Consider the following 58,683-nt stretch of genomic DNA (forward strand, 5'->3'; position numbering starts at 1 on the left):
ATAATCTATATACATCATTTGATCCTTAAAAATACATATTGATCAGCATTCTTTTAATTCAAGAACATGAATCCCTAGCATGTAACTCTGTTCTTCTTAGTGTAAATGTCATGTCAGTTGAGCATCTTTTCTATGTGGACTTTAAATAACAGCTGCTCTCTAACCTTAAAAAGGTCATTTCTCAGTTCATGCATACACTTTATCTAGTAACATTTAATTTTGTAAGTAAACTAAGTTGACAGTGAAAAATAGTGAACTATTTTTGTCTAGTGTGCTGTTTTCAGTTCAGCCCATTCCTGCCGTTTTTCATTTTTAACCCTCCATAAAGTCAGCAGATGCTCTGTGTCAGGGGTCTTCACTCACCGTCTATCCAACATCCTCTCCATGTGACTAGGTAACTTATCTGGACTTGGACACATAAATATGGGTTTTGAAATGATAGTGAAACCATTCTTACCCAATTCTGTGTGATGCTTTGCTTCAGTGAAACAACTCTTTTTCTGTTACTTACAGCTGATAATATTCAAATATTTTCTTTTTTACCAAGCCCTTTATCAAATATAAGCATAATCTTTGACCTATTTTTCTCTGTCTAGAACAAAGACAAATAGTCACACTAGTCTCCCATAACTTTATGAATTATTATTTACATCTTTGAACTTGCTCCATCACAATTTCCAAATAACACATGTCCCTCCAAGTTGGAATAGCATTCCAGGCCTGCATGGATCCAGTGGGCACAGATGGTGTTCTTAATGGTTAAAAGACTTAAATGTACTACTGAGAATCATGTGGCATTTTTACTTCAGAAATTCAAAGCAGTCATGTATATCTAGGAGCTTAAGTTCCATTTTGTAGCAGTGTCCTTTACTATCTGCTAATGAGATAATCCCTTATTTTAAAAACAATTATTCCTAGGATGACAAGAGCTGGGATAAATGAATACAAAATGAGAAAGTTTGCTGTGAATCTGGACGTTGCACCTGGGCAGTTTCTCTCAATGAACTGAGCTCCTTGAGTGATGGTGCACATTGGGTTAGTTGACACAGAAGCATTTGAGTTGCCTGCCAGGGAAAAGATCAACAGTGTCAGATATGGTACTTCCAAGATAATTTAATCCACATGTGTTTACCAAATGCCCACTAAATGCTTAGTATTCTGCTAAGTACCCTTCTTCATAAAGATACACAGGACTTTTTAGAGAGCCAAGAATTCATTATTAGATGAAGCAATAGTGAGTGTTGGGAGCCTTGAAGGTGGAAATGTGCTTGTTCCCATTTTGGGTATATATCCATTACCCAAATGAATGAATAGTACTGATAAAAATTATGATCACTTAGCACTGAGTATCCCAAGGTTACTAATGTTATCACCTAGAAAGATTTAAAACAACTATGACATTCTGTCTTGTTCTTTTGTTGACTTCACAGAGTGGCCTGGGATTTCCGATGGCTAGGAGGGCCTTGCTGTATTCCCACTGCCCTCTCGCAGGACTAGGGAACACTTGTGGCAAATATGGCTTCACTCAGCTACATACTCCGTAAATTTGGGGGAACAGGAAGCCACTGCAGCGTGTTTCAGCCTGTTCAGTAGGTATAGAAACTGATTCCATCCAGAATATATTAGAGTTTACTTCAGTGTATGTTAAATCTGTCATTTTCTAAGAACATCAGAATGCCCCTAAGCTGCTGGCCTTTGACAAGTGATTAGCTTGATGAATGCTTACTATTTTAAAAATCAGAGAAAATGTTAGACTCTTCAAAACAAAGTTTTAAATCTATTTTACATTTTACAATAGTTTTTTACTTAAAAAATACATTTCCCTCAAGAAATTGTGTTTTCAAATGAATATATAAAAATAAATTCCAAAATAGAATACTTACCACAAGTGAAATTCTGTCCATAGAACTCATTGACTACGAGAATCTCAGAGCAATATTTTTGGAATGTAAAATAGCCAAGGATTTTGAAAGGAATGGGCATTTCTTGTATGTTTCTTAAGAAAAAGCAAAAAGAAAGAAAGAAAAACTTCAGTAGGCTTTGGTAACAGTCCTACCAAATGAAAAGAAAGGCAACGCTTATATTTCCCAAAAGGAATGTACATAGGTTTTCGACTCTCATGATAAAAATTATGCTTACTACAAAAAGTTCAAACAACACTGAGAAGTATAGAGAAATACCACTGCCCAGAAATAACTGCTATTAACATTTTAGTGATATATGTAATACATATAGATATGACATTTTACGTAAATGGAATCAAAGTACTTATCCTCTTTCCTAACCGGCTTTTTCAAACAAACGTGTATCTCAGATAGCCTTTCAAGTCAGTAAGCATAGCACTGCATCATTTTAAATCACAGCTTGGTGGTCCACAATAGAAGAAACCTTAATGTAACACACCCCTGACAATGGACTGTATTTAATTTTATTGTTAGGCACCATTGATATAAACATAAAAGAAAATAACGTTAACGCATCACATTAGAGGAGGTTTGTGATTAAATAGACTTGAACATGTTAGAGTATGAAGTGAGAAGTGGACTGTAACACAAGGGATGGGGAGAACCAGCAGACACTCATTGTGAAACCTGTTTCAGGAGGAACCTCATGCCGGCCTTGTGCCCTTCTCGGTTCACTGTGTAGCTTCTATCAGTCAATAAACATGCATTAAATTCTTTCTGTTTGCAAGGCACTAATTCAGGGTGCTTAAGGAATTCAAAAGAAGTACCCTACCCTTAAGGACTCATAATGGAGTCAGGAGACATAGATTATATATCCTTAAGACTATAAAAATACACAGTGGTGAACCATTTGTGCTTAGAAAGTATAGAAAAACAGTACCAAGTGTCCACGATATTCTTGTATTTAGTATTTACGGTTTCACCACGTGATCCCCAAACTCCATGACTTTCAGTTATTGACAGTGTTCTGAGGTACGAAATTGACTTGGCCACACTGAGAGGTGGCTAATTGGAAAAGGCAGATGGGAGTCTGGGGAAGGGGAAGACCACTAGGACGGCAGAACAGTATGAGCACAGGCCTGTGCGGCTGGATGGGCCAGAAAGGCTCGAGCGGAGGGTCTGATCTGGGAGCAGTGGGAGGTGAGTTGAGAATGGCAGCTTGACCAGCTGTTTTCAGGGCCTTGTAGGGGCTTGCCATTGAAGCACCATGAAAACGATCACATGTCAATCAGTGTTTTAAGAGTATTAATGTGGCACCAGCAAGTAGGATGGACCAGAGTAAGGACAGAGGAGGAACAGCAAGAAAGGGAGCAGGCTACAGCAGCAGTGCAAGGGTGAGATGACAAAGGCCTGGGGCAGGATGGTGGCCAGGAGCAGACAGCTGCCCAGCTGGCTGGAGGGTGACGAGGTAGGAACTGTGTGTCTTTGTCCCGTACTGCACCCCACAGGGCAAACACAAAGGCCCCACGTGCATTTGTGATTTGACAGCGGGGAAGAAAACCAATGTGATCTGGTCACTGATCCAGTGTACAGGTAAGTCCAAGAAGAGAATAGTCATTCATTTATTTTGTGAATTTTTTTTGTGAAGTCGCTCAGTCGTGTCCAACTCTTAGCGACCCCATGGACTGCAGCCCACCAGGCTCCTCCCTCCATGGGATTCTCCAGGCAAGAATACTGGAGTGGGTTGCTATTTCCTTCTCCAGGGGATCTTTCCGACCCAGGAAATGAACCTGGGTCTCCCGCATTGCAGGCAGATGCTTTAACCTCTGAGCCACAGGGAAGCCCTCAGTCCAAATATTTTTTGCAAACCTAATTGGTCAAAGGCCTTGGGCCAGCCGCTGAGAGAAGCTGTAATGCTTCTCTCAAGGTGCTGACAGTCTATCTAAGGAAGACTGCAACATGAGCAGTGAGACCTAACAAAGGGGCCTGTCAGAGACAGCTTGTCCTGCCAAGGCAACGGCAGGCAGGCTTTATGCAGGCACAGAGGGGGATGAATTGATCAGTGAAAGACACAGGAGGAAAACCAGGCAGTGACACAGAAATCCTCACAATACATCCAAGAGGGAGGAACCACAGACCCAAATTTATTGACGTGGGACCTTCTGCAAGGGGGAGAAAAGCATGCATACCTTACCCTTTCACAACAGTATGAGCTTATTTAAAGATTACATAAAAGTCTAGCAAAATACACAACAAAATTTAACTCTGGGATGTGATACTTCAGGTAAATAACTTACTTAATATGTTTCTACATTGTGTATATTTTTTCCCCAAAGAACCTGCATTCTTTTGTAAGGAGAAAGAACAAAGCTATTTCCACTTGAGTTTAAAGGAAGACGGACCCAAAAGTGCAAATGTTGTAGGCAGTCAGTCAGAAAAGATGAGTTGAAGGAAAAATATAAACCCGATGACTGCGACGTTGATGTGGCCTTCAGGAGTAGTTTCACCCCAGTGATGGGAATGGAACCAGGTGAAGCCTTGGGATACTGAGGTTTTACAAAGAACCCAAGAGCATTTTGGTAATGTTGGCCACTGCCTCCCTCTTAAAAACAACCAATCCCTTCTTCCTATAAATCAGACATATAACGATTCAAATAAGAAAGAGGAAATGCTGCTGAAGGTTGGGTCCGTAACCTGCGGTCTTGATTTCATGCCACTGGGGTGACTGGATCCTGTGTATTTTTCATAGATGCAAACAAGCCACTTTAGCCACATAGGCCAATACAATGTCATGGTGTCACTGTACAGAAATATCTCCTTGACTGCCCAAAACCTAGCTCACTTTGCTTAATAATATCTCACCTTTTATAAGTCACTACAGTTCATGAAGTGTTTCCACACTGATGACCTCATTTGAGTCTCATGTTCCCTTGAGACAGAGGGGGCTGAGATCATTATCTCCATCTTAGAAACGAAACTAATTAAGATGGAAAAGTGACTTGCCAATGGTCACTTGGCAGCTGAGCGGTAGGAGGAAGACTCAGACTTCAGGGAGCCACATGCTTCCTGAGAGGCTCCTCACAGTGTGAGCAGAACACAGTCAAGTCTGAGCTTAGTTTTCTTACCTGAACATCAATTGCTCTGAGTTAAATAAGTAAACAAAGACATATGATTACATGTAATAGCTGCTCAGTAGCTTATTTGACTGGTTTTTAAGTCAAAGAAATAGCCGTCTTCACATTTTCTCAGGGACCCATAGTTTGCTTACTGGATCCAACTCACATCACCCACCAGGAGCCACTTTCACCCTCCTAAAATTTTCCACCCTTCTTGCTACTACTTTTTTAAAATATATGTATGTGTGCATGTGTATTTTTTTCTTGGTTATGAAATAATGCTTGCCCATTATAGAAAGTTCACAAAATAGAGGAAAATATAAAGAAAAAAATGAATGTCACCCAGAGATAACACTGTTAACATTTGGTGCATGTCCTTCTGGTCCTGATACTTTCTTCAGCAGTCTCTTAACCTTCTCTTACCTCTTTTCTTATCTGACTATTCTAACTTCCTTGAAATACCCAGGAATTGAGAGCTGGAATAGAAACTCAACAGTGCCAGGGGAAGAAATGGACTAAATGCATGCTGCTGCTGCTCAGTCGCTTCAGTCGTGTCCGACTCTGTGCGACCCCATAGACGGCAGCCCACCAGGCTCCCCCGTCCCTGGGATTCTCCATGCATGCTAGTTAGCCTGTAATAGGCTGCGCTTCTGGGCGATAGCTTGGCTTTTCTCCTTTTGCTGTAATGGCTTATGACATATGAATCATATTGATAACATACCTAAATCATCATTTCCTGAATCTCACTCTGAAGACCTTTTATTGAATAAACTGTAAACAGTTCAGAGTCTGAGCAATACTGATGAGTAAGCACTACAAACACTCTACTGTGAGGTGATAAGAGTATCACCACGCTCCTCTGGAATGCCTTACAATCATCATCCTTAGGTGATCATTAACATCAAACCACACCAGCCTAAACCTGTTGGTATTGTTAGATCTTACCTCACGAAGCCAGAGCCCATAAGCACCCCAGCAATGGAGAGCAGGGCCACCACGCTGTTGACCACATTTGGGTTTTGGATCACGCCAAGCAGCACAAGGCTCAGAAATTCACCAATTAAGTGGGGGGCCAAGAGAGCAACAGAGAAATATGCAAATCTGGCAGCCTCAGGGTATAAGGCCAGAGTCCTAGAAAAACATAAGGTCTTTAGTTCCTCTCCAAGGGTTATCATATAAGAAAAACTGCACAGTTGCCTTCTAGGAATAAATCCATGGTAGTTAATGAGTGGGAAGAGTCTGCAAGGCAAGCCAAACCCCCCTTTGAAAGGCCTTTTTGGAACAGGGCCATTTGAGGCCATTTTGTCCTGCTTACTGTACTGTTGGCCCCAAGTCAACTGAGCCCCCTTTTCCTGTTTTACAGCTCCTCAGCTCTCCCAGAAAAATACCAACACCTAGAGGATGGTCACAATTCGCTGCAGTGAGTACGGCTGAGGTGTCCAGGCTTCTCCATAAGCAGCCACATTCTGCCTGGCCCATGCTGCTCCCACCCTAATGCCAAGGACTCACAAAACCTGGTTCTCAGCCCCTCCGCTGGGCGCCTCATTCCTATATCCTGGGGTTATTGCCAGTACATTCTTGTCTTATTCTACCAAACCCTTCTACTGATTTGACCTTCATGTTCTTGTAAACAAGCTACGCTTATAACCCCTTATATTCCTTTCACCAAATAACATTTCCCTGGTGATAGCATGTGCTCAACAGCCCTCAGACATGGCTGCTCTTTCTTCCATTTGTAAAGTAAGGAGGAGGAGTTAGCATGTCTTAACATCCCTATGCCCTAACCAGTAATGCTGAAGAAGCTGAGGTTGAACAGTTCTATGAAGACCTACAAGACCTTTTAGAACTAACACCCAAAAAAAGATATCCTTTTCATTATAGGGGACTGGAATGCCAAAGTAGGAAGTCAAGACACACTTGGCTGCTGCTGCTGCTAAATCACTTCAGTCGTGTCCAACTCTGTGAGACCCCTTAGACAGAAGCCCACCAGGCTCCTCAACTCATGGGATTTTCCATTTGGAGTAACAGGCAAATTTGGCCTTGGAGTATGGAATAAAGCAGGGCAAAGGCTAATAGAGTTTTGCCAAGAAAACGCACTGGTCATAACAAACACTCTCTTCCAACAACACATGAGAAGACTCTACACATGGACATCACCAGATGGTCAACACTGAAATCATATTGATTATATTCTTTGTAGCCAAAGATGGAGAAGCTCTATACAGTCAGCAAAAGCAAGACCAGGAGCTGACTGTGGCTCAGATCATGAACTCCTTATTGCAGAATTCAGACTTAAATGGAAGAAAGTGGGGAAAACCACTAGACCATTCAGGAATGACCTGAATGAATCAAATCCCTTATGATTATACAGTGGAAGTGAGGAATAGATTTAAGGGACTAGATCTGATAGAGTGACTGATGAACTATGGACAGAGGTTCGTGACATTGTACAGGAGACAGGGATCAAGACCACCCCATGGAAAAGAAATGCAAAAAAGCAAAATGGCTGTCTGAGGAGGCCTTACAAATAACTGTTAAAGGAGAAGTGAAAAACAAAGGAGAAAAGGAAAGATATAAGCATCTGAATGCAGAGTTCCAAAGAATAGCAAGAAGAGATAAGAAAGCCTTCCTCAGCGATCAATGCAAAGAAATAGAGGAAAACAACAGAATGGGAAAGACTAGAGATCTCTTCAAGAAAATTAGAGATACCAAGGAAACATTTCATGCAAAGATGGGCTCGATAAAGGACAGAAATGGTATGGATCTAACAGAAGCAGAAGATATTAAGAAGAGGTGGCAAGAATACACATAAGAATGGTACAAAAAAGAGCTTCACAACCCAGATAATCATGGCGGTGTGATCACTCACCTAGAGCCAGACATCCTGGAATGTGAAGTCAAGTGGGCCTTAGGAAGCAGCACTATGAACAAAGCCAGTGGAGGTGATGGAATTCCAGTTGAGCTATTTCAAATCCTAAAGATGATACTGTGAAAGTGCTGCACTCAATATGCCAGCAAATTTGGAACACTCAGCAGTGGCCACAGGACTGGAAAAGGTCAGTTTTCATTCCAATCCCAAAGAAAGGCAATGCCAAAGAATGCTCAAACTACCGCACAATTGCACTCATCTCACACGCTAGTAAAGTAATGCTCAAAATTCTCTGAGCCAGGCTTCAGCAGTACATGAACCATGAACTTCCAGATGTTCAAGCTGGTTTTAGAAAAGGCAGAGGAACCAGAGATCAAATTGCCAACATCCGCTGAATCATGGAAAAAGCAAGAGAGTTCCAGAAAAACATCTATGTCTGCTTCATTGACTATGCCAAAGTCTTTGACTGTGTGGATCACAATAAACTGTGGAAAATTCTTCAAGAGATGGGAAACCCAGACCACCTGAGCTGCCTCTTGAGAAACCTATATGCAGGTCAGGAAGCAACAGTTAGAACTGGACATGGAACAAGAGACTGGTTCCAAATAGGAAAAGGAGTATGTCAAGGCTGTATACTGTCACCCTGCTTATTTAACTTATATGCAGAGTACATCATGAGAAATGCTGGGCTGGAAGAAGCACAAGCTGGAATCAAGATTGCCAGGAGAAATATCAATAACCTCAGATATGCAGATGACACCACCCTTATGGCAGAAAGTGAAGAGGAACTAAAAAGCCTCTTGATGAAAGTGAAAGAGGAGAGTGAAAAAGTTGGCTTAAAGCTCAACATTCAGAAAACGAAGATCATGGCACCTGGTCCCATCACTTCATGGGAAATAGATGGGGAAACAGTGGAAACAGTGACAGACTTTATTTTGGGGGGCTCAAAATCACTGCAGATGGTGACTGCAGCCATGTAATTAAAAGACGCTTGCTCCTTGGAAGAAAAGTTATGAACAACCTAGATAGTATATTGAAAAGCAGAGATATTACTTTCCCAACAGAGGTCCATCTAGTCAAGGCTATGGTTTTTCCAGTGGTCATGTATGGATGTGAGAGTTGGACTGTGAAGAAAGCTTAGTGCCAAAGAATTGATGCTTTTGAATTGTGGTGTTGGAGAAGACTCTTGAGAGTCCCTTGGACAGCAAGGAGATCCAACCAATCCATCCTAAAGGAGATCAGTCCTGGGTTTTCCTTAGAAGGACTGATGCTGAAGCTGAAACTCCAATACTTTGGCCACCTCATGCGAAGAGTTGACTCATTGGAAAAGACCCTGATGCTGGGAGGGGTTGGGGGCAGGAGGAGAAGGGGACGACAGAGGATGAGATGGCTGGATGGCATCACTGACTTGATGGACATGAGTTTAGGTGAACTCGGAGAGTTGGTGATGGACAGGGAGGCCTGGTGTGCTGTGATTCATGGGGTCGCAAAGAGTCAGACACGACTGAGCAACTGAACTGAACATCCACACCTCCCTACCACTCTTCAAGGTCATCTGCCTTTCCTCCTATAGAAATCATGAAGTTTGCTTATACTATCACTTTTATGCCCCTTTTAAGGCACTGCCTCACCTTTCATGCTTTCATAGCTTCTGGATCAGGGTCAGTTTTGCACTCCTGTCCATTATTATTATCCTCAAGGTCTTTAATCTTGATAATTCATCAACATCAGTGCCTCCTAATTACATAACCTCATCAATTACATTGACTCCACACATTTAATCTTGATCACTCACCAGGTCTTATATTTAAATGTTACTTGTTACTTAAAACTGTTCTATGTTAACCTGATTTCCCTGTTTCTGGCCTAATCTGGAAACTTGATCTGTGAACTATCCAATTTTTCTATAGTTTCATCTACTCTCAATCTAGTGGTTTTTCTCAATGGTCTTACTTAACATGTCATAAAATAACCATTCCTTGAGTCTGCTAACCTTTTAAGCAACTTCCCCCTCTTCATTCTATCCTATACCAGCAAGCTTCTCAAACAGCATCTCCTTCCATCTCACTCCTTCTTCTCTTGTAAGCCTGCCTTGCACCCCCACCACTCTGCTAAAGCTCTTTTTAGGAAGAGCACCAACACCTCCTTAATCTTATGATACGCCCCCTTGAACATCTGCAGCACTGTCAGATTTATTATATGCCCTTGAAACTCTCTCCTCTCTTGGTGTCTCTGATGCTACCTGATCCAGCTTCTCCTTCCACCTCTGACCACCTCTCTGCCTCTCTCACTGAGTCACTTGCCTCTTCCCACTCTCTGAATGTTCTTAAGATATTATACTGAGTGCTTCCTCCCTTTCTAACATTCTCTCCTAAAGAATCCATTTCCAGGTCTTGACTCTTACTCCTCTCGCCTTTTTTTTCCTACACCAATCTGTCACTCAGACCTCAGACTGACATCTCCAGTTGGGTGTCCTGTAGCATCTCAGATGTAGCAGTGTGTTCAAAACCAAGTCAATTCTCTTTCCTGGCAAACTCGATAAGGAGGTTGTCACCTTCCCATGGTCCCAGGCTGAAAATGTGGCTAAAATGCAGGCATCATCTATGATTTTATTTCCCCCCCAACAAATCCATTTCATTTGAGTTCATTCAATTCTACTTTCCCAACATCTCAAAGTGACCCCCCCCCACTTTCCGTTGCCACTGATACTCTCCTTACCAGGGCCTCTGCCTTCCCAGAGAGTTGCCGCGGCTCCTCACTGGGCTGGCCAGTGCCGCTGCCCTAGCTCCAATCTGCAACCAAAGTGATGTGGACCTCAGCCTCCTGAGTCAGCCAGATGTGAGTCACTCCCTGAGGTCTGAAATCCTCCACTATGTCCCAGTATCTCATCCGCCTCAGCCCCTCGCCTGGCATCCAGCACCTCGCCAGCAGGCTCCAGGGTCATCAGTCATATTTTCCACTACTCCTTCCAACTCTCCTTTGCCCACAGCACAGCTGAACCTTTTCTCTGAAAAGGTCTCATGTGTTTTTGCTTCTAAACTTATGCTCCTTCTCTCTCTTCCCCTGGAATACCCTTGCTCCTTTTCCATCTGTTCAAATGTTGCTCATCTCTCAAGTTCTCCTTTATAAAGCCTCCAAGAGGCCCTCTCCTTGCCCAACCAAATGGACCCTTGGTCTCCTTTGGGTAATTGCCTAGGATAATGATGGGGAAGAGACATATCCCATTGGTGCCTCAGCTTCCTCATCTTCAAACAAGAATAATGAATAATGCCATCTTTACAGAATGGTGACCAGGATTACATGAAATGATATATTTAAACTTCTTAGTGCCTGACATAAAGCAAGCACTAAATGTGTTAGTCATTATTATTGTCATTATATGCCTCAACACAGTGGTTTTTTATAATAATATTTTATTAACATTGCTTATATTAATCTTACACTTTCTTGAATTAAAGTCATGTGAAGATTTGCTTATGTCCACAGTCCATCATCTGAAACACTTTAGGGGCAGATGTGTTTTAGAATGCGGCAATTTACAGATTTGCGGAAGGTGTCATACTGCATAGACCATGCTTGCCAAAGTGAGGTTCAGGATTTCACCTGCATTCAAGCACATTAGTATTTCCACAAAACAGAAGGGTTACTGTTAGGAAAGTACAAAGAACCTCATGTTGGTTCCGATCAGATTTTGCTACTGAGTGAGTTCAGGTCTGATATGCTGCTAAGAGTCAGAAAAAACTCCAGCTTTCAGTCCCCACAGAGAGTCAGACGTGACCGAGGACGCACACGTGGGTTGGGCCTGTAGTTTACATCACAGATCAGAGATTCAGCATGTTCCTGAGTGCCAGAGGATAAAGAGGCTTCCTCAGGACCAGCAAGGAGGGCCACGCGGTCCCTGGCACGCCCTCAGCTGTGAGAGGCCACCCTCCTGCTCACCAGAACAATCATGCATTGCCTCTGTCACTCCCCAGGTTGACACCAACATCTAAGAGTCTGCAGCAAGCCTTTCCAACTCCTCACCTTAGAGCTCAAACTAACCAGGCTGTTGGTTACCTTCTACCTGTATTTCACTCGATTCATCATAATTTTTCACATGGCATATCATGAGCACAGCATAGGAATTCAGCGGCCTGAAGACAGTGTCTCCAGGACCGCCTGAAGCCCTCTCTCGGGATGACAAGCTGGGCGCCTTTCACTGCTGGAGTCACAGAATACCACGTGATTCCCCCATCTTAGGGGAAAGCCACAGGGATTAAGGAGGATACATCTCTCTCTCACACCAAATCAACAAATGACTCTACATACTTTCGGATTATATCTGTTAAAAGTTCTATGAAATAAAAAGCATCATCTACAAACCATCCATCAAAAGCATCAGGGATGCTTCGTGGTTTTTCAAAGCCTTCTCCCCACAGTCACTCTTGATTCCTCAAGCCCCCATCACCCCCAACCAACTGTGATGCCCCAGGTCGGTCATTGAAACCTCAGGCAGCATTGCTGCTCCAGCTTACAGTGGCCTGGGTGGCCTGGTCCCAGCTACTCCCGAGCCCTCTGCTTGGTTCAGTGAATGTGTGACAGGCTATTCCCTGGTATGTGTAGCCTTACTGGTCTGCTCTCAGACCCCATGTGGCCCCCAGAGGAGTTCTTGTATTTGCCCTGAAGGATGGAACGTTGTACAAGACTTTAGTGGGCAAAGACAGACCCTGCAGAGTGGAGAGCGGTTTATCCTTGGCCTCTTGCTCCACTGGTCCCACTGGCCATGGGAGGGGGAGAACTGAAGGCCTCTGGACAGCCTCTTCCTTACCAGTAGCACACACCGCAGCATATGAGGGTGGCGAAGACGCTGAAGGGAAGCACGTGCAGCATGTAGGCCAGCAGCATCTGCCACTTGTGGTACAGGCCATCCTGGCTCTCCTGGTCACTGACGGCACGCAGCACAGGAACTGGGCACAGAAGGCAGGTTTCAGAAGAGCCGGTCACCACACAGCTGGTGGGGCAGGGGTGGAAGGGCAGGGGGTGGTGCTAGCCCAGGCTGAACTTGAGGTCTATCAGCACTGGGTGGTGAGGACCAGCTGGAGCCCCCCAGTGATGGAGAGAAGGGACTGCCATCCATAGAACTATGGACACCCCTCCCCCCCCGGAAACATACATTCTACCTGAACTATAGTAGGACTACAGTAAGGTCATTTATTTCCATGTCTCTAAAGTGGAGGAGGGGTGTCACCAATTCAAGAATACACATGCAAAAGAGATACAAAGGAGTGGCGTGAGGCCCTGTGTCCTCTTTTTGTGCAGGGCCTTAGCACTGAACATCAGGCTAGGTATTGCTTCTGGACTCCCACTGAGTTTGAAAACCATATGCTGGCTGTCCTAAATAAGGCTCCACAAAGAACGTTAACAGAGCAAAGTTGACCAGGCATCCGGGCCCCAGTGAGCTGCGCCTCCTCATGGCTAAGATAGGATACCAGGGCTGATCTTCTAAAACCACCACCATCAGCTGCCCCATCAGCTCCTCATAACTTCCTGTTTCACCTGGATCCTCAGAAAGCCTCAAGGAGATCCATGTGGTGACCCAATTCTCACTGCTGCTGCTGCTAAGTTGCCTCAGTCGTATCCAACTCTGCAACCCCATAGATGGCAGCCCACCAGGCTCCCCCGTCCCTGGGATTCTCCAGGCAAGAACACTGGAGTGGGTTGCTATTTCCTTCTCCAATGCATGAAAGTGAAAAGTCAAAGTGAAGTCACTCAGTTGTGTCCGACTCTTAGCTACCTCATGGACTGCAGCCTACCAGGCTCCTCCATCCACAGGATTTTCCAGGCAAGAGTACTGGAGTGGGGTGCCACTGCCTTCTCCAAATTCTCACTGAGGTGTTAGCAATTCACAAGTTACCTTTTCCCAGAGAAAGAACCTGGAGAGGGCCAGGTTGGCTCAGAGGAATACCCTTATATTGGTGCAGTCTCGCAAAGTGTCAGCTGGAGAAAGGAGATATTCAGGGAGAGAGAAGCCCCTACCCTCACTCTGGGGGCACACCTCCTGGGCAAGGCACTCACACAGGGTCACAGCGTTGAGCATGCCTGTGTATGGCATGGCACCCACAAACTGGTACAGGAGACCCACACGATCCTGGATGGCACCCTTCAGCACATCCTTCCCGAGCCGTAGAAGGAAGAAAATGACGAACAGACCCATGATCAGATTCTGAGTGAGACGCATCGTCACCGCCAGCTTATTTCTCAGTAAGTTTCTCATCACTCTCCTAAAAGCCAAACAACCCCATTTCAATTGCTTTTCTTTTATGAGTGGATGTCTATCCATCTAAAATGGGGTGAGGCTCTTACCTCAAGAGAACACACAGTTTAGAAAGGGCTCCAGGAGAATCTCTGGTTTTGAAAGGAATCTTTGGTAATGTTTTCAGATGCTTTGTTCTTTCAATAGCCTCCAAGGTTTTGTGATACATTGCTGATTCTTTGTAGGCAAATTCAATCATCTGGACTCTCTTGTAGGTTTCTATTTCTCGTTCTTTGCTTTGGGTATCCACTGATGTCAGGTCCACTGAAATTTTTTTGCCACACAAAAAACACATGTGCTTTTAAATGCATATATATATATACACACAATGGCTAATATATGTTTCATCATTGATTTAGGAGTTCTAGCCATAATACTTCATCTCATCAAAATAATACCTGTTATTAATGCCCACCTATAAAAATCTTTTTCAGTATTTTAAAGCTATCAGCAGGGCCATGAGGATCCCCATAAGCCTGTCTGGGAGAATCCAGAAGTTCACCATTTCAAGAGAGATCCCCCATCTCATTCTGACAGGTCATCTATGGCAAGTTAATTGACTCAGCCAAATTAATATTCTGAAGAGTAAAAACACCAGAACAAAAGCAGAAATAAAATCCACTTTACCGGTGTCATTTAAGCAGGAAGCTTAGATGAGAAGGTTTTAAAAACATTTATGATCAGGAATGTGAAAGAAAAACTTACTATAAAAATCAAAAGGGTTTGAATGTTCAGGACAAGGGTAACCACAGCCATTGAAGAAATCAAGCATTTCCACCGGTGTCCCACAGAAAACCAGCTCTCCGCAGCTCAGGATGGCGATTTTGTCAAAGAGCTGATCGAACGACAGACAGTCTCAGTGTGTGATCAGCTAACTTCATCCTTACGGAAAACAAGTCTCAAGCAGTCAGTCCTTCGAGCGTCTCAGCCATTCATGAGTACTCTTACTGCGGCCATCGGAGCCACTCAAAACACATCCCCACTCTTTCCACCCTGGCTTGCCACTGTGGATCCTGCAGCCTCCCAGCTTGCACCCAGCATCATGTCTAGGATAGAAAGCAACTCATGGACCTGGTCAGACAACCAGGGTTTGAGTCCCAACCGTGCCCCTAAGTGAGAGACCTTGGACAAAGTTTTTTTAAAATCTCAGATCTTTATCTATAAAAGTCAAATAATAGCTCCCTGAAAGGATCCTGAGAGATTAAGGTGAGATTTCTGGATAGGAAATCTATATGATTTAGAGGAAAAACACAGACTTAAAAGCCAACTATTAGTAGAACGTGAAGGCCAATTCCAGCTTTTTATTAACTGTGATGTTGGCTCCATTATGTATCATTTCTAAGTCTCACTCTTTCCCTCTGTAAACTGAAAATGCTGGTATCCACCTCAAAGCGTTGTGGTGTGGATTAAATGAGCTAGTGCATAGAAGCTGTCTGGAACATGGTAGTTGTTTCAGCACCTTATGGTAGGTGCTGAAAGAACTAAGTTTCCAACCTCTGCCCTTCCCAAATCCAGAGCTATTGGCTTCAACTGCTCTGGTTTAGGTAGATCCCTGCTTCCCAGTGACAGTAGTGGTAAAGAACCTGCCTGCCAATGAAGGTAGATGTAAGAGACGCGGGTTCGATCCCTGGGGTGGGAAGATCTCCTGGAGGAGGGCATGGCCACACACTCCAGTATTCTTGCCTGGAGAATCCCATGGACAGAGGAGCCTGGCGGGCTACAGTCCACGGGGTTGCAAAGAGTCGACATGACTGAAGTGACTCAGCGCACCTGCATGCAGGTAGATCTCAGCCCAGCACACATATACCCACCCGTGGCGAGTTGAGCTGCAACAAGAGACACTGCCCTCACCTGGAAGAGCTCAGAGCGGGGCTGGTGGATGGTGAGAATCACGATGCGGTCCCTGCGAGCCAGCTCTGCTAGGAGGACGACGATCTGATTTGCAGTCATGCAGTCCAGACCGGTGGTTGGCTCATCAAACAGCATGACCTCTGCAGGCAAAGAAAGGCCAAACATCTGAGTCACTGCCAAGCCTGCACTCTGTGCTCTAGATTCAGAAAGTTGAATAGTTTCTTACTGAGCTGTCTTGTCCAACCCAGACAAATGCAGCCAGAGCCCAAGAGAAAACAACTGATCTGGGAGGGCCCAACTCCTAACTCCTGAGCACATTTCAGCCTCAGTCCTTGCGGGGACAAGGCAGCAACCACATCAGTCCTCTCACCTGGCACTATGGACCATTTTGGCTTCATCTGAGGTTAGGGTATCCCAGAAACCACAGACGGCAGCCCACCAGGCTCCCCCGTCCCTGGGATTCTCCAGGCAAGAACACTGGAGTGGGTTGCCATTTCCTTCTCCAATGCATGAAAGGGAAAAGTGAAAGTGAAGTCACTCAGTCCTGTCTGACTTTTAACGACCCCATCCATAGACTGCAGCCTACCAGGCTCCTCCGTCCATGGGATTTTCCAGACAAGAGTACTGGAGTGGGGTGCTATTGCCTTCTCTGAAAGGCTGAGAAGAGGCTGGTTAAAAGGATACAATCTCAAAATTATAGTAAGTGAAGTAAGTCAGAGGAAGACAGATACTACGTGGTATCACTTATACATGGAATTTAAAATATGACACAAATGCACTAATCTACAAAACAGACCCACAGATATAGACCGGTGGTTGCCAAGGGGGAGGGGATGTCGGAAGCGATGGACTGGGAGTTTGGGATTAGCAGATGCGAAGTATTATATATACATGGATAAACAACAAGGTCTACCTGTATAATACAGGGAACTATGTTCAATATCCTGTGAGAAATCATAATGGAAAAGAATACAAAGAAGAATGTACATATGTAATACTGAACCATTTTCAGGTATAGCATAAATTAACATTGTAAAGCAACTATACTTGAATAAAATAAATTTTAAAAAAGACACAATCTCACTTCGTGTCTAGCACTTCCCAATACCAACTGGGTTTTCGCACTGCAAAAAAACTCTGACCCATGAAACAAAGTCCAAGATGGGGCAGGGAATTGAGTTCTTTAGAGGGTTTAATTGTAGCTTATTTCTACCCAAGAAGTATGGGGGCTCTTAAGAACGTCCCTCTTATTTGCTCTGAAGAGCAGGCAGTCTTGATCTACCCCAGTGTAGAGAAAGTATGCAGATCTATTATATCTTCTTCCAAGGGTACAGAAGTGACAAAGTTTCCCCAGGTATTGGGGGAAATGACCAAGGCAGGAAGGGAAGACGGCCACCTCATCTTGGTGGCCCTTCCTCCAGTACACATACTTTCTCATATACCACTCAAAGTTCTATTTTAATTCCTACCATTTCATAAATACTTCTAGTCATACCCAAACTCACTGCCTCTCCAGAGCAGACACAATGGCACTACCCTAGTAAGAAGTGAGGATGCATAGGGCAGGGTCCATATTCAAAGACCTTAACTGAACATCAACACAGAAGCAGTGCTTCCAAGTCTATGAGCTGTTTTATACTTGGATGATGGAATCACCTTAGGAACTATATAGTATTTCCAAAGAAACTGGCTCCCCAGTTTGAAAACCTCAGTGGCTTCAGTTCAACACAACCCACTTTCCAAATGGAGACTTGTGAAGAAAGGGCTGAAAATGTCTGTAGACATGTGGAAGAGGCCAGGCAGCAGCCAGTAGCAGTTCTGGGTCCCACTTACTGGGATCCTGGAGGAGCTGGGCTGCAATGGAGACCCGGCGCCTCTCGCCATGGGAAATTCCCCCAAAGCTGTAGTTGCCAATCAGTTGATCTGCCACGTGGCTCAAACTCAGCTCCGTCATGACTGCCTCTACCTGTAAGACACAACATCCAGGAAGGCTGGTCACTGCAGGGTTGCTGTTCCAATTCATAGGCTGAGGATGGCAGGGGAGGGGCAACACACTTCTGTTGAGTACTTGGGCCACTTTTAGACTCACCGCATCCTAGGAAAAGCACCCTTAGTACAGAAGAATCCAATTGGGTTTAAATCACAATGGGTTTCCCAGTGGCTCATTAGTAAAGAATTTGCCTGTCAAGCAGGAGACGTGGGCTCACTCCTTGAGTTGGGAAGATCCCGTGGAGAAGGAAATGGCAAGCCACTCCAGTATTCTTGCCTGGGAAATCCCATGGACAGAGAAGCCTGGTAAGCTACAGTCCATGGGGTCTCAAAGAGTCAGACACGACTTATCAACTAAACAGCAACAAATTGGATTAAAATAAATAATATGAATTTGTTTTTCCTGAAAGACCTTAGAGCAACAAAAACTGCTTCTATTAGTGTCAGGGAAATTTAGTAGGAAACAATGGAGATTTTGTTGAACTCCTGTTTTCAGATGCTACAGTTAGTCCAGCCCATAAGAAAACCCCCAAAGGCGTAGTTATGATATAGCTTAATTTTTTAATCTTTGGTTTTTGAAACTTTATTATAATAAATGTTTCATATGTTTAAGAAAAGATTCCATTTCGTTTGAACTAAACCTCACTTTTCCTCTGTAACCCAAATAAGTCCTGGAGTCCCATGTGATCCAATCTCACTGTGGCTTTGGATCAAATATAATCCAGCTATCAAAAATAATTAAAAACAAAGCCAATCTTTATTTGAATCTCTTTAAGGACTTTAAAAGGGACCTAGTTTATAATCTCCAGCCACAAGGACTTTAAAAGGGACCTAGTTTATAATCTCCAGCCACACTTTAAAAAATTCCTTTTTCCCAATTCTTGTCACCCTGCTTATCTTATACCCTACAGCTCCCTGAAACCCTCTCCTTACTCAACTCCCTAAAACAATAACCAGGAAAAAAAATTCTTCACTGACCCTCAAATCAAGAAAGTTGACCTTTTTCTTCCCTTTCCCTCTTTTCTTCCTCAGCTTATCCCCTCTCCAGAGACCCTTCAAAAATCTCTATTTCTGGCTTCCCCTCGATTGAGTACCCTTTTCTGCATTAGACCCTGGGGAAAGCAGATAGAGACTGAGAATACTTATATATAAGGCAATGAGTTTTGTTCCCATATATCTCTAATGAGATTGTGTTTCTTTTACAATGAAAAAAGAAACAAAATACCACATTAAAAAATAACAACAACAATGAACTAAACTGGAGTAAGGGAGGGAATAACTTATGGAACAAAGTTCCAGAGGAAACAGGGAGTCAGAGCAACACAGGACGCTTTCACCAAAAGAAAAGACACATCTGAAACAGACACAAAGGAATAATGAGGTGGTCAAAAACGCGTAAGGAAGCCAGTATGATCTGTACTGGAAAAAAGACGGGTGTTCTCTTGCCATCAGAGTGGAAGGATCCTGGAATTGAGTTTCACTTGACATGGCAGGGTTTACACGTCCACCAGCCAGGGCAAATTTCTGAGCATCACTTTCATCTGCTCTGCGACAGCAAGAAAGGAGTAAAGCTTGCCCCTTCTGGCTCAGAAGGGATGGAGAGAGGAGACATTTACTAAATCTGTTTCACATGTCTCTGGCTAGAAGCCTCTCCTATGTTTTGCAAACTGCACTGAGAACAGAATAATTCTCAGAGTCTTGGAAGGGACCCACGAGGACCATTGGGATCATCAATCCTCTCCGTGCTATGTGATTTCACATAAACTGATTCATTCTTCATATCAGCTCCAGGAAAGATGAATCATTACTCTATCTATTACAGGGAAGAAAAGTCCATAGATTGCCAAAGGTCACAGCATTAACAAATGGCAGAGCTGGGACTGAGAGCAAACCATGTGGGTTCTCAAGTGGTCCAAGAAGTATAAGGACAGGCACAGTCTGCCCACACTAATCACGGCTTTAAGTTTGGATTTGCGGAGGACAGAAGCAGATCTGTTGCACTTCCTGCTCTGTCTAGTCAAGGCTATGGTTTTTCCAGTGGTCATGTATGGATGTGAGAGTTGGACTATTAAGAAAGCTGAGCACCGAAGAATTGATCTTTTGAACAATGGTGTTGGAGAAGACTCTTGAGAATCCCTTGGACTGCAAGATCAAACCAGTCAATACTAACGGAAATCAGTCCTGAATATTCATTGGAAGGACTGATGCTGAAGCTGAAACTCCAATACTTTGGCCACCTGATGCGAAGAACTGACTTATTGGAAAAGACCCTGATGCTGGGAAAGATTGAAGGCAGGAGGAGAAGGGGATGACAGATGATGAGATGGTTGAGTGGCATCACCAACTCGATGGACATGAGTTTGAGCAAGCTCTTGGAATTGATGATGGACAGGGAAGCCTGGCATGTTGCAGTCCACGGGGTCACAAAGAGTCAGACACAACTGAGTGACTGAACTGACTGACTGCTCTGTTTATCATAGATAATTCCTTCTCCCTAGACTACTTTGTCAAGATTTTACATCCTGTAGACTGTATCTGCTTAGGGAGCATCCTCAGGCAGGGAAAATAATATGATAGGAAAGTTTTAAGGACATTTAGGGGCTGCAAGTGCCAGGAAGAGGGACCATTCACAGGAAGTGAATTTGCCATCAACCAATTTTGGATACCCTTGAATTTTCTGAGTATCTGCGCAAATATATGCATTTTCAGGAGGGAAAGCTCAGTGGCTTTTTCAGATTCTCTCCCTGGGGTATGTGATGTAAATGATCACCATCTCAAAAGAACTCAAATACCAATGAGATCTTCTCCTACCCGTTTTAGAGAAAAAAATACTAAAGCAGGGAGACAAGCCTGCAGAGGGCTCGTCTGCCACTGTCAGGGGGGCTAAGTCATGGGAACGTGCCTGTGGCTCCCCATGGAGTGAACTCTAACTTCCAACTTTTCCTACCACAATGGGGCCCAGGGAGGCAGGATGGAGCCAGAGAACCTGGTTTGTGTCCCAGTTCTGCCAGTCTGAGGTGCCTGATCTCAGTCTCCTTGGGGATCAGTTTCTTGAGCTTAAAGACAGAGGTAATGCCTCCTTCATAGAGCTGATGCCAGAATGAAATCAGATACTGTGAGTGATCAAGGTCTGATGGATGTCAGCCAAGGGTGAGAGTACAGAGTATACCCTGGGAGAATTACAGGAACCTTACAATGCCTTCTGAGCACTCTAATGTTCCAGGGAGGAACAGGGCTAGCCCTCACTCTGTGGGGCTGATGGCTCTTCTTGAAGGTTCCTCTGGTGTGAAAGCTATGCACAGGACAGCATGTCTAGGACTCTGCAACAGAAGAATGCCCTTTCCTGACCCAGCATTATAACAGCAAGCCTGCTGGTACTCCAGACACCATTCAGACCTAGCTCCACTCACCAAGCCCTGTCTGAGAGTCCAGCACTTGGATCAAGAGGAGTAACTCCCTGATGACAGGTTCAAAGGGGCCTGATAAAAATGGTGTGACTGCTGCCCCTTCAGCTGAGATGGAGGATTCCCTCAGAGCCTCAATGGCATTGAAGAAAGATCAGCTTTGGCAACTTAATGTGTGTGCCCAGAGGGAACCTCTTTGAGCCTCAGGGTGGTGAAGTCTCTGAGGCAGATATCGTGGGCAGGAACCTCTTTCTCAGGGAACTGTGCCTGCTCTGCAGGTGGTACATTGACCTGTTCTCGGTTCCCTGTATGTTTCCAGTCCAGACAGAAATGAGACAGTATTTCTAGGTGAGGTCCCTGTGAGTTTACCTGCAGCTACTTCCAAACTGGGTCCACTTAAGGAAACACTGAAACCTAGGAAGAGCTGACAATTCAGTTTGGATGAGGCACATTCAAGATGTCTCAGAGAAAGCTGAGAAAAATCTCAACAGGACTGCAGGGCAGTGAATGAGGAAAACAAGCATATCCGTTCAAATAGAGAGCTCCCAGGACAGCACCATCCAATAAAAATATAATGCAAGCCACATTTAGCGTTTAAACATTTTGCTGGCCATATTTTAGAGAGTGAAAAGAAACAAGAGAAATGAATTTTAGTGGTATAATTTCTTTAATCCTATACAACCAAAACAATACCATTGCAACCAAGAATCAATATTTTAAAAATTACTAATGAGATATTTTATGCTCTGTGATTCCAGACTAATTTTCTAAAATCTGGTGTGTATTTTACACTCACAGCACATCTCAATTAGGTCTAGTCATGTTTCAAGTGCCCCAAAGCCACATGACTAAAGCCACCTTTCAAGTGCCACATGTGAAGCCACATTAAGTGCCCCAAAGCCACAGTGTACAGAGCAACTCTGGACTCAGATGGTGACAACTGATGGGGAGGAATGGGCAAATGGAGGGACGAGGGGGTATGAGGCCACAGCGAGGTGATGCCCTGGGGGGCCCCACGGCGGTACCCACCTTGTTCTGGAAGAAGCCCTGGGAACCGCGGCGGATGGCCAGCAGCGCCGTGTAGTTCAGCGTCTCGCGGACGGTGAGGTTGCTCAGCAGAGTGTCGCTCTGCAGGGAGGAACATGTCAGCATCTTCCAAGGCGCCCCCCGCCACCTCCCAACTCCTGCGGGCGGGCCAGGACGCGGGCACCTGCAGGACGTAGGAGAAGCAGTCCTGGAACTGCTCCCGGTGCAGCTCCTGGCCGTTCACGAACACCTCCCCAACCAGAGTCCCTGTGCGCCGCAGCCTCCCGGACATGGCGTCCAGCAGCGTGGTTTTCCCTGAGCCTGGGAGGCGACAAGAGAGGGCCTGGAGGAGGCCGTGCACAAGACCTCACAGGAACTTCCCAAGACCCTCGGTGAACCCGCTGTCCAGCCCTGACTTGCTCTCCCTTTGGCTTCGTGGGCCAGACTCATGGCTGGAATGAGTCCTTCCAGCTTGTCCCCTTTCAATAAGAGGGGATGAGCTGTTTCTCTCCTCCAGGTCTGAGCTGGAGGAGCTCTGTCTGCCTGTTTATTCTCTTTAAAGCTGCTTGAGGCTGAAAAAGAAAACACAGGATCAGATTCAAATGAAAACCATGGCTCTTAGAAGCATTTGAATTCTAGGGCATTTGAATTTCTTTTTGTTTGTGACTCCCTGGGATACTCTGCTGGTTCCCAGATGTAAGGGACTCGGCCCAGAGCCTCGCTAGTGTGGTTGAGTACCAGCAGCATCAGCACCATCTGAGAGCTTGTCAGGAATGCAGAACCTCAGGCTCCAACTCCTAGCTCTGATTCTGCATTTTAACAAGATGCCTGGGTAGTTGTCATGCGTATTCAAGTGTGAGAAGCACTAGCTTAGTGAGTCCTTCAGTAAAAACCAAGTTGGCCTCAGCCTACACTGAGAGCCTTGAGCATAACCCAGCAGGTTGTTGCTAAGAACTTTCCTACGAGATGGGATGAACTAACTTCCCTGTACTGGAGTGATTGGAAGGTGAGGTTTCTCCTGGTTTGCTTTGTCTAGGGTTAGAGTGATCTCTTAGGGTAAGATACCAGCTGACCCTTCCCATTCTTGTTGGACACAAGCTTACATGGGCCCAGTTAATAGGGACAGGAACAGGAGTCACCAGGCCTTTCCTGAGTAAGGCTGTTAAGAAGTTAGAATGAGTAAGAGAGGAAATTATCAGGAGGCTCTGGGCTCTCTGAGAAAACGGCAAGAGAATTCTACTGAGGATGTGACGACCTGTGCAAAACAAAAGAAAGGATCTTTTGTTCAAATATTTTAAAGAAACTGCTGGTTGCTCTGAGGGGTGCAAAGATGAAAAGCCAAGCTCCTGGAGCAGTGGTTTTCTTATCTGACCCACGACTGACAAAGCTCAGAATCAGCCCCAGTGTGCTCAGGTAGAGGTCAGCGTGGGGAAGCGAGCAGAGTGATTGAAAAGAAACAAAATGTGACTTCACTGGGGCTGTCTTTCAGAATGTGCCCTGAAGTTTCTCAGCCACAACATTAAGCTTTGTCTGTGGTTCTTCTAACTAGGAGCTCCCTTAGCCTTACATTCTAGCATCCCGTCTCAACCCTAATAGACCCTCCAACAGCCTATAGCCTGGATTCCAGTTCCACCACTACCTCAGAGCTAGCCTCCTTCTTGGGGCTAGTTTCTCTGTGTGTTGTTTGACCTCTCAGCTGCATGTGATGCTGTTGCTTGCCCTTTTCTGTAAATCTCTCTCTTGGCGCAAGTGCCACTCATCCTCTTGGTTTAATCTTGTCCGTCTGGCTGCTCCTTCTCAGCCTCCTATGGGTGACCCTCAGGGTTCCTCTCATGTCACACATCCTCAGTGAGCAATGGTGAGCAACTACTTGCTTCTCAGCATGTGAGGGAACCGCTTTAGGTGGAGTTTCTCCAGCTCCATTCAAGCCTTCAGATGACTGCAGCCCCAGCTGACATCTGGCTACACCTCATGAGAGACCGCAGACAGAAGTATCCAACCAAGGCATACCAAATTGCTGACTCGTAGAAACACTGAGAGATAACACCTGATTTTTATTATTTTAAGTCACTTAGTTTGGGTATTTTTTAAACATGAAAATAGGTAACTAATACTGTCTTTTGTTTAAACATGTGTTAAATAGTTATTAACTCATTTCTGGGGGTACCAGGAGGTTAACAAAGCTCAAGCAGAAAAGGGTATGAGAAAGTAACATGCATAATCAGGGAAGAAAAGAAGATTGGAGTAAATTGCAAAGTTACATAGTTAATCCCTCAGGATGTGACACCAAACGTACAGGGAACAGAAGAAGAAATAGACAAACTGGACTTCACGAAAATTTTAAACCTACGTTTTTCAACGAAGACATTATTCATTGTGTACAAAGGTAGTCCACAGAATGACAGAAAAATATTTGCAGATCTTATATCTGATAAGGGGTTAACATTACAGAGAGAACTTCTAAAATTCAACAACAACAAACAAACAAACCAACCACCTGATTCAAGACTGGGTAAAGGACTTAGGGAAACAGAAATCAAAACTGTGAGATATCCCCTCGCATCTAATAGCTACTATCAAAACAAACAAACAAAACAGAAAATGACAAGTGTTGGCTAAGATGCGGAAAAATTGGAACCCTTGTGCACCGTGGCTGGGAATATAAGATGGTACAGCCACTGTGGAAAACAGTATGGCGGTTTCTATAAAAATTGAAAATAGAATATGATCTAGCAATTCCACTTCTGGGTATATACCCCAAAGAACAGAAAAACAGAGTCTTGAAGAAATATTTGTACACCCTTTTTCACAGCAGCATTAATCATGATAACTAAAATGTGGAAGGAAAGCGTACATTAATGGATGAATGGATAAGCAAACTATGGTCTGCACATACAATGGAATGTTATTCAACCTTAAAAATTAAGGAGATTCTCCAATATGCTGCAACATGGATAGACACTGCACACACTATGGTAACTGAAATAAGTTAGTCACAAAAAGATGAACATTGTATGATTCCACATATTCGAGGTACTTAGAGTAGTATGGGACATAAGTACACTTTCATAAGGACAGAAAGGGTAGTGATGGTTGCCAGGACTGAGAGAAGGGCAGAAAGGGAGTTATTCTTTAATGGGAATATAGTTTCCACTTTACAAGATGAAAAGTTGTGGGGATGGATGTCAGTGATGTTTATACAGCTATGTGAATGCATTTAATGCCACTGAACTGTATACTTTAAAATGGTTAACATGGTACACAAAAAATACTCAGAATGGCTAAACAACTTACATATGAGACATAACACCATAAAATTCCTAGAAGAGAATATAGGCAAAATGTTCCGTAACATAGATTATAACAATGTTTTCTTAGGTCAGTTTCCCAAGGCAAAAGAAAAGCAAAAATAAACAAATAAACCTAATCAAACTTATAAGCTTTTTCATGGCAAAGGAAACCATAAACAAAATGAAAAGATAATCCATTGACTAGGAGAAAATATTTGCAAACATGTGACCAACCAGGGCTTAATTTCCAAGATATACAAACAGCTCATACAGCTCAATTAAAAAAAAAAAAATTAAAAACGGGTGAGGTGAAGTGAAGTGAAGTGAAGTGGCTCAGTTGTGTCCGACTCTTTGCGACCCCATGGACTGTAGCCCACCAGGCTCCTCCATCCATGGGACTCTCCAGGCAAGAATACTGGAGTAGGTTGCCATTTCTAAATACATATTTCTCCAAAGAAAACATACGGATGGCCAACAGGCACATGGAAAGATGCTCAACATAACTGATTTTTAAAGAAATGCAACTCAAAGCTACAATGAGGTATCATCTCACACCAGTCAGAATGGCCATCATGAGAAAGTCTGTGTAATAAATGACGATCGAGGGGGTGTGGCAAAAAGGGGACTGTCCTACAATGTTGGTGGGAACGCAAATTGCTACAGCTACAATAGAAAGAGTTATGGAAGCTCATTTAAAAACTAATAACAGCTAACACATAATCCAGCAATCCCACTCTTGGGCATAGGTCCAGAAAAGAAGAAAACGCTAGTTCACATCCCAGTGTTCACACACTGGATATACACATCCCAGTGTTCACAGTGGCACCATTTATAATAACAAAGACGTGGCAGCAACCCATGTGTCCACAGACAGATGAATGAATAAAATGAGGTATGTATAGATATTGATATATGTTTACATTTATCCATGTATACAAACATACACAGGAATATTACTCAGGCATAAAAAATGAATGAAATAATGCCATCTGCAGCAATAGGAACTGAGAGATTATCATACTAATTAAACCAGAATTAAATACAGAATTAAGTCAGACAGAGAAAGACAAATATCATGTGATACCACTAACATGTGGAATCTTGAAAAATGACACAAATGAACTTATTTACAAAATAGATAACAGACTCATAGACATAGAAAATTAAACTTATGGTTACCAAAGGGGAAATGGGGCCAAGGGAGGGATACATTTAGGATCTGGGATTAAACACACACTCTATACCTCATGCGAAGAGTTGACTCATTGGAAAAGACTCTGATGCTGGGAGGGATTAGGGGCAGGAGAAGAAGGGGACGACAGAGGATGAGATGGCTGGATAGCATCACTGACTCGATGGACGTGAGTCTGAGTGAACTCCGGGAGTTGGTGATGGACAGGGAGGCCTGGTGTGCTGCGATTCATGGGGTCGCAAAGAGTCGGACATGACTGAGCGATTGAACTGAACTGAACTACTTATATAAAATATATAAATAACAAGAATGTACTGTATGGCACAAGAAACTATACTCAGTATCTTATAATAGCCTACAATGAAAAAGAATCTGAAAAAGAACATATATATAATTGAATCTCCTTGCTTCACTCTTGAAACTAACACAACATTGTCAACTGTACCTCAATAAAAAATTGACAAATAAAATGGGTAAAATGAAAATGGCAAAGTTTATATTACACATATTTTACCACAATAAGGAAAAGGGGAAAAAAAAGGTTAATGCCCTCCAGGGCAATAAAACCATGACCTTTGGGATTAACTCTTCTAGGAGGACAAAAGTCATCTGTAACTAGTCTTCTGCAAAGGAGCATGTAGCCTAGAGTCTAAGAACTACATGAGAGATAATAATGAGTTGAATAAAATTACCTTCCCCCAGAGAGTGGCTGACTATAGGCAGGCTTGCATTAGACCATTCTCTAGTGAGACTGTGAACACCTAAGTCATCTTCTGCCTCACTGGTAAAGATTTGATAAAAATACCACTTTAGATAAGACATCAATGAAATACTAAAAGTAATTCATAGAATTAATTCATTTGCTTAATCATTTATTCAGCTTATACTTATTAAGTACATACTATGTGGCAAGCCCTGTCCTAGATATTGAGGATCCATCAGGGAAAAAAAAGACCAAGCTCCCACCCTCATGGAACTTGAAGTCTACCAAGAATTCATGTTCAGTACAAAAGGATGGACAGTCATAAAACCACGGTAAGCAATCATCAGAAACCAGCCCATGAGCCCCTAGAACAGAGGGCCCCACCCTGTTCTGCTGAGATGTGTATGAAGCGTGATACTGGCCTGTGGGACACACTTCCAAGAAGTGGGTTCAGTTCCTTGTTGGGCTACATGCCACTCCTTTTATCCTACACAGAGAAGGCAGCAAGTGGCACAATATTATAGGGATAACTCAGCTTTTCTCTTTAAAGAAGTATGATTATCAAAAGGAAAATCAGGATGACTCTGGGTGTTACGGTACATGCACACAATTAGAAATGGTTAAAAATTGAAAAAAGAAAATGAAAGGAGGGACTTTCTTAGTGGTTCAGTAGTTAGGAGTCTGCATTTTTCAATGCTGAGGGCATGGGTTCAATCCCTCATTGGGGAACTAAGATCCCATGAGCTATGTGGCATGGGCCAAGAGAAAACAAAATGAAGGGAAATCTCAGGAAAGTGTAACCCTTCTCATCAATGAATTCCTTTCACCTCATCTTAACAGCACTACTGCTACCATCCAGCTGTTCTCCCCAGCCCCTGACTGTAGCAGGAGAGTGGCTGTGGATGTAACTCCCTGAGTCAAAAGGGGCTGACCACGCTTAACTTCTATCACAGAATGACACTGCCCACCTCTATCGAAGAGCAGTGCAAGTGGAGAGTAGCTGAAAGTGTCAACAATTTGCAAGCAAGAACCCAATCAAAACAGGCTCCTGGGAAGCAAATTTGTCAGAATCTTTCAACCTTAAAATGTGCAGGATAACCTAGTGTAGTGGACCCTGTGACGTGCCACATGGATGCCCTCTTCAGGGCCAACACACCCTTTCCCTCACAGCCGTGCATCCTCAGCTGTGACCCTCGCAGAGCGTTGCCCCAGCCCCAAAGGGCTGCACCCTACCCCGCAGTGACTGGCTGATGCGGGGAAAGAGGAGGGGAAGAAGAAGGTAGAGAAAGGGCATGTAAATAGCCTCAGGAGAATCTGTAATATTTAGGGTGGTTTTTTTTTCCAAAAAAAAAAAGAGAAGGATTCCAAGTAAATATGGTATAAAGCTAAGATTTGATAAAGCTAGTTGTTAAGACAGAAATATTATTAACTATCTTGTCTGTGTGTTTAAGTGAAGTGAGTGAAAGTCGCTCAGTCGTGTCCGACTCCTTGCAACTCCATGGAATAGTCTATAGAATTCTCCAGGCCAGAATACTGGAGTGGGTAGCCTTTCCCCCTCTCCAGGAGATCTCCCCAATCTGTGTATTTAAAGTACATCATAATTTTTAAAAGACCAGTGCACATGGGGGGTAAACAGCATCTTTGTGCTTATTCAATTCCTATTCCCATCTCCAGAAAGGAAAACTGTGTTTACTGAGCACCTCTATATGCCAAGCACTATGTTAGGTGCTTTTCTCTTGAAGAATCAAAGCTACTCCATTTTGTAAGGTTCTGGGAAAAGAGCTTTTGGAAATCCCCTGACCTCACCCCACCACCTGCGAACCAATCAGAACCCTTGGCCAGCCAGGGAAATTCAAGTCAAGCCCGGGAAAGGAGAACCAATCAGAACTCAACACCTAACCCTTCACCAGAAGGTGACCAATCAGACCCGGAGACTCCCATTTTTTGAATTTTTCACGCGATAATACCCTATATAAGCAATGTAACCCAGAGCTCAGGGCTCCTCCCTATAGCTGCTGCGTCGGTAATGGTGGGAGCCCCAGCTCGAGCTTGGTAATAAAAACTCTCTTGCTTTTGCATCGGATATTGGCTCCCTGGTGGTCACTGGGAGATTTCGCGACGTGGGCATAACACTCTGAAACAGGAATTAATTTTTTTCAAGGATCTTTCTAAAGATTCTTTAAACCTTTAGATGGTTCTCTGAAGACCTATAAGACCTTCTAGAACTAACACCAAAATAGATGTCCTTTTCATCATAGAGGATTGGAATGCAAAAATAGAAAGTCAGGAAATACCTGGAGTAAGAGGCAAGTTTGGCCTTGGAGTACAAAATGAAGCAGGGCAACGACTAACAGAGTTTTGCAAAGATAATGAAATGATCATACCAAACACCCTCTTCCAACAACACAAAAGGCGACTCTACACGTGGACACCACCAGATGGTCAATACTGAAATCAGATTGGTTGATTATATTCTTTGTAGCCAAAGATGGAGAAGCTCCTTACAGTCAGAAAAAACAAGACCAGGAGCTGATTGTGACTGAGATCATGAGTCCCTAATTGCAAAATTCAGGCTTAAATTAGGCTTAAATTAAAGAAAGTAGGGAGAAACACTAGACCGTTAAGATACGACTAAAATCAAATCCCTTATGATCATACAGTGGAGGTGACAAATAGATTCAAGGGATTCGATCTGGTAGACAGAGTGCCTGATGAACTACAGATGGAGATTCATAACACTGTACAGGAGGTGGTGACCAAAACCACCCCCAAGAAAAAGAAATGCAAGAAGGCAAAGCAGTTGTCTGAGGAGGCCTTACAAATAGCTGAAAAAGAAGAGAAGGGAAAGGCAAAGGAGAAAGGAAAAGATATACCCAACTGAATGCAGAGTTCCAAAGAATAGGATGGAGAGATAAAAAGCCTTCTTAAGTGAACAATGCAAAGAAATAGAGGAAAACAATAGACTAGGAAAGACTAGAGATCTCTTCAAGAAAATTGGAGATACCAAGGGAATATTTCATGCAAAGATGGGCACAATAAAGGACAGAAATGGCAAGGACCTAACAGAAGCAGAAGAGATTAAGAAGGGATGGCAGGAATACACAGAAGAACTATAAAAAGGTCTTTATGACACAGATAACCACTATGGCGTGGTCACTTACCTAGAGCCAAACATCCTTAAATGCGAAGTCAAACGGGCCTTAGGAAGCAATACTACAAACAAAGCTAGTGGAGGTGATGGAATTCCAGCTGAGTTATTTCCAATTCTAAAAGATGATGCTGCACAGCAAATCTGGAAAACTCAGCCCTAGCCATAGGACTAGAAAAGGTCAGTTTTCATTCTAATCCCAAAGAAAGGCAATGCCAAAGAATGTTCAAACTGCTGTACAATTGCACTCAGTTCACATTCTAGCAAGGTAATGCTCGAGAGCCTACAAGCTAGGCTTTAGCAGTATGTGAACTGAGAACTTCCAGATGTACAAGCTGGGTTTAGAAAAGTCAGAGGAACTAGAGATACAATTGCCAACATTTGTTGGGTCATACAAAAAGCAAGGGAATTCCAAAAAACATCTACTTCTTCACTGACTATGCTAAAGCCTTTGACTATGTGGATCACAACAAACTATGGAAAATTCTGAAAGTGATGAGAATACAAGACCACCTTTCCTGCCTCGAGAAACTGTATGCAGGTCAAGAAGCAACAGTTAGAATCTTACATGGAAGAACTGAGCAATTAAAAATTGAGAAAGGAGTATATTGTCACCCGGCTTATTTAACTTACATGAGAGTATATCATGCAAAATGCAAGGCTGGATAACTCACAAGCTGGAATAAAGATTTCTGGGAGAAATGTCAACAACTTCAGATATGCAAATGAGACCACTCTAATGGCAGAAAGTGAAGAGAAACTAAAGAGCCTCTTGAGGAGGGTGAAAAAGAAGAGTGAGAAATCTGGCTTAAAACTCAACATTCAAAAACTGAGATCATGGTACCTGGTCCCATCACTTCATGGCAAATAGATGGGGGAAAATGGAAACACTGAAAGACTTTTTTTTCTTGGGCTCCAAAATCACTGCAGATGGTGACTACAGCCATGCAATTAAAAGACACTTGCTCCTTGGAAGAAAAGTTATGACAAACCTAGACAGCATATGAAAAAGCAGAGACATCACTTTGCTGGCACAGGTCAAAGCTATGGTTTTTCCAGTAGTTGTGTATGGATGTGAGAGTTGGACCATAAAGAAGACTGAAGGTTGAAGAACTGATGCTTTTGAACCATGGTGTTGGAGAAGACTCTTGAGGGTCCCTTGGACAGCAAGGAGATCCAACCAGTCCATCCTAAAGGAAATCAACCCTGAATATCCACTGGAAGGACTGAAGCTGGAGCTCCAATCCTTTGGTCACCTGATGTAAAGAACCTACTCATTGAAAAAGACCCTACTCATTGGAAAAGACCTTGATGCTAGGAAAGATTGAGGACAGGAGGGAAAGGGGGTGTTAGTGGATGAGACGGTTGGGTGGCATCACTGACTCAATGAACATGAGTGTGAGCAAACTCCAGGAGATAATGAAGGAAAGGGCAACCTGGAGTGCTGCAGTCCGTGGGATTGCAAAGAGCTGGACATGACTTAGCAACCAAACAACAACAACCAGGTTCTATTCATAGTCAGACATGCCATCAGATTTCATTCTAATGTCAGACTTCTGGCCATCCTGCCACAACTTAAACCCGTCTCCTTAGTGTGGTGTTCAAAACAAGCCAAAGCCTCTTCTGAGAAAAATGTAGGGCACTCCCTCTGCAGCTTACCTGAGCTCCCTAAGATGCACATGACCTGCCCGCTCTCGACGTACAAGGACACATCTTTGAGGATCTGCCTGGTCCACTTCTGTCGGCGAGATGCGATGTCCCACCAGGGCCCCACATGGTGGCTTTGAAGGAAACCACATAGGGGAAAGGCAGCATAGAAGATACCAGACCCTTTTCCCCCAGCACCAGTCCCAGCTCTGCCCAGCCCAAGTTCTCTCTGGACAGGCTCCTAAGTGTGGCTTAGCCTCGGTGTCCTCTGTAGAGCCTGGCAGGTAGTGACAGACCACCTCTGTAAAGACTTTTCTGGCAGCTGCTCTGAATGCCAGCTCTCTTTGACTGGATGACAGATGGCAAACAGGACACTGTTTATTCCTTCAATTGACCCTGCGTTCCTTCACCCGGTTCCCTTACAACTCATATTCCCAGTAGCCCCATTTCCAAGCCCTCACCATCTGAATAGGGCAGGTTATAGGCCAGGGAGACACAAGGGGAAGGGGCAAGGGGCAAAATGCAGGGGCAGGAGGCCAAGCACAGCTTCCAGTCCTGCTGTGGGGCTGGAGGAGGAGGGGCCGTTCACAGCAGCGCCTAAGTTCCCTGCGGCAGCCCTTCCCCTCTACTCTCTCCACCTCCACCCACTGAAGAGGAAGCCTGAGCCTCCGTGCATGCCCCCCATTAGTGAGGAAAACCAGCAGAGGGCCGAGGCCCACTGCCCTCAGGCCACAGCTGTCCCTGACCACAGCTCAAAGCTCCCAGCAGATGAAAGAGGCACCTCCTTACCTGACACTGTATGAGGCATGGAAAATGCCCAGGCTGTGTCGAGGCTTTGCAGGAACCTCCTCTAGGGAGCATTGGGAGCTTCTGTTTACTTGGAGTTCTGAGGATTCCCCAAGAGTCAAAAAGGGGAGTTCACCCATGGTCAACAAGAAGCAGAGACTGGTGGATTTTCTGGCCTGACCCTCCCTGGAGTGGCCTCCGCCAAGGAGCTAGTGGCAGACTGCCCTGCCTGCTTCTCACCTGGCCCTGGAGCCCCTCCTCAGGACTTCCCAGTGGCGGGCCTGGGCTTGGTCGTGGATGCCGTTATCTGATGTACCTTTAGCCAGTGTGTGTCTGTGTGTTATCTCAGCAGCGGGCAGAACACACAGCCCATGTTTGTGGGAGGGCTTGCCAGAGAGGAATGCTGGGAGCCAGACCAGAGGTTGCCCAGCTCTGGGAAGCAGACAACATTGGCCCTGGTCGGCAGCAGCTAAGCCCAAAGGAAACTGCAGGGCCCCATGGCAGAGGAGGCCCCAAAGAAGACAAGGCTAGAGAGACGCGCTGCTCCCCAGGATGACTTGGTGAGTGATGGTGGGTCACAAGAGTCCTGGTGGGTGGAGGGCGAATCACACGCTTCTCTCCTCCTTAAGGAACTTTGGTTCCTAACTCACCACCAAGTCGACAAGCAGCAGGACTCTGCTTCCTGGGCATCGAAGGGCTGAGGGAAGTGGGGTCAGGGGTTGGTGGGGGCCTCTGAGGTCACTTCCTGCCTGAAGGTGGCTCCTGCAGGGAAATAATGTCGTGTCTGTGACTTGGGCCAACCTGGCTCTTTTCTAAATGAGGCTCCAACACAGAAGGGCTTCCCTAGTGGCTCAATTGGTAAAGAGTCTGCCTGCAATGCGAGAAAGCTGGGTTCAATCCCTGGATTGGGAAGATCCCCTGGAGAAGGAAATTGCAACCCACTCCAGTATTCCTGCCTGGAGAATTCCATGGACAGAGAAGCCTGGTGGGCTACAGTCCATGGGGTCACAAAGAGTCGAATACGACTAAGTGGCTGACACTTCCACTTTTTCCAACACAGAAACGTGCTCACATGGCCTGGGACACTGCAGTGTCTCCTCTGTCCCTGTGGCTATCAAGTTCAGAGACTCAGTGGCAACAAACTGATGAGACAGGGTGGCAGAGAACCTTGTGAGAACATCAGAACGTATGCCCCAAATACAGCTGCAGCAGGCAGTCATAAGACCCTGGAGAGAGCTGGAAGAACAGAGGACCGCCAGGGGACCAATAGGTCCAGGGTTTCTGTCCTCATTTAACATGAGAAATGTTTGCCTAAAAAGGAAAAAAAAAAAAAATGGCCTTTGACTGAAATCAGGATGTGGGCAGGGTTTGAAGCAAGAGGTGAAATCAGAACACAGAGAGGAAGCAGGTCCCCACCTTCCATCCCCACCCACCCCACCGTTCGATCAGTCTTTGGTTGCCTGTGAAGGGGTGAGAGGTGGAGACAGAAAGACTGAAGGACTGAGGACTCCACACCACGGGAAGGGCCTCGGGCCACCCAGACTGGCCTTGAGTTGCTAGCACCTGACTTCAGCCAGGCCCCAGGAACCCACCCTCTCAGTCAGCTCTCAGCCACAGCAGGTAACCACTGTGCTCTGGGAATACCCCAGGGAGCCAACGTCTGCCAGGAAAGGATTCCTGGGAGTCGTGACTGCAGTGTGCACAGCCTGAATAGGAGACAAAATCTCCAATGATTTTGAAAAGGACACTTTCTAGAAGGTCTGATAATTCAGATACCACAGCTTGGGATGCAAAGAACTGCCCGAATATGACATCCAGGAAGTGGTACAGGCCCTGCCATTTCCAATTTCCTTCCCTTCACTCCTGTTCCTCAAAGTGCCAAGTGATAGTCTAATGTTTATGGTGCCCAGAACAAAAGGCCAAGGGCTATGTATCTTATGTCTTTGTCTTTGTTCAGTCGCTCCGTAGTGTCCAACTCTTTGCAACCCCATGGACTGCACCACGCCAGGCTTCCCTGTCCTTCACCATCTCCTGGAGCTTGCTCAAACTCATGTCCATTGAGTCGGTGATGCCATCCAACCATCTCATCCTCTGTTGCCCCCTTCTCCTCCTGCCCTCAATCTTTTGGGTCTTTTCCAGTGGAACTGTATCCTATGTCTAGATATTTAAAAATTATCAGTCAAGTTGAAAGCTATTAAATAAAATAGTTTCTGTCCTCCTAAGTTGACATACCTTCTTCATAACATGGAAGGCCAGATGTAAACCAAGAAATTCTAGGACTTGTGGCTTCCAGCACAAGCCACAGCCTGTCTCCCTTCTCTGTCCACGCTCAGCACCACACATGATCTCACACACCCATGCATGGCCACCCCACCCTGCCCACCCACATCACATCCACCCCTCCACAGACAAATGCCCCTCTGACCTGAGGTGCCCCGAGGGATGGGCACACAAGGTTCACACAGCCCTGGGAGTGGGCCTGAGGCCATCTGGGAATTTGGGGGTAGTGAGTACCCAGAGTGACAAGTGCCCTCGGCCCACAGACTCCTCAGTCCATGGGCTAAAGCCTGGCCAGAGGAAGACAAGAGGGCCCAGGCCTCGGTGCAGAGTCTTCAGCACATCACTGCTTTCCCAGGGCACAGCCTCTGCATCTGAGAACAAGGAACTTGGGCTCTGCACTCCCTGAGTTTCCTTCTACTCTATGCTTCTGACTCAGGAATTTGATCAGAAGTTAATACAAGGAGAAATTACAATGTAGCCCAGCAGGAGCTGAGCTGGTTACCTACAAATAAACCTGCTTTTGCTTTTTTCCATGTCACCTGTCAGAAATTCAAGTGATGATCTGACAGTCACACTGATTAAGGTGTCAGCCGAATAGATATTTAAGCATTTGAAAAATACAGAGAGTTTGTCAAAACCTCAGGAAGAGTCTAACAAATCCTTCCTAGGAGCCAAGGAAAATATTTCAAAATGGAACAGAGGCAGCCCCCGCCCAGCCACGAGTTCTCTTCTGAACACTGAGCTGCCTGTGGTGGCTGGGGCCCCGGCCTGGCCTGTGCCTGCCTACTGTGCCCAGGGTGAGAGGGGTTGGAGGAGCCCAGGAGCGGGCAGCACATGCCTCTCTCCTTTCTTTTATTTGTCTTCTCATCCTGATGCCTCTTTCCCCAGGGACCCATCACCCTTCACCTTCTCCAAGCTCCCGCCTAGAGAGTGGAACCCCCTAGGCTTAAGGTCACCACCACAACTTGCTCCAGACTCCAACACGTCCAACCCTTTCTCAGCAACTCTTCCACCTCCAAAATCTAACCTGGTGAGCTTCTGGCCCAGGTGTTCGTTGCAGAGTTAACTCATTCCTTATACCAACTAACATCCCTTCTGCAGACATTTACCTTTTAAAAACAAGCAAGTAGGGACTTCCCTGGTGGTCCAGTGGCTAAGACTCCGCACTCCAAATTCAGGGGTGCAGGTTTGATCCCTGGTCAGAGAGCTAAGATCCCACATGCCTTGAGGCCAAAAAAATCCAAAACATGAAACAGAAGTAATATTGTCCAATAAAGACTTTTTAAAATGCTCCACATTTTAAAAATCTGTAAAAGAAAAAAAAAAGCAGAATGCATGTTAGCCCAAGTGAGTCTCTCAGTAATGGATCAACTTTCAGATGGTTTAACCAAATAAAATGGGAAAACTAGGCGGTGGGAATGCTGGTGGCGGAGGTGAGGAGGGAGGGTCAGGGCTGACCTGCCAGAACCCAGAGCTGCCATGACCTCCCCAGGAGCTTCATTCTCCATCTCCAAGGGTACAACCCCCTCACCTCCTCCACCTCCAGCTCGGAGGACTCTGGACTTCCCCTCATGGACACCCTCTCTCAGCTTTAAAACATATTTTGAAATATTTCAGACAAAGCAGTTTAAAGAACAGTGAATTCCCACACCCATCCATAAACTTACCAATAGCTTTGAAAGTCATCCCCCGTTTCTCTCCCCCAGGACCTTCTCTCCCCGCCTCAGTGACCTCTGCCTGCTGTATTCCTTCCTATACCCCAAAGACAATCCTTCTGCTGACTTAGCTGTTTATCTTCCAATGTTTTTCTGTATAATATACGACCTTGACTGTACTGGTTCAAACATTAAACAAGGTAAGTAGATCTGGTTGGCTGTTTCCACACTCTCCCAGAACTCTGGGGGCCACTCACAGTGGGCTTGCAGCCGACCATCACCCATATTTATTTCCCTCACCTCCACTGGGCTCAATGTCATTTTTCAGGGCCTCTTACCTCTACCACTGCAGGGGTGCTTTAAAAAAGACTGTTGGGTATTATTTTCACGGAAGTCCCAAGCTATGTTATGTTCACATAAAGCACACGTGGACACTATGTGTGCAGTGAAAATACACGTTGATCAGGCATGTCAAGGACATCATGCCTCTGTATCCGGTCCGTGTTGCTCCATCCTCAGTGTCTCGTCCTCTAAACTCTAAGCTTCCCAAAGACTGTCTTTTGCACAGTCACACCCCAAATTCCAAGCCTAAAGCATATCGTGGGCCTCCTTGTGTTGGCTGGATGCTTGATTGACTGATCGAAGGGATGTATCAGTGGGGGAATAGCAGCCCTGAGGGGAGAAGATCGGAATCAACAGGAACTGGTTAATGAATGCATACGTTCCCTGCACGACCTCGAGGAAACAAATATTGAATGCATTTTTAAAAAGCAGAAATCTTTTAAGGCAAGTTTTTCCTTGTTTGGGCCTCAGCTATTTAAATGATTGAACTGATAAAACAGAAGGAATTCAGATCTGCAGATAGTGAGTATCATTCACATTATCAGCTGACATCATGAATCACTGATTTATTTGATATATGTTCAAATAAAGCGGGCTTCCCTGATAGCTCAGTTGGTAAAGAATCTGCCTGCGATGTAGGATACCCCAGTTCTATTCCTGGGTCAGGAAGATCCCCTGGAGAAGGGATAGGCTACCCACTCCAGTATTCATGGGTTTCCCTGATGGCTCACACAGTAAAGAATCTACCTGCAATGCAGAAGACCTGGGTTCGATCCCTGGGTTGGGAAGATCCCCTGGAGGAGGGCATGGCAACCCACTCCAGTATTCTTGCCTGGAGAATCCCATGGACAAAGGAGCCTGGCAGGCTACAGTACGTGGGGTCACAAAGAGTTGGACATGACTGAGCGACTAAGCACAGCACAGATAAAGCAGCCATGTTTATATGAACACAACATGGCTTGTGACTTACATAAAATAACATCATCAGCAAGATGACCACGGAGAGAATGATGGTAACAGTGATGACAGGGACTTAGTCTAAAATCTCCCAACCGCATTTTGAAGAGCTTTCTTGTGCAAAATCCTTATCAAGATAAGATGCAACTTTCCTAAGAGCAGTGTCTTCACAAGTATTGAGCACTAGCTTGTTGACAGCTGTTTTCCTCTCACGTGCTAGGTACAAAAAGTCTGTTTGGAATGAGATACTAAGCCAGATACAGGAAAGGGAAAGTTAAAAGGCCCTTTCCGAACACAGAGGCTCACAGAGCTCTCTCCAGTCCAGGGTCTGGGTCTTGCTCATGACAGGTTACTTGGATCAGGTTCCAGCACCTGTGACTGAGCTTCTCTGGGTCAGGAGCTGGAGGGAAGCCCCACAGTTTTCTCTGCAGAGAAGAGAAGCCCTGCCCTCATGGGCGCTCCCGTTTTCTCAGAGCCCTTGGGCTCCTCCTGCCTAAATCCATCTTTTGCCCACTTGGGATCCCATCCACACTAGCTCCTGCTCTCACCTCACCGATCCCCTCCCTCCCAAGCCCTCCTTTTAAAGAAGCTCCTCACCTGCCGTGTCTCCCAGCAGGGCCTCCAGGACAGCGTGTTCTCCTCCGAAAGCGACAACAGCCTGTACTTCACCTACAGTGGCCAGCCCAACACCTTGGAAGTCCGAGATCTCAGCTACCAGGTAGAGACAAAGCTGAGGACAGGTGGGAGGAGCAGAGAGGGCCAAACAATCCCCCAAGCAGAAGGGAAGGGTGAGTCCCAGCTGGGGACCCTCCGCCCCTAAGGACAGAGTTCAGGCTACACAGATGCCTCATGTGTTGGGTGCAAGCACCATGGAGACTTCCCTCAACGACACATATTGGAGCTGATGTTGACGGGCATGAGAAAGAGAATGAGACCTTCGTTAAAACACAAAGCCAACCATGTGACTCTGTGTGAAAAAAAATCTCTAAAACTTATTTTTAAACTTTATATTTTGAAATAATTTTAGACTTCTGAAAAAGCTGCAAAAATAGTGCAGAGTTCTTATATACCATTTGTCCACCTTCCCCTAATGTTAACATCTTGCTTACCCATAGCACAGTGAGCAAAACTGAGACATTAACCACAGTATAATACTATTAACCATTTGGAGAAGGAAATGGCAACCCATTCCAGTGTTCTTGCCTGGAGAATCCCAGGGACAGAGAAGCCTGGTGGGCTGCCGTCTATGGGGTCGCACAGAGCCGGGCGCGATGGAAGCGACTTAGCAGCAGCAGCAGCAGTCTCATTTTAAGTGGTTCATTTGTCTCTGAACGTGGCTCTCATCGCAGAGGAAGCCCTGGTGTGGCTTTGGGGCTAGGAATAAAGGCTGGTGGCGCTGCTTTGTCCTGTGAGCTCCCACATGTGTCACCAAGTGCAAAACACAGGAGGCCTGCAGTGTGACCATCTCCTGAGCAGGCTCGAGGCTCTTTCCCTGACACCTCGGGCACCTGACATTTAACTAGCCTCCTGGAAAATATTTTGTATCAAGCATTTACTTGGAAAAATTAACCATGGTCTTTAATATTTACTGATATTCGTAAACTGTATACCAATGTTCTTTTTGACATTGATTTCCTCAGCATGAGAGATATTTAAGTGAAACCTGTAAATAAAAGAGGCAAAATGAGAAAAAAAACAGAAATAACAATACTATTAACCAAACTACAGACTTGTATAAGATGTTATGGAAAAGCCCAAATGAAATTTTCAGCCACTCTAATAATAGTACACGTTATAGGTCTGCAGTGAGGACTGAATGAGACAAGGGACATAATAAACAGATGAGCACAATGCCTCGCACACAGTAATCACTTGATAAGTTATTAGTAAATCACTGTCGAGTGAAAACATCATTTTGCCCCACGTTGTGTTTTTATTTCTGTTCTGCTATTACACATGCTTCCCAACTGTTCTCTTCAGACTTGGAAATGGCAGCTTCAGGTTCTCAGCATGGTGGAGCCCGCCTCCATATCTGACAGAACCTGGGTGGGGGACCCCTCAGGCCTGTTGTGTTTTGGCAGGAGGATTTCTCTTGGAGGGAGCTGAACAGAAGGTGACGCTTTCTGAGGAACCTTTCTATGTCTCCCCACAGGTGGATACGGCCTCCCAGGTACCTTGGTTTAAGCAGCTGGCTCACTTCAAGATGCCCTGGACGTCTCACAAGGACTCCTGTGAGCAGGGCATTCAAAACCTGAGCTTCAAAATGAGGAGTGGACAGATGCTGGCTGTCATAGGGAGCTCAGGTATCACTAGGGGCAAATAGTGGGGCAATGGGTTCTCTCTCTCCTGGGATGCAGGGCAGTCCCTCGAACAAATGGGCGCTCCTCACAGAGCTTTGCTGAGCAGCAGAACAATACAGCAGAGTTGTGAGAGCACAACTTCCAGGTGCAACACAGCTGGGTTCAAATCTCAGCTCCTCTGTTTACTAGCTTTCATGAATCACAAGCAGGCTTCTTGCAGCTGCAGCCAGAGCTCTGATCTGTCATTAATATAGGATGAAGGCATCAGGCAGCTTTGGAATTGAATGCTCTTTCCAGGGGACTCCTCCCCCATAAGGAACACTCATCACTGTCTTCCTCTCCCCATCAGATTGCTATTTCAGTCAGACAGTGGCTGGGCACAGCCCTTGCCACAACTCACATCTTGGATACCCCTGGTCTTAGTTCAACCTTCTACCACTGACAAAAATTCACATTTCTGGAGTGCTTCAAAAAGTCATTTCCACATGCCAGACTTAGAAGTGTAGAACGAGCTGGAAGGGGGCCTGGAGAATAGCGTTCTGTTCCCTTCACAATATACCTTTCCTTCTCCTGACCACCGTGAAAACATCTTTAGACGAGGTCTTCCTGCCCCGGCATCATTCCCCCTTCATTTAACAGTGAGACCAAAGTTTAGACAAGAGGAATGATTTACCTAAGGACATATATTTAATGCAGATAAGAACTAGAACTCTGGTCTCCTGGTTCTCAGATGTTAAAAAAAAAATTCGACTGATTAAATTTTAAAGATCTTATTGGTTTTATTCAACAGTTCATGAATTGGGCAGCATCCCACCTGGCAGAAAGTATCGTGTGGACCGGAAACTTTATTTGGATTTTTCCATAAGATGTTAGCTCCAGCCTAATAGCTTTGGTGTGTGTGCTAAGTTGTTTCAGTCATGTCTGACTCTTTTCGCAACGCTATGAACCACAGCCAGCCAGGCTCCTCTGTCCATTGGGTTCTCCAGGCAAGAATACTGGAGTGGGTTGCCATGCCCTCCTCCAGGGGACCTTCCCAACCCAGGGATCCAACCCATGTCTCCCATATCTCTTGTATTGGCAGGTGGTTCTTTACCACTAGTGCCACCTGGGAAGCCCAAAAGCTCTGGAGAGCTGCACAAAATGAAAGACTTTTACAGGCAGAACGAAGTAGGACGAGGAAGTTATTCTAGCAAAGGGCTGATTGTTTTAGGCATGGTCACCTTTCTCTGGGGGACAGTGGGGGTCTATCAGTGCTGACCAGGCAATTTCAGATGGGCTGGTTTACGATTCTATTCCCAGGAGAGATTGAAACTATAATGAAAGTAGGTATTACATCTCAGGCTGGGGACATGGGGCTTAGCACAAGCTGACTCCACTTGGGGTTTGTTTATTTTTTAAACACATATCAAAGGCATGTCTCCCTTACACAGTGTCAGAGGGAGCACTTTGTACCTTCCAATTAATCATTTCCAGAAGTAGAGATTACTCAACTTTTTGACCATCTGCTCCACACTTTTAGTCTTCTGCTGGGGAAGTTCTGTTTACTGTCTAACCAGAGATCAAATGAGAGGATATGTGCAAATGAACTTCGTCACTGAAACAACACCCACAGGTCAAGTCCTGCCAACTGCTGGCCCTGGCCCTGCAGTTCTGATCTAACAAGAAAAATGTGGAAACTTCACGGGCCAATTTTGTTTGTTAACACCTGGTGGCTTTTCTGGTTACACCTGCTTTTTCTTCATGAACTGAGGATCTAGGGAACACATGGGCATAACTAGGCACTTCAGGCTAAGAGTCATCACAGTTAATCCTGACCACCACAGCTGTTAGAATCCCTGATTTGTGGTTGAAGAAAGGGAAGTCAGGAAAGGGCAAGCAGGAATCACACTGAGTGTATGATTTTCGACTCTAGGCTAGTGTTGTTTAGCTACAGGTTTACTTGGGAGATCCGGGCTGATCCCTGGGTGGGGAAGATCCCCTGGAGAAGAAAATGGCAACCCACTCCAGTACTCTTGCCTGGAGAATCCCATGGAGGGAGGAGCCTGGTAGGCTACAGTCCATGGGATTGCAAAGAGTTGGACACAACTGAGCGAGTTCACTTCACTTCACTTGGCTGAAATTATTTAAATGATTTTTTAGAAAGGTTATCAATTATACCACCTGTGATTTATATTCTACCATGCATGCGATTCTCCAGGCAAGAATACTGGAGTGGATTGCCATTCGCTTCTCCAGGGGATCTTCCCGACCCAGGGATCAAACCCACGTCCCCTGTATTGCAGGCAGATTTTTTACCGTCTGATCCAGGAGGGAAGCATACTCTGCTCACCAAAATTATAACAGTAAAATAAAATTAATTCAAACAGCCCCAGGCGTTTAAGCTTCTATAGCATCAGCAGTGGTGCTTTTCCAATGAATAGGCAAAGAGTCTTGAATGCCTGTGGGTGTTTTCTCCTAATTCACCGAGGATCTCCCCAAACATACCCTGACAATCTCCCCTGGAAAGACCACCCACACCTCTCACAGTTTTGTTCAGGAAACGTGGTCTTTCTGCCCCTTGATTGAGATTCCTAAGGTACCTGTGTTGTGAAAGTCCCCTGTGCTTTCAGAGCCTGGATCCAATGATGTCCAAGCTGAGCCAGGAGTAGGGCCAGAACCCTCCCTCTGGCTTCCCCCCTGGCTATTTTGTGCCTCCTAAGTTCTCTTGAATGAGGTGCACCCAGGAGGCAGTAGACAGGTCCCTTTCCACACTGAAAACCTCTGGTCCATAAGCAGAAGGATGACTGAAGAGGCTACTTGATTTTTGCTTTTACGCACAAATAAAAGGGGGCTGCTTGCAGAAGGCCTGGGAATGTGGCAAGGAAGAGTCGTTACATCTGTGTGTTGGCGCTTTCCCTGTTTAAAAACTACTTGGAAATTTTGCACTCCGAAAGGAATTTACAATAAGGAAACCAAAACCCTGCCTGGGGGGATTGGACTGAGCTGTTCCTGGTAGCTTTGTTTAAGAACACCTTCCTAGACCCTAAGCCCTATTTGACTTGCAGTTTAAATGGCCATCAAAGAGTCTCACAGAATCTCATGGAACCTGATCCAGTCGGACATTTCCCCACATTGATAGCAATTACTATGTCATTCAGAAGTGGATGGCGTTAATGTGTATGTAATAGATCTATTTTTTTAAAGAGAAAGTGAAAAGTAATACTGATAAAAATAAGAGTGTAGAGAAATTCAGAACTACTGTGCTATAGTTTAAAAATCATTTCCACATCTATTACTTCTCTATTTTTTTTCTCCCTTTCTGAAAACAGGTTCCAGTTTTGCCTTTTTAAAAGATACCTTATTAATTCTCCAAAACTAGTCTTTCCCACAATGCCAGCTTCTGAGCCAAATGATGAAATGTTGCTGGCAGGTTTGCCAAGCAAATATAGTTAAGCTTCCTAGTGCAATCAACCCCAGCCTTGCTTGGGGGAGGGGACATACACTCTGGGCACAGGCAGTCCTGTGACAACCAGGACTCCAGCCTTCTATCACGTAGCCACAGGCCAGCCTGACCTGAACACCCCAGATTCCCAAGGATGTTCAAGTTGGCTGCTCCATGCAGGTCAGAAGGCTGCGCCACCTTCCCCAGGGAAGGACAGAGCAGAAGGTGGTGGCTGGAGGGTGCATGGGCAGCAGAAGCTTCCAACCTGGTCCCTGCAAAAGCTCCATTCTTGGGAATATATTTTCTCTTTAATATTTATCTATTTGGCTGGGTCAGGGAGGGGGGAGGTTGTGAGGGTGGGGAGGGTGGGGAGTGTTCCTAGTTCTGGGTCAGGATTTAGTTCTCCGACCAGGGACTGAACCTGGGTCCCTTGCATTGGAAGGCAGATTCTTAACCACTGGACCACCAGGGAAGCCCCTCAGGGATATTTCTGGTGGTTTCTCAGGTTGTGGGAGAGCCTCTTTGCTGGATGTGATCACTGGGCGAGGCCCTGGCGGCAAGATTAAGTCAGGCCAAATCTGGATCAATGGGCAGCCCAGCACAGCGCAGCTGGTGAGGAAGTGTGTGGCCCACGTGCGCCAACATGACCAGCTGCTCCCCAACCTGACCGTCCGGGAGACCCTGGCTTTCGTTGCCCAGCTGCGTCTGCCCAGAAACTTCTCCCAGGCCCAGCGCGACAAAAGGGTAACTATCTAATCCCAGTGACCCCAGGAAGCTATGACACCCTTCCTCTGCCCATCCTTCCCTTCCTGCCTCAGGGTCCAGCCATTCCAGGCCAACTGTGAGCAAGCCGGCTCACCATCTGTCCATCAGGAAAAGTCCACCAAATGCTCATCCCTGCCTTCCTTCCCACGTTGTCCCATCTTAGCCCCAAATGTGGGATAAATATTTGCTTGTTTTCCGGTTCTCCATGCTGGCAGGGAGCCGGGACATGGCCACAGTCCCAGCAAGTGGTGCCTTGCTCAGCAGTGGGAACTGCTCCGGATGCGTGGAAAGAATCCGGGAACAAACATTGCATCAGGGAAATGTAGGCCAGAACCTTAAACTCAGGCGTCTTTGGAGCCCGATCTGCCTGGCCCAGAGCAGGCCCGCGCAGCGTCTCTAAAGCCCCAGGACCGCCCTCCCTCTCACCCAGGTGGACGATGTGATTGCGGAGCTGCGGCTGCGGCAATGCGCCAACACGCGCGTGGGCAACATCTATGTGCGGGGCGTGTCGGGGGGCGAGCGGCGCAGAGTCAGCATCGGAGTGCAGCTGCTGTGGAACCCAGGTGAGGCCGGAGGGGCCCGCGGTCAGCCGCCTGGCTTAATCCGGCCCAGCTGGAGTCCCGCCCATTAAACCAGGCTTCTTTCTGTTGGGAAGGAATCCTTATCCTGGATGAACCCACCTCTGGGCTCGACAGCTTCACCGCCCACAACCTGGTGAAAACACTGTCCAGGCTGGCCAGAGGCAACAGACTAGTGCTCATCTCCATCCACCAGCCACGCTCCGATATCTTCGGGCTGTTCGATTTGGTCCTGCTGATGACGTCTGGAACCACCATCTACCTCGGGGCAGCCCAGCACATGGTTCAGTATTTCACCGCAGTTGGCCACCCCTGTCCCCGGTACAGCAACCCTGCCGACTACTATGGTGAGTCAGCCAGGCCAGAGGCATGGAACAGGGCTCCCCTCGACCCCAACCCTGCCAGGAGAGAAACTCTCAGGGGCTTCAGGGGAACAGGACCAAGGATGGAGGCAGGGGAGGAGATGGGGTGTATTACAGGCGTCAGTTTACCCAGCATCAAATGCTAGGAATGGCACACCCTTGTGCGCATGACTGTTAAGAACCTCACTAGAGCTCCAAACCAGAGGAGATACAATCCAAGAGAGTTTAGATCAGTTTCTGGAATTATGGTCTTTATTCAGGTTCCGTAGGACGAACAGGAAATTTGGAGTTGGAAGCCACTAGGAAATCTTAAAACCGCCCCCTGGTTCCCCTACAAAGGCAGGAAACCCAGAGGCTGTGGATGGGAGGCCCAAGGCACAGACCAGCTCAGTGCCTTTTGGGGGGTCTTGACCCGTGAATCTCTAGATATGAAAATTGCTGTCAGCACCAGAGATGCCTTCCTGCTTGGGGTCCTGAGACCTCAGCATATGGCCCTCAATTCTTGTGGGGACAGTTGCCTTTCTGGGTGCCCACCTTGAAAGCAGGCCCTGGGTCCTGAGTGCTGAGCAGTACCATGGTTGCTGGACAGGCTGTGTGGCTGTTCCAGGGCCAGGAGAGCAGCAGCTGTGGTTTGTCCCAAACATAGACCACCTGGAGCCCAGCCTTCCTCCCAGGATGGCCTGGTGTAGCGAGGCCAATACACACGTGGGTAAGGACCAGTTCCTTGAGGGCAGACACTGCAGAGGTGTCCCTTTGCCCCTTGCAGCCCTGCCAGGCCACGGTCGTCTTCATCCTTACAGATGAGAAGACGAGTCCTTGCAGTCAGGGGCAGAATGGGCCTCCCGTGCCCAGGAGGGAACACCCTTCTCCCAGTATCCACCCTCTAAGAGGCCACTCTTTTTGGCCCACCAGCTCTCGCCCTCTGCACTCACTCACACCGTGAACTCACCTGGAGGTCATCCATCTCCCTGCGCTCAGATATCAGCTTGGCTTCCTGCCAGTGTGTCATCCTCTGGTTGGTCATCCCCAGATAAGGGGGCAGAGGGCATCTGCCAGCCTGGCCACTGAAAGCAACATACTGTAACCCTAGAGAGAAGTTGCCAGAAATCAGGTGCCCACATGTGGAAACACAAATCTTTTTCTTAATTTTGTATTATTCATGCCTCACAAAGCCGAGGGCATGGCCTGGCAGTGCCCAGAGAATCTGACACTTGAAGTTATGGCCCCACCCAGTGAGGGGACCCTTCATGATTTGCAAGGCCCCTCTGAGATGTTTTCCTGCCTTGAGATGTGTCATGAAAATGGGGAAAGGAAAGAGGCAGAGAGGTGAAGAGTGATTTCCCCCTGGGCATCTCTCTGCCTCTGTCTGTTCTGATCATCACTTTGTGGTCCACTCTCAGAGGGTGGGGAGTGTGTCCCAGGGTCCCCTCTGACAGCATTATGGGCCATGAGCACCTGTGGGACCCAGGTCACCCATGGCCCCGCTCCCGCTGCTTACAGTGGACTTGACCAGCATTGACAGACGAAGCAAAGAACAGGAAGTGGCCACCAGGGAGAAGGCTCAGTCCCTTGCGGTGTTGTTTAAAGAAAAAGTGCGTGGCTTTGATGACTTTCTATGGACAGCGGAGTCAAGGAAGCAGGGTGTGGACATTTGTGTACAGAGGTAAGGCAGTGGGTGGCCCTGGGTGGAGAGCACCCTGCAGAAAGTGGCCGTCCCTACACCCTCATGACACTCTCTATCTCCTGACAGCCCGGCTCCTGACACCAACCTATTCCAGGCTCCCACTAAGCTGCCCGGCCCCCTACAGCAGTTTGCCATACTGATACGGTAATTATTTGCCATTTCATCACCCCCTTGGCCCCTAAAAGTCTTAGTTGTATCAAATTAAGCCCTTTAAAGCTAAAGTGAATTTGAAGGAGGAATTTAATTTGAAGAGGTAGGGTCATTTGAAAAAATCAGCACCAGCCCTCCATGTGATACAGAGAACTCCTGTTCCTTTGATTCTTTAAACAAAATCAACATTTCCTTGCTAGCCAGATGCTCGTAGAAGTCACCCAGAATCATTGTAAAGAATTAAATCGATACAGGAGACCCTCAAGTGGACAAGGGAAGTTTCCCTGCTCTGTGAGCCCTCACAGAAAACCAGATCTGGGTGTTTGGTGTGAGTCCAACATGTTTCCATGCACATAAATATTTTAATATATAAATGAGATCATGCTAAGTCGCGTTGGTTGTGTCTGACTCTTTGTGACCCTGTGGACTGTAGCCTGCCAGGCTCCTCTGTCCATGGGATTTTCTAGGCAAGAATACTAGGTGGGTTGCCACTTCCTCTAAGGTATCTTCCTGACCCAGGGATAGAAGTCTTACGTCTTATGTCTCCTTATACATACACTGTTCTACTTCTGATTGGCTATTTCCTCAGGATGACTGCTTTGAATAAAGTTGCAAGGTAATACAGCTTTGGTAAAAGTCACAATCATTTCCTGAGTACCGACTCTGAGACAGATGGGCTCATCAGTCACCTCACTTGAACCTCACAGTAACTGTGAGGTGGGAACCACTCTTCCCATTTTACAGAGGAGAAAAATGAGGCTTACAGAGATTACAGGACATTGCCAAGGTCATAGGGCTGGGGTCTGGTGTTCGCTTGGCACCTCTTTCTTCTGTTTTTTAAGTCGTCAGATTTCCAACGACTTCCGAGACCTGCCAACCCTCCTCATCCACGGGGCGGAGGCCTGCCTGATGTCCCTGATCATAGGGTTCCTCTACTACGGCCACGGGGCTGTCCAGCTCTCCTTGACGGACACGGCAGCCCTCTTGTTCATGATCGGAGCTCTTGTCCCTTTCAACGTGATCCTGGATGTCATCTCCAAATGTGAGTGTGGCCTGCTCTCTGTGACCCACATGCAGAGCCGTGTCAGCCATGCTCTGAACTGGACCAGGGCTGGCCTGAGTTCCGCATAGCTCCTGGAGGAGACAGGTCTGCTGAACAATTTAACCATGACTGCTAAATAAAAGCTGAGGGTTGTTTTTAAACTTCATTTATTAATATCAGTATGCAAATAAGAACAAATTACCTAGGAGTCTGAGGCTTTTCTGTCCTAGCAGGAGTTATATTGACAGCAATGCGCAAGTCACAGAATTATAAACATCTAAATTAGGATCAAAAATTGCCTTTTTAAAAAAATATATGACATTGAGGCAATAAAACTAGTTTTAATTATACAAAGAGAGACTCAAGCAGCAACACTGTAATTTCATTTTTTCATTCTCCTTTTCTCCCCTTTTTAGGTCACTCAGAGAGGGCGCTGCTCTACTATGAACTAGAAGATGGGCTGTACACGGCGGGGCCGTATTTCTTTGCCAAGGTGACTGGTCAGGCTTCAGAGTGAGTGCCTCATGGAAGAGTGGGCAGAAGAGTCTTCTCCACATTGTACAGAAGTTACAGGGAAGCATTTTGCTCAGCAGTGGGGCTGAGCATCATCTGTGGTTGCAGACGCCACAATCCTTAGGAGAGTTTCGGAGACTTGACGAGTCTCTGATAAATTTTTCAAACGTTTATCAGAAGGCCAGGATCGTGGACCAGGAATGACATTTTTCTGGCCACCAGAAACCTAACAGAGAAGAGGTGGGAAACACCTACACCTAGCGTCCTTCACCTCTCCAGTCTCTCCACGTCCCTGGAAAGCAGGTTGGAAGGTTTAATGGTCCTCATTTCAAAGAAGTGGAGGCTCAGTGAAGTTAAGTGGCTGCCTCCAGGCCACACAGCTACCATGTCTGGGTAGGCAGAGTGGGGATTTGAAACCAGGTCTCCAGAGCCCTGAACTGCCCCAGAGGGCGCATGCAGCACCTGCAGGGGGAAGTCAGCAGTGAGTTCATGCTTGTGGGTCCCACACACCTGTGCCCACTAACCCTCCGGTGGCAACCCTGGTCACCACCAGGAGGGAAGGCTGGGGACACTGGGGGCTGCTGCCTTGGAACATTGAAAGATCAGCAGCAAATAAAGGTGCTGGCTCACATCCTTTGCAGATCCTGGGGGAGTTTCCTGAGCACTGTGTCTACATCATCATCTATGGAATGCCCATCTACTGGCTGGCCAACCTGCGCCCAGGCCTCGAGCCCTTCCTGCTGCACTTCCTGCTGGTGTGGCTGGTGGTCTTCTGCTGCCGGGTCATGGCCCTGGCCGCCGCTGCCCTGCTCCCCACCTTTCACATGTCCTCCTTCTTCGGCAACGCTCTCTACAACTCCTTCTACCTCACCGGGGGCTTCATGATAAGCTTGGACAATCTGTGGACAGGTGAGGTCGGCTCTCCTCACCTGCTCAAGCTTTTTGAGGGCTTCTGTGGCTAGATCAGTCTGCTTTCCCCTGGCATTGTGAGCTCATCCCTTTGGTCCAACTCAGAGTTGGGAGCAGATTAGAAGGAAGGGCTCCATGGCAGGGTGGGGCAGATGGCACCTTCTCATACAGCCCAGCTGACACCCAGGGGCCACCTTTGACTCTCTCCCTACATCACCAGTGAGCCAAATCACTTCTTCCGCCCATGTCTTTCTGAAATGTCCTCTTGCCTTATCCCCTGCCCTGGCTCCTATCAGCTGATCTTGGGCCAACTGTGATAGTCTGGTGTCTATGACCCTGGTTCCTCCACGTCTGAACCCTCACCCCTGCAGCGCTAGCTCCCTAAGGTGCAGAGCCAGTCACTGCTCTGTCCCAGTGGGCCCGGGGCTGCTCACTCCTGGCTACCTCCACCTGACTTCTGAAGCCCCCAGTACGCTCCACGCCCTCACAACTGAGCCTGTGGATCACCGCTCTTCACCTTCCATGGGCCTTTCCTGATGAGCCGGGCAGGGTTCACTGCTTCCTTCTCCTCCCTGAGCCAGGATGCCTCCATGGGGTCAGGGTACAGACTCAGTCATCTCTGTAATCTCTGGTGTGGGGCTGCTGAGACTCCAGAGTCCAGAGATTCTGTGAAGCTGAGCACGTGCTGGACCTAATCAATTACTCTCTGGAGTTACTATAGGCCAAGCACGTGCTGGACACCTAATGACATTACTCTCTGGAGTTACTATAGGTCAAGCACATGCTGGACACCTAATGAAATTACTCTCTGGAGTTACTATAGGCCAAGCACATGCTGGACACCTAATGACATTACTTTCTGGAGTAGTTACTATAGGCCAAGCACGTGCTGGACACCTAATGAAATTGCTCTGTGGAGTAGTTACTATAGGTCAAGTGCACAGTGATCCTGCAGCCGCTCAGCCCGTCTGTCCCAGCAGTCCATGTCTCCAGCTTCCCCTCTGCCCTTTCACCCTTTTGTTCTCTCCTCTGCTCTCAGCTCCCTCGGGGGACTTGCTGCCCCAGGGTCAGAGCCACCATGGCATCTCTACAGACTCATTTCCTAGGAGGCAGGTGGTTAGACCCTGTGAATAACATGACTCTCACTCTCTGCAGTGCCCGCATTGATTTCCAAGGTGTCCTTCCTCCGATGGTGTTTTGAAGGGCTGATGAAGATCCAGTTTGGTGGGCACGCTTATTACATGGAAGCTGGCAACATCACCATCCGTATCCCGGGAGACCTGGTAAGTAGCCCAGGCCTTGGCTGTACATAGACAGCAGCGCTCTGAGCGTGTTCTTAACGAGCTCACCGATGTCTCTGTCCCCAGATCCTCAATTCCATGGGCCTGAACTCTTACCCGCTCTACGCCATCTATTGCTTTGTCATTGGCATCAGTTGTGGCTTCGTGATCCTGTACTATCTGTCCTTAAGGTTCATCAAACAGAAATCAAGTCAGGACTGGTGATTCACGCCCAGACTCCTGCGTGCTGGTGAGGGACTCGAGAAGGCCATTCAGCTGCACTCCCTTCCTCCCAAGGAGCCCCTTCCCGGGCACAGGGAGGATCAGGACAAAGCTCCGCTACATCCGGTCCACACTGCTGCAGTGGCACAGGCTGGCCACAGGATGGCAGTAGAATAAAGACAGTCAAAAGGGATTTCTGATCACCAGCTGGAGGTTGAGATTACTGGGAACCTGAAAACCATACCTGGGGGACACCTACAATGTCATTAATTTATTTCCTTTTGATGTATATATTTGTATAGGCAACTAATACAAGATGGGAACAAATTAGGTGTGAATCGAGGTGTTAGGCCATGTGGAAAAAGTAACATAATAGCTAGTGGAGTATTTGGCCTCATCTTCCAGGGTCCCCAAACTCTGAGCCATTCTCAATATAGAAAATTACCTAAAACATATCAGCAAGATGCCATCTCTTCTTTTTGTGTGAGGTCATGTGCTCCAAAAGCTAAACTGAACAATTAAATATTTATTGAGCAATTGCTCTGCGCCAGATTCAGGGCAAGAACACTTTTTTATGTGGATCACGTTATTCAGTTCTCTGTTAAAACAACCCTTTGTGGTAGATGGTATCCCATTTTATAGATGAAGAAACAGAGGCACAGACTGTCTACTAAGTAAGGTCACAGGCCTAATATGTGGTGGAGTCACGCGAGGTCAGAAAGGCCTATAGGAGCTAGCGGGCAGAAGGCAAGTCCTGGGCCACTGTAAGGCTTGGAAGCCCAGGAAGATGAAAAGGTCTATGGACACTGTGTCAGGCTGCTCACGGTGCATCTCACCTCTCTGGCTGAGTCTCAGACCAGCCTGGAACATTTTGCAGTGACTGGTATGGCCCTGTCATGCGTTTCCTGTCTGAGCTTTGAGGACCAGCTGACCCAAAACAGGTACACAGAAAATACGGAGGAAGTTATCCTCAAAGGAAAACCAGAGTCTGAAACAACAAGAAGGGGCAAGGTAGATGGTTAGGAGGCAAACAGTGAATGTTCTCCTCGGGTTTCCTAGACCATCACTACTTGAAGTGTGAGCCCTGGGCCAGCAGCATGGGTCCTGCCTGGGAGCTGGTTAGACTGTCAGTATCTCAGGCACCAGCCAGACCCACCGAATCAGAATCTGTATTTTGGAAAGATCCCCCTGGCTACCCTGGTAGTCCAGTGGCTAAGAATCCTCCTGCCAATGCAGGGGACTCGGGTTTGATTCCTGGTTCAGGAAGCTCCCACATGCTGAGGGGCAGCTAAGCCCATGCGCCGCAACCACTGGGTCCACATGCTGCAACTACGGCAGACCGTGCACCTAGAGCCCGCTCTGCAACAGAAGCTGCTGTGTGAGAAAGCCTGTGCACTCCTGGCAAAAGCAGTGCCTGCTCGCTGCAGCTGGAGAAGGCCCACATGCGGAAACCAAGACCCAGCACAGCCCCAAGTAAACTAAAAAACATGTATATCGCCAGCCAAAAAGCAAGTAAGTAGACCCTCAGGTGATCTGTATGTACATCCAGGCTTGAGCAGTGCCTAGCACACTTCCCTTATATAAGACATCCATTGAACTTGGGATATTCATGTTACACTGTAACACTTCACACACATCATTGTTACATTGCCACCATCCAAAGGGCAGACCCCACTCAAGACTCATTTACTGTTCTGACAATGTCCTGCATAGCGAAAGGAGCCAGGTCAGGATCAAGCATTAGATCTAGGCGTCAATTCACTTTGGTCTCTTTTAGTTTAGAATAATCCTCAACTTTCCTTAACACCCATGACCTTGACACATGAGCGTTTTGTAGAATATCTCTAGATGTGGTTTGTCTGATACGTTTTTATGATTGAATTCAGGTCATGCCCCTTTGGCAGGAGTATCACAGAGGACTGTGCCCTTCTCGTTGCATCCTCTCAGTGGCACACGATTTCAGTTTGTCCTGAACTGATGTTAACTTTGATCACCTGATCAAAGGAGCACTTGCCAGGCTTCACATAGTCAACAGTTTTCCCTCCTGTTGTAATTATTAATAAGCATTTGTAGGTAGGTATTTTGAAACTGCTCCTCAAACTTTCCATTAATTCATTTTAAAAGTTGTATCAGTATAAACTTGTAGTTTTCTATTTTATTCAGTGGGCTTTTACTATCATTTTACAATCTTTTACTATCATTCTTAATTTAGATGTTCAAACTGTCCCTGATGTGGCCCTGAGAGCCTCTTCAAGCTGGCTTCTGCCTCCTTGTGATAAGTCCCCCTCATTCTCTGAACACTTTTGCAACTGTTTCAGACTCATCTTGTTCTTTCCCACCTCCCAACCCTAATCATGGAAGCAGACATTTCTTTAAAGAATCTTGGTTCCTTTCAGGGGAAAATGGCATTTAGAAGCCAAGATATGAGTGGTAAGTATGCTCATTGCCATTGGGGTGTCACTGTTTCCAGGCCCTCTCAGTGGGAACATATACATGGGTATAGATGTGCACACGTATATGTGTGTACACACATGCACACACCAGTGAACCAGGGAAGTTGCTCAGTCGTGTCCGACTCTGCGACCCCAGGGACTATAGCCTACCAGGCTCCATCCATGGAGTTTTCCAGGCAAGAGTACTGGGAATGGGTTGCCATTTCTTTCTCTAGGGGATTTTCCCGACCCAGGGATCGAACCCAGGTCTCCCGCATTACAGGCAGACGCTTTACCGTCTGAGCCACCAGGGCTCTGTCCACATTTTTATATATATTAATATTCTCCTCCCACACCGATACATCCAATTCCAGTCTACCACCACAGAGCGGATTCTTCTTCTCTTTTCACAATTGTAACTCCCTCCTCCCATTGTAAGAAACCTGGCTTTCACTAACCTTAATATTTTCACTCATTTCGTTCATCTCCTATATATAACCAGTCTCCCAACTACACTGCACTCTTTTGCCTGTGTGGATACCCTGCAAAGACTCTAAATCCCAGATCAAGCTGTCTCCAAGTCAGCAGAGATGCCCTTCTCACCCTGCTCTGGCCCATCACACATCTCTGCCACCCCCATTCACAGCCCACACCCCCCAGCACCCAGGCTGCAGTCACCCAGTGGCTTTAGGCCTGACTGGAGAAGGGGGAAGACCACTGGATTTTTTCTTTAACTCCCCAGTGATTGCAGCATGTAGGGAGAGTTGACAGTCACTAAGGTACATCATGTGATTTCATTCTGCAAAAGGTTTTAATAACTCAGTGGGCTATGGCGTGCAGGACTGCGGGGTCACGGAACAAGGGGCAAGGTGCCAAGGCAGGAGAGATGCAGAAACTCCAGCAGAACTTTTTTCTCTCTCTCTCTCTCTCTCTCTATCCTGGAGCTTTACTAAATACCAGTGTGGATGTACCTCCTCAGAGATTCGTTCCACTGGTCTGTTTTAAAAAATGCTCTTCAGGGGATGGGAGACCAGGGAGAAGGACCACTGTTCTAGAGGCATGCACACAGCTCAGTGAGCCCTCCCTGCTCTAAAAGGGTAGAGATCTGCTTCTGTGTATTATTAAAAGCAGGGGTTGTGACGAGAACATAGAAAACATTCCTGGACATAAATAGAAGCAATATTTTCTTAGGTCAGCCTCCCAAGGCAAAAGAAATAAAAACAAAAATGAACAAATGGGACCCAGTCAAACTTAAAACATTTTGGACAACAAAGGAAACCATCAACAGAAGGGAAAAAACAACTTACAGGAGGAAATATTTGCAAATGATGCTATCGACAGGGGGTTAATATCCAAAATATACAAACAATTTATACAACTCACCAGCAATTTAAAAAACCCAAGCAAAAAAATAGGCTGAAGATATGCAGATGGTCAACAGGCACATGAAAATATGCTCAGTATCACTAGTTTTTAGGAAAATGCAAATAAAAAATACAATGAGGTAGCACCTCAAATCCGTCAGAATGGCTATTATCAAAAAGTCTACAAATTATAAATGCTGGAGAGGGTGTGGAGAAGAGGGAGCCCTCCTACACTTGTTCATGGGAATGTAAATTGGTGCAGCCACTATGGAAAAGTGTGGTGCAGTGTGCAGGCTTCTCAAAAACTAGAAATAGAGCTGCAGGACGGTCCACCAGTCCCACTCGGGGGCATATATCTAGAAAAGATAAAACTCTAATCTGAAAAGATAGAGCCACTCCAGTGTTCACAGCAGCACTGTTTACAACACTGAGGACATGAAAATAGCTGACGTGCTCATCAACAGACGATTGGTGTAAGAATATGTGGGGTATATATACATATATACATATAGACACTAAACAGAACCTTCAGTTCAGTTCAGCTCAGTCGCTCAGTCGTGTCCGACTCTTTGCGACCCCGTGAATCGCAGCACGCCAGGCCTCCCTGTCCATCACCAACTCCCGGAGTTCACTCAAACTCACGTCCATTGAGTCTGTGATGCCATCCAGCCATCTCATCCTCTGTCGTCCCCTTCTCCTCCTGCCCCCAATCCCTCAAAGCATCAGGGTCTTTTCCAGTGAGCCAGCTCTTCGCATGAGGTGGCCAAAGTATTTTACTCAGCCATATAAAAGAGTGAAATACACGTGTGCTAGGAAACTGTCGAGTGAAACCGCCTGGCTTGGCCAGGCATGATAATAACCACTTGCATGAGTTGTCTCACAACAGGAGGTCCTGATAAAAAACATTAGTGCTACCATGAAAACCTGAGGAGAGTTCAGGAGGGGCCAGAAGGAGGGAGGAGATGCCAGCCCATAATATGTCCTGCCAACCTCCCAGAAACCCTCACTCTGGAACCCATCCTGGCTGACAGACGCATGCTTTACCAGAAAGGACCCCAAGGCGCAGGACCAACTATAGGCACAGGAAGGATGACTGGCCAAGACAACTCGGAAGGCTCACCCATCACTGTCAAACCTGACACTGAGCCACGCAGCAGAGCTGCCCCCTTATCCTGCTGCTCTTCAGGTAGGTGCCGCTTTCCAATGAAGCCTTGTGCTCGGTCCGTCCGTGTGTCTCCTCAGGTTACTTCCTAGTGTTAAACAAGAGTCCACTCTCTGGCCTTGGACAGAATCCCACTCCAGTACCATCTGCAGCAACATGGATAGACTTAGAGAATATCATACTAAATCAAGTCAGGCAGACAGAAAAAGATAAATATTATGTGATATCACACACGTGGAATCTAAAGTATGGGACTATAAAGAAAGCTGAGTGCCGAAGAATTGCTGCTTTTGAACTGTGGTGTTGGAGAAGACTCTTAAGAGTCCCTTAGACTGCTAGGAGATCCAACCAGTCCATCCTAAAGGAAATCAGTCCTGAATATGCATTGGAAGCACTGATGCTGAAGCTGAAACTCCAATACTTTGGCCACCTGATGTGAAGAACTCATTTGAAAAGACCCTGATGCTGGGAAAGATTGAAGGTGGGAGGAGAAGGGGATAACAGAGGATGAGATGGTTGGATGGCATCCCTGACTCAACGGACATGACTTTGAATAAACTCCCAGAGTTGGTGATGGACAGGGAGGCCTTGTGTGTTGCGGTCCATGGGGTCTCAAAAGAGTCAGATGTGACTGAGTGACTGAACTGAACTAAACTGATGGGATTAGCAGATACAAACTAGTACACATAAAATAGAGATGCAACAAGAATTTACTATACAGCCCAGGGAACTATATTTGTTATCTTGTAATAACTTACAATCCAGGTTCGATCCCTGGGTCGGGAAGTTCCCCTGGAGAAGGAAATGGCAACCCACTCTAGTACTCTTGCCTGAAAAACTCCATGGACTGTCGCCTGAGGACCCTGATAGGGGACAGTCCATGGAGTTGCAGAGTTGGACAGACTGAGCGACTTCACGCCGCCAAATAACTTACAATGGAAAATAAACTTAAAATGTATACATGTAACTGAATCACTTTGCTGTACACCTGAAACTAACATAAAATTGTAAATCAGCTATAATTTAAAAAAAAAAAAGCAGGGGTTGCAATCTTTCCCCTTTAAGGGTCAGATAGCAAACAGTTGTCTTTGTGGGCCATACAGTCTGTCGCAACTACTTAAATTGGCTGTCACAGTGCAAAGGCGCCACAGACGTCTCTGAAGTCTGGGTGGTGTGGCTGTGTTCCAGTGAAACATTATTTACGAAAACAGGCAGCGTGCAGATTTGACCTGAGGCTGTAGTTTGCAGACCTTTGATCAAAAGGTAAAGGGTTTGAAATTTGCATTTTTAAGCCCTCTGATTTCAACTTGTGCTATTGACAGGGAAATTTTAATTAAGCAGAAAATAATTACCTTTATATTGACTGAAATGTTTCCTGATGAGATTTGTAAAAACTGCTTTCGTTCCTATAAAGAGATTATTTAAGAGGCAATCATTCCCTCGGTCAAGCTGATCTCCTTGGTCAGGCTCATAGAAGTAGATCTTGCATTTCTTTCCTCCCACTTTCTTCTTGTTTTGATCCCAGATTAAACAGCTAGCAGCAGTGATATTTAAATCTGTACCAAATCCAAGTGTGAACTACAAACCTGGGGCTAGGGGGTTCTACTGAGATGTAAATTAGTCACTGGGCAGAGTTTAGCACAGCTGCCCTGGGCCCCTCTCCTTTAGGCCGTCAGGGAGCTGGAGCACCAAGCAGGCTCCGAAGGAGAGCAAGGGCTTGGGATGCTGGTATGCAGGAGTAAGGAAGCATCTTGCTGGCTGATCTCTGCTTATTTACATCCAGTTCTCATGCCTGAAAGCATCCTGATTTGCAAATAGTCTAAACTAGGTAATTCAAATCTCAAATCATCTGTCATCTGTGTTGATAAAATGACTGGTTCTTCTAAAGTGGCCAGGGTATGGAGCCTGTCTTTATCCCATAGTCCGCCTGGGTAGGGCAGGAAGCAGGCAGATGGAGCACAGCCCATTTTCCAGTGGGAGCCTGGAAATAGCCGTGCATGTGGTGTTAGCAGCCAATAATTTAAACAATCGTGTCTTAAGCACTGGGT

General features: G+C 46.1%; 2 protein-coding genes across 4 annotated transcripts; one reads left to right on the forward strand and one right to left on the reverse strand.

The window, feature by feature from the left end:
* Positions 558-33,507, reverse strand: ABCG5 (ATP binding cassette subfamily G member 5). Its single transcript, XM_005686547.3, has 13 exons — positions 33,221-33,507; positions 32,444-32,565; positions 22,636-22,772; positions 22,455-22,553; positions 17,866-17,998; positions 16,033-16,172; positions 14,887-15,016; positions 14,232-14,445; positions 13,944-14,149; positions 12,697-12,835; positions 5,966-6,151; positions 1,884-1,996; positions 558-1,064 (listed from the first exon to the last, which is right to left on the reverse strand). The coding sequence occupies exons 1-13, from the start codon at positions 33,355-33,357 to the stop codon at positions 871-873; spliced, it is 1,950 nt and encodes a 649-aa protein (XP_005686604.1). The 5' UTR covers positions 33,358-33,507; the 3' UTR covers positions 558-870.
* Positions 33,632-52,227, forward strand: ABCG8 (ATP binding cassette subfamily G member 8). Of its 3 annotated transcripts, none has more exons than XR_001296257.2 (13): positions 33,632-33,777; positions 39,065-39,169; positions 40,604-40,754; positions 44,678-44,916; positions 45,368-45,500; positions 45,593-45,862; positions 47,378-47,540; positions 47,628-47,705; positions 48,554-48,753; positions 49,170-49,266; positions 49,908-50,175; positions 51,331-51,458; positions 51,543-51,869. XR_001296257.2 is itself a non-coding variant. In XM_013967599.2 (13 exons), exons 1-13 carry the CDS (start codon positions 33,715-33,717, stop codon positions 51,678-51,680), a joined length of 2,013 nt encoding a protein of 670 aa, XP_013823053.2. In that variant the 5' UTR covers positions 33,632-33,714; the 3' UTR covers positions 51,681-52,227. The 3 variants fall into 3 exon arrangements, 2 of the variants coding, with proteins under 2 accessions (XP_013823053.2, XP_013823054.2); XM_013967599.2 differs by having other exon boundaries at positions 49,170-49,246; positions 51,543-52,227; XM_013967600.2 differs by having other exon boundaries at positions 39,068-39,169; positions 49,170-49,246; positions 51,543-52,227.

The sequence above is a fragment of the Capra hircus genome, chromosome 11 (assembly GCF_001704415.2).
Source record: "Capra hircus breed San Clemente chromosome 11, ASM170441v1, whole genome shotgun sequence".
Lineage (NCBI taxonomy): Eukaryota > Metazoa > Chordata > Mammalia > Artiodactyla > Bovidae > Capra > Capra hircus.

Bases quoted from the DNA above. Each gene is read 5' to 3' on its own strand.
- ABCG5 (XM_005686547.3), bottom strand. From the start codon at position 33,357: ATGGGTGAACTCCCCTTTTTGACTCTTGGGGAATCCTCAGAACTCCAA. The intron at 32,566-33,220 runs GTAAGGAGGTGC...TTTCCTTCAAAG, and splicing joins CATGCCTCATACAGTGTCAG to CCACCATGTGGGGCCCTGGT. The intron at 16,173-17,865 runs GTAAGTGGGACC...CTTTGCCTGCAG, and splicing joins CCAGCTCCTCCAGGATCCCA to AGGTCATGCTGTTTGATGAG.
- ABCG8 (XM_013967599.2), top strand. From the start codon at position 33,715: ATGGCAGAGGAGGCCCCAAAGAAGACAAGGCTAGAGAGACGCGCTGCT. The intron at 40,755-44,677 runs GTATCACTAGGG...GTGGTTTCTCAG, and splicing joins GGCTGTCATAGGGAGCTCAG to GTTGTGGGAGAGCCTCTTTG. The intron at 48,754-49,169 runs GTGAGTGTGGCC...TCCCCTTTTTAG, and splicing joins CCTGGATGTCATCTCCAAAT to GTCACTCAGAGAGGGCGCTG.